The sequence below is a fragment of the Carex rostrata genome, chromosome 12 (genome assembly GCF_964058835.1).
Source record: "Carex rostrata chromosome 12, lpCarRost1.2, whole genome shotgun sequence".
NCBI classification, from domain to species: domain Eukaryota; kingdom Viridiplantae; phylum Streptophyta; class Magnoliopsida; order Poales; family Cyperaceae; genus Carex; species Carex rostrata.
The window spans coordinates 10,482,805-10,546,847 of NC_135929.1; the positions used below are offsets into that span (position 1 = coordinate 10,482,805).

At 34.3% G+C, this 64,043-nt stretch overlaps 5 protein-coding genes and 1 long non-coding RNA gene across 8 annotated transcripts; 5 read left to right on the plus strand and 1 right to left on the minus strand.

Annotated features, from left to right (window-relative positions):
- Positions 1-1,174: 1,174 nt before the first annotated feature.
- Positions 1,175-13,274, plus strand: EMB2753 (tetratricopeptide repeat (TPR)-containing protein). Of its 2 annotated transcripts, XM_078311817.1 has the most exons (26): positions 1,175-1,396; positions 1,885-1,963; positions 2,385-2,467; positions 3,314-3,463; positions 3,653-3,768; positions 4,021-4,126; positions 4,497-4,568; positions 4,901-5,016; positions 5,217-5,349; positions 5,902-5,979; positions 6,232-6,285; positions 6,666-6,736; positions 7,391-7,445; positions 7,564-7,659; positions 8,021-8,149; positions 8,539-8,621; positions 8,934-9,164; positions 9,517-9,649; positions 9,814-9,924; positions 10,499-10,630; positions 10,756-10,812; positions 11,017-11,114; positions 11,201-11,259; positions 11,686-11,797; positions 12,338-12,438; positions 12,649-13,274. In XM_078311817.1, the coding sequence occupies exons 1-26, from the start codon at positions 1,346-1,348 to the stop codon at positions 12,816-12,818; spliced, it is 2,676 nt and encodes an 891-aa protein (XP_078167943.1). In that variant the 5' UTR covers positions 1,175-1,345; the 3' UTR covers positions 12,819-13,274. The 2 variants fall into 2 exon arrangements, with proteins under 2 accessions (XP_078167943.1, XP_078167944.1); XM_078311818.1 differs by lacking the exons at positions 1,175-1,396; positions 2,385-2,467 and having other exon boundaries at positions 1,894-1,963.
- A 6,757-nt stretch (positions 13,275-20,031) lies between these two features.
- LOC144562616 (large ribosomal subunit protein eL20y) lies at positions 20,032-21,736 on the plus strand. The gene is made up of 4 exons (XM_078311819.1): positions 20,032-20,272; positions 20,381-20,496; positions 20,596-20,659; positions 21,169-21,736. The coding sequence occupies exons 1-4, from the start codon at positions 20,258-20,260 to the stop codon at positions 21,508-21,510; spliced, it is 537 nt and encodes a 178-aa protein (XP_078167945.1). The 5' UTR covers positions 20,032-20,257; the 3' UTR covers positions 21,511-21,736.
- A 5,778-nt stretch (positions 21,737-27,514) lies between these two features.
- LOC144562617 (large ribosomal subunit protein eL20) lies at positions 27,515-29,101 on the plus strand. The gene is made up of 4 exons (XM_078311820.1): positions 27,515-27,672; positions 27,781-27,896; positions 27,996-28,059; positions 28,534-29,101. The coding sequence occupies exons 1-4, from the start codon at positions 27,658-27,660 to the stop codon at positions 28,873-28,875; spliced, it is 537 nt and encodes a 178-aa protein (XP_078167946.1). The 5' UTR covers positions 27,515-27,657; the 3' UTR covers positions 28,876-29,101.
- Positions 29,102-32,312: 3,211 nt separating this feature from the next.
- On the minus strand, positions 32,313-43,707 carry VCL1 (vacuoleless1 (VCL1)). Its single transcript, XM_078311821.1, has 16 exons — positions 42,989-43,707; positions 42,320-42,643; positions 41,566-41,868; positions 40,829-40,968; positions 40,507-40,606; positions 39,524-39,616; positions 38,853-38,942; positions 37,985-38,098; positions 37,125-37,232; positions 36,101-36,174; positions 35,929-35,983; positions 34,402-34,583; positions 33,933-34,062; positions 33,591-33,693; positions 33,077-33,174; positions 32,313-32,662 (listed from the first exon to the last, which is right to left on the minus strand). The coding sequence occupies exons 1-16, from the start codon at positions 43,448-43,450 to the stop codon at positions 32,507-32,509; spliced, it is 2,532 nt and encodes an 843-aa protein (XP_078167947.1). The 5' UTR covers positions 43,451-43,707; the 3' UTR covers positions 32,313-32,506.
- A 3,153-nt stretch (positions 43,708-46,860) lies between these two features.
- LOC144563659 (uncharacterized) lies at positions 46,861-48,519 on the plus strand. Of its 2 annotated transcripts, XR_013514389.1 has the most exons (4): positions 46,861-46,941; positions 47,118-47,254; positions 47,381-47,628; positions 48,228-48,519. It is a non-coding gene; the product is annotated as an uncharacterized LOC144563659 (long non-coding RNA). The 2 variants fall into 2 exon arrangements; XR_013514388.1 differs by lacking the exon at positions 46,861-46,941 and having other exon boundaries at positions 46,964-47,254.
- Positions 48,520-53,547: 5,028 nt separating this feature from the next.
- Positions 53,548-56,184, plus strand: LOC144562619 (uncharacterized). Its single transcript, XM_078311823.1, has 2 exons — positions 53,548-53,880; positions 54,025-56,184. Exons 1-2 carry the CDS (start codon positions 53,587-53,589, stop codon positions 56,140-56,142), a joined length of 2,412 nt encoding a protein of 803 aa, XP_078167949.1. The 5' UTR covers positions 53,548-53,586; the 3' UTR covers positions 56,143-56,184.
- Positions 56,185-64,043: the final 7,859 nt, after the last annotated feature.

The window sequence follows — 64,043 nt, forward strand, 5'->3', positions numbered from 1 at the left end:
TTGTTAAGGATACACTGACAGAAACATATTATTTCTGAACGTATTAATATTACTAAATCCGTACCTTTGTACCCGTGCAAACTCGGGCACAAACACAGACCGATCGAGCACAGACACGGTCCGAACCGGACCGGGTTCATATCCCCCGGGTTTTAGCAAACCACTATCAGCACGTTATCTAACCAAAAAAAAAAGTACATATCTGTTGTACAGGACTAGGGGTGATTAATGAGCGAGCATGAGCGAGTTAGGGTATGCTCATGCTCGCTCATTAAGTAAATGAGCGAGTTGTTAATGAGCGAGTTTAAATGAGCGGATAAATGAGCGAGTTGTAAATGAGCGAGCTTTTAATGAGCGAGTTATGAGCGGCTCACGAGTTATGACTTATGACTCATAACAAAATTATATAGTGTGTCCACGCATAACAAAATTTGTTAAAAGTCATTGTAATAAAATCCAACAGATTGTTATAATTCATTTAAATGAGTGAGTTGTTATGACTATTACTTGTTTTGGGCTTTTGGCGGAGGTTTTGATTCTACCGATTTACAAAAAAAATGAATATGAAACTATGAATATTAGTATATTACACAGGATTAAATGTTACATTGTACTCATTATATTACACATAATTAAATATGAAACTATGCTCACTATCTATCAATTTTAATGAGGCAAGGTTGATGTTATACAGAATTACATAGGATTAAATGTGACAGGGATTAGGTGTGGCAAATTCTTAATGAGCGAGTTGGGTCATGCTCATGCTCGCTCATTAAATAAATGAGCGAGTTGTTAATGAGCGAGTTTAAATGAGCGGATAAATGAGCGAGTTTAGATGAGCTTTTAATGAGCGAGTTATGAGCGGCTCACGAGTTATGAGCGATTTACTCACCCCTATGTACAAGTACATATCTGTGAACCAGGACCCACAAAAACTCACCAAGAAAATAATGAGAAACGAATTCAGTGGTGCAGTGAGCCCGTATCAAGCAAGCACAACTTCACCGAATTCATACACCTGAGGTAACAGAACTTTTGTGTTTTAATCCAATCCGTTCATTATCTATTAGCACGAGATCCGGATTCTGATCGGGCGGTCCGGATTGAAACTCAGAAGTTCTGTTACCTCAAAGGATGCAGACTCGAACTTCGGGTTTACTTTTTTTTTTTTTCTCACATTTCTATCGGTCAGCTGGTCCGAAGAGGGTAGGGTTGCCGCCACCGATTGTTAAGCCTTACTCCAACCCTTCTCCTCCCCTCTCTCTCTCTCTCTCTTTCTCTCTCTCTCGCTCGCTCGCTCGCTCTCGTTAGGTCGCTCTGAGAGGATCATCGCGTCGCAATAATGGGGTCGTCTCTTCCACCAAAGGAAGCGAATCAGTTCAAAGTCATCGTTGTAAGCTTTCTATCTTACTCAGTCCTTCCATTGTGAGTTTGATTTCGATTAGGTTTTTTGTATTTAGTGTAACGCAGTAGAGAGGGAACTATAGTGTATTGAATCAGTAATTTAGGGCTTTTCGGGAGTCTATTGGTTTGCTCAATTTGTAGGGTTTTGTAGTCGAAGTGATCAATAATTGGAGGTTTTCGAGTTCGTTTGATTGGGGGAATTTTGTGGAGATTGATTGGGGTTAAATCAGCTTAAATTGTGAAGAAATCACTCTCTTTAGTTGCACTTGAACTAATTTGATTGAGTAATTGTTTTTTTTTTCATTTATGGTTTGAATAATGGTTGTCTTCAAAGCTGAAATGCTATATATCAGATTGTAAAAACTATTAGAAACATTAGCTTAGAAAGTACATTTAAGTCGTGGGATAGACTAGTTAGATTTGATACAATCTATGGCTATTTTTAATTTGTTTCTGTTCTTGTATGAACCTTTTCAGAAATCATACGAAACAAAGCAATACAAGAAGGGTCTGAAAGCTGCAGATGCCATATTGAAAAAGTTCCCCGAGCATGGAGGTAAAGCTTGAAATTTCCAATCTAGATTATTGTCTAAATGTGCCAATTATCTTTCTGGGTTTGTAGATTTACAGCATGTGTAGTTGTTATGCAAGTAATTCAAGAGTAACCGCCTTGGAACTGTTAGTTCCAGATTCCAGTACCATAGGGGTCAGGTTTTATACTGGTTTACAGCAGCCGTTGCAATATTTGGGTGCTCGATTATTCCATTTTTCATTTTGTTATAGTTTTTCCTGTCTTCCTACTGTTTAATTCAAATTTTAGGCATACTTAAGGTGTATCATGTATCTTATATATCAACTAACAACACGTAGCATGTTGATGTTTGTAAACTGCCGAGATCAGCAGGTTATTATGGGCAGCTAAGCTCCAGATCAATGAGAATTTTTATTCATTAACACAAGCTTTTATCCTTTCATAGAAACTTTATCGATGAAAGGCTTGACACTTAATTGCATGGACCGAAAACCAGAAGCCTACGAGCTTGTTCGCCGTGGGCTTAAGGTATGTTGTGCTCTTTACATGTTTGTTCTGTTATGTGGCATGGATACAAATACGAGTATCATATCTGATATGATGGAGATACAATACAGCATTTCAAATTCTATGATATGATTGCCTTCATATAATACAAGTTTTATAGTTTTATGCATGATAAATAATACATTGTTGAAAGTTGCCTTAAATTGTTCTCTTAAAATTAAGAATGTATAAAAAGATTTGTGAATACAGAATTTTTATTTTCAATAAATGTGCTATTGTTCGCATATACCGGTCATTGTTTTAAATATAATAACTGGGCAGGAATATGCAGAAGAACAATTTAAGTAAATTTGTGTCTAATTTAAAGTATCGTTTACAGTTTACACTTATATTAGTGGCTCCACTAAGAGAATAATTGTGTTAAAACAAAAAAACAAATGAAAATATCTGGATTTGACAAATGCCGGATTGAGCTCTGAATATTTAGTCAACATGCCTTTTCTTTATGTTAACAGACAGACGCCAGCTCTATATAAAGCGTCCAGAGCTATGCGTTTCCGTGTTCCTTTTGGGAGGTTACCTGTGTAACGTTCCACTCTGATGTCAGTGCCCTTGCATATCTCCGGCCATATATTATTCAAAATTTGTATTAAAAAAAAACGTCCTTATCTGTTTATCTGTTTCGAATATGGTACATGTATCTTATTTTATCTGTTTCGAATACATACCTAGTGTGGGTATGCAATCCTGGTTATACGTATCTGTGCAGTGTAATTATTAGGAAAATATTGTTTCCAAACGTCCTTTTTCTTTTAATCATTGTGTTTTTTAGTACTTTTTTGTATCTTTATTATTATTTTTTTGCAGAACGATCTGAAAAGTCACGTCTGCTGGCACGTTTATGGTTTGCTCTATAGATCAGATAGGGAATATAGAGAAGCAATTAAATGCTACCGAAATGCTTTAAGGATAGATCCAGACAACATTGAAATTCTTCGAGATCTATCACTCTTACAGGTGGGTCCTTATTAGGTAGTTGCTTTATATGAGGCCTGTAGTGGTACTTCACAGCTTTGTTCTGGTAAAAATGGACCTGAATTGGACCAATAATGTCTGCAATATGGAAAAAAAAAACATTTAGCGGTACTTCACAGCTTCCGTTATTTTAACTTTTTCTGAATAAGTTGTATTGTTTATATTCTTCAGGCACAAATGAGGGACTTTTCGGGGTTTGTTGATACCAGACAGCAGCTCTTGACCCTGAAACCGAACCATCGCATGAACTGGATTGGTTTTGCTGTTGCCCATCACTTAAATTCAAAGTATGTTTATTTTGCTGATGCTTAAGAAATGTGTTTTTCTTTTCGTTATTACTGTCCTCTACAGCCTGAAATGTCCAGAAAGATAAATTTCAGAGAGTATAGAACTATACATCCTTTACATAGGTTTACTGGTCATCAATTTAACTGGCTAAACCGAACTTAGTCTGTCATGCATCTGTCATGCATCAAAGAAGAACCTCATATTTCATAAGCAACACTTTATCTTTGTTTTGCCTTGTGTGCAAATTTCAGTGTTTCGAAGGCTATAGATGTACTTGAGGCCTATGAGGGAACATTAGAAGATGATTATCCTCCTGATAATGAGAGATATGAACATGGAGAGATGCTTTTGTACAAGGTACAAAAGATTATATCATATAATGACAGCACATTCTCTCGTGTTTATTACATATAAAATGAATATCTACCTGATCTAACCTTCTTTGGACTGATCAGATAGGTTAAAAGTGAATCATCGGCGAACCTGGTCAGCTGACCAGAGTATTTTAAAAAGTTACAAATGTGACTAGCTACTCTGTTGCCAAAAACAAACATAATAATATCTGTTATATAAATTTTTTTTGGAAGATGTCATGGGACCACTAGTTTCTATTAACTCAGAATGATAGTATGGGCAAAAGTGATAGTTTTATATATGGAACATCAGTAACATTGCTTGCCAATCCTTTATGTATCATGTAACATGTGTTAGTGTTGTCTTAATGCAGATATCTTTGTTAGAGGAAGGTGGCTTGCTGGAAAGAGCGCTCGAAGAGATGCAGAAGAAAGAAGCCAAAATTGTTAGTACTTTCTATTATAGCGTAATAATTGTATCCAAAAGTTTGGAAAAAAAAGATACATGTATACTTGTTTTGTGTGGTCTCTAAGAGAAAAGTATATTTTCGAGGACGATGATAAAATGTATGATAAAGAAATGGTTCTTAGAACCTGTAAGCAGCCTATAATCGGTGGTATGAAGCTGCACTGTGTTGCATTTACTGGGTATAAAGACATGTCGGCATATAGGATCTAGATGTGAAAGTTTACTCCGTATCAACTCACTGTCATAAAGCATGAACAATGATTTCTTTACTCAGAACTATTTCAATTACATCTGTTGTTTGTTTGGCAGGTGGACAAACTAGCATATAAAGAACAGATGGCCTCTATTTTGTTGAAGCTGGGTCGCTTTGAGGAGGCTGAGAAAGTCTACCGAGTACTTCTCTTAATGAATCCTGATAATTATCGGTATGAATCTAGGATTGCAGTAGTATTGTGATGTTATTCATTGTTGTTTTTATTTGTTAACTATTTCCTGCCAAAATATTTTAAGGCATAAATACTGCAAGGCAGGCCAATTATGCAAAATTGGATTAAATTTCAAGTTGCTGAGCTGCTTAGTGCTTAGTAGAACAGTATGATTGAACTTATTATTTTTTTCCATTTAGGTACCTAAAAGACTTGCAAAGATGCCTCAGCTTGTACTCTGAGATAGGTGAATACAGCGCTGATGAAACTGAGCGTCTAGCTGCATTGTACAAATCCCTCAGGGAGCAATATCCTTTCTCATCAGCGGTTAAGGTAGATTTTATCCCAGTAACAAAATTAATGTAACTACTAAAGACAGGATTTTTCATGAGTTTGGTTTTGGTGAGTTAGTACAAATATCAATGCCCTTCTGAACACTTGTCTGCTGATCCTTTCATGGTCCCTGTGACGACTGCTATATCAGCCATTTTTTTTTTTTTACAACTAGAGAGTATTTTTGGGGGCTTACTAGTGTCTGACCTCAATTAACTGAGGGTTCAAGCAAGAAAGCACCACAATCAACTAAAACACAGAAGGTTGGTGCTGAGATGAATTTGTGGGGGCGGGGGAGGTACTGAAATCCGTAAATCATCATCATCCTGTGGTATTTAAGAGTGGATATGCAAACAAAAGGAAAGAAGCAAATATTTTTATATTTGCAAGGCAACTTTAAATTATGGTAAATATTTGGCATCTTCAGAAGCGGTGCACAACTAGTTTTTTTTTTCTTTTTTTTCTGTTGCTATTACAAGCTGCTTCCTTCTTTGACCATTTGTAGGTTCGGTTATTATTTTTATATGTTTATATGTTTTTTTTTCCTTCCAGAGGATACCGCTGGACTTTTTACAAGGCGACCAATTTAGGGAAGCAGCAAATGAGTATGTTAGACCTAAGTTAACTAAGGTAACTGCCAATTGTAGATCTTTCATTATTCTGTGAGATCTCTAGGAAATTGCATTTGTATTGACAGAACTTCCCGCATATTTTGGTCTTGGCTTCTTGTTGAGTGGCCCAAAAGCATTATGCCTTCTGTGGTCTTAATTCTTTTTTGTTGTTGATCTGAAAAGGAGATGTCTTAATATTTCTTACCATGTTTGGATTTTGTTATATTTATGAGTATTTTGATATGAGTCTGACATTGTTTTTGCCTTGCAGGGAATTCCTTCATTGTTCTCGGATTTATTTCCATTGTATGAACATCCTGGCAAGGTTTGTTTTATTCATTGTTATACTTGTTTTTTTGTTATTATATCTTGTTTTGTTTGTGGGTTTGCTTGCATCCACTAATAAATTGTTGTTTAGATTATGCTCATTGCACGATTTTGCTTCAAACATGGCCAATGCAAATAAGAAAAGAAAAGAAAAGTTCAATCAATTTGTAATACTTCTTAATTAAATGAACTTCTCAGACATTATAAAGTAATTACTTCCTGACACCAAGACAAACTGGTAATGACAAGGTGTCGTCTTTTGTACATAACTCGACTCAAGTTCCCCCCCCCCCCTCTCTTATGTTAGCCTTGGGGCCCTCTTAATTTATTTTACTAATTTACTGAGATTTTTCTTCATTTTTGATGGCCACTTCTTAGGCCAACATATTGGAGGAGTTGTTTCTTCAACTTGAAGAGTCTATTAGAGATACTGGCTCCTTTCCTGGAAGGTAACTCTTTCTGAATATGTATAACTTTGAAATAAAAATATCTAGTAATTTTGAAGGATAGAATAGCTTTATTAAGACCAGATTGGTAAACCTGGTATCTGTACAAACCAGTTAACCTATGCAAGAATTATATTTTTTTTTTATCTTTGATTTACTATCATATATATTGATGAAAGCCTTAATTGTTGATATGGTTCTTGTGTCCTTGTCATATTAGGTACCTGTTAGGTCCGGTAGCAATTTATGTAGGCCAAATTTCTGTTATAAACAACCAAGAATTGATTATGGTAAGCCAAGGCCAAATTGCTGTTATAAGCTGCCAAGAATTGATCATGACAATCCGTACTAATTATTTGAATATTTTACGCAGATTGAAATAACAATGTAACAATTGTCTGGATAGCTGTTATTTGAACCTTTTAATGGAACATTTTATTTACTGGCTTGTCAAACTTTTGATCTTCCCTGGGAGCTCATAGTTAAATTCTGTGAATTCTTTTTTACCATACCTAGTTGTCCAGCTCTCCCGAGCTCAATTTCCGTCAAGTGCATGCATAATTTTTATTAAAAGTTAAAGTGAAGTTTTGGTAAGTACAGTCATTATATTTGTACCTCTTGTTAAACTAAGTTTGGAACAATTATATTAAAATTCAGCACACAAAAGGAGCCTCCTTCGACATTGATGTGGACTTTGTTTTTGGTCTCTCAGGTTTATTTCTTTCTTGCTTGTCAACTTGTTTATCTTATTAACCCTATCAGTTCTATTCTATCGATTTTCTTAAGATATTTTTTGGATGTGAATATGGAACTATTTTTTGGTTGTTTAGCATTATGACAGAAGGGGCCAGCATGAAGCTGCAGTTACCAAGATTGATGAGGCTATTGCACACACCCCCACTGTGATTGATTTATATTCTGCTAAGGTACAGCTTTCTACTTAGCATTGACGTTCAGGTTTTGCATATTTTATAAATCAGATATCATCAGCATGACCTCACAGATTGATGTTTAGGTTGTTTTTATTTGTTTGTTTGTTTTGGTTTTGGTTTTGTTCTTATTGGCTTTATGAGTAACCTCACTCCTATATAGGAAAATGCCCCAGAAATTGCTGGGCCACGCCCACGGATCAGTGTTATATAAATCTTTGTTGGCTTTCTATGACTTTCAATTTGTATAACCCAGACTGAGAGAATTGCAAGGTGCAGTAGTTGTTGTTTTAACAATGCCTAAATATAGTAATATTGAATTTTAGTGAATGATCTTTATTATTGACTTTTATCACAGGGGAGGATATTAAGTCATGCGGGTAATCCAGTGGCTGCATCTGTGCTAGCAGATGAAGCCAGGTCGATGGATCTGGCAGATCGCTATCTGAACAGCGAGTGTGTTATGGCTATGCTTGAAGCCGATCAGGTGTGTTTTATGACTAGACATTTGATTGCCTCATTATGAATGCTAATTGTTTCAATGGGGATCTCAATAAAATGTGAATTCAAAAGAAATGGAACCTCACAAGGAGAAATAACATCAAATTAAAAAGAAGCAAGGATTGCACCAGGAGCTAATTGTTTGAACTTTCCTACATTTTTGAAGTTATGTTCTTACATACAGCAGTTCTTGGGAATAATTTGGTCCTTTCATCTTGGATGTTTGGGTTTGACCTATGTTATGTTGTGTTTTCAATTGTGTATTTTTTTTTTTTTTCAACACAGTTTTTGCATCAGAATCACCGAGGGTAAGGCATCATAGTTGACTTGTTGCATCATTTTTTTTTGTTCTCAAGTGTATCTTCCTTTTTGAAGGTTGGGGTGGCTGAAAAAACAGCTGTCTTGTTCACGAAGGATGGAGACCACCATAACAATCTTCATGACATGCAGTGCATGTGGTATGCTCTCTCTCTCTCTCCCTCTCACACACGCGCACAGTCTTTTTATTTGGATTTTGGTCTATTGTTTGTTTTGCTTCAGTTATTTATTTATATTTGACAAATTGAGTAACATCTGTCTCTTATAAAACATGGTTGAGTAACACTTGGAATAAAATATTGGGAAGATATGGATGATTAACTAAATAAAAGGACTTTACAAGCTTTCATTTTGTCGAGTAGTTAGAACAGTAGAAATGGGAACTGAAAGACACCATTCCTTCATTAGCTTCCTTTGAGCAGAACCTAATCACTTTGATATTTTTTAAAAAGGTACGAGCTTGCTTCTGGGGAAAGCTACTTCCAGCAAGGTGATCTGGGAAGAGCTCTGAAGAACTTCTTGGCAGTTGAGAAGCACTATACGGACATGACAGAGGATCAATTTGACTTCCATTCGTACTGCTTACGTAAAATGACCCTCCGTGCATACGTTTCCATGCTTAAGTTCCAGGATCAGCTCCACTCCCATGAGTATTTCCACAATGCTGCTGCTGGAGCTATCAGGTGTGCTATGTTGTGATGACCCCTTTAATAGTGTTAGGTACATGTTGTATTGAACCTAGTAGTGGCCTAGTTAAACAAACTGAACAAGCAAAAGGCAGGGTTGAAAGTATGGAATGCTAATCCAGTAAAATTGGTGTATGATACGTGCAACAGACTCCGAGGCTTGCTACTTGTAAACTTGATGTGTAAGAAATGGATCGAAGTCAGTCATGCACGGTCTCTTTGGGTGTGTTTGTTTGTGTATGTGCATGTGTATGTGAGAGAGGGAGAGACATTACCTCAAATTTGCTTAGTTATAGCTTTCATCATTATTTACACAGATCTTAAATGCATTTCTTTTTCTGCTAATTAGGTGTTATATGAAATTGTACGATTGTCCACCAAAATCTGCAATTGAGGAGGCTGATGACTTGTCAAAACTCCCACCAGCGCAGAGGAAGAAGTTGAGACAGAAACAGAAGAAAGCCGAGGCTCGTGCAAAGAAAGTAATTACCTGAACTTTCACATATGATTCTTATATATGAATTCTTGTTTGGATATTCCAGAGCTAAAACCGTTTTACCCGCTTAATTATTGTGTCATAATCATCAGATTTCTTTTCATCATGGTTTACTTGTTTTCTTTCATATTTGTCTTTAATATCTGTTAGGAAGCAGAGGAGAAGATTGAACAAGAAGCAGCCGCAAGTGCTGCTGCTAAATCTGGCAAGCGGCATCACCGGCCTGTTGATACCGATCCTCATGGGGAGAAGCTGGTGCAGGTATCATTTGTAGCATAATTATTTTAAATAAAATCATCACCCCTTTCTGTTCACATAGTCAATAACAAACCTAGGAGTGATACTTTTTTCCTGAAAGACGAATAGTGATTATTTTGATTGCCAACCAAAAGGTCACTGGTACCATTTTGAGTTTTTAAATTTTTCTGCATAAGATTTTCCATATAATATACTGTTTTCGCATACCCTGCTCCTTTTGCACTGTGTAATGTTATTAGTCATTGTCTATATATAGTACAGCACTGTATGTAGAACTTGCAAAACTACAAAAATATATATATAAAAACATCTCTGTATAATGTATGTGAAATTGCATATGTTCGACCACTTTTTGACATATGTTGTTTCATTTGTACCTATGTTATATATAGTTTGCCCTCTTCAAACATTTTACATATATCCACATAATATATATTTTCATGTATGATATATAGGAAAACAATTTGTTTTTTGGCCTCAAATACAAATACGCTACTGTAAAAGATTTTGTTCCTTTAGCTTTAAGGAACTGTCATCAAAGAATAATGTTTGATGTTATCCTTTGGCTTCTAAACAGGTTGAAGATCCTCTGGCTGAAGCTACCAAGTACTTGCAGCTTCTCCAGAGTAATTCATCAAAATCTCTGGAAACACATATACTCTCTTTTGAACATAGCATGAGAAAGCAAAAGGTCTTACTTGCTTTGAAGGTAATAACTTGTTGGTTAATAATCTTATTTAGTGTTACCTATTCAAATTTCCTTTTTATTAGTGATCTAGTTTGCTGACCTCATGTCCTGTTGTGCTGCTTTTCTTTTACACAAATATATTGCAGGCTGTAAAACATCTAATGAAGTTGGATGAGAATAGTCCAGACACTCACCGTTGTTTGGTAAGATGACCAAGATCAGTCCTTTTTTTAAAACAATTTCACTAGAACTAACAATCCTCATGGTACTTGGAATATATGATTGTCCCAAATTTTCTATAAGCAAGCTAAATGAATTTACTTTGTTGTAAATCTTGACATGCTCAAAATAATTGAACTTCATTATTAACTACTAGTGCATTAATTACGCTTACTTATTTCTGCCAGATTAAATTCTTCAACAAAATAAGCAACCTGCCATCTCCAGTGACAGATTCTGAGAAACTCGTCTTGAATGTCGTAGACGCAGAGAAGGCAGATATAAGGTTTTTGTTACAAAACCACTTTTAATTGTGTTCTAATTCTCCCTATAATGGTGTACATTAGATTCAGATTTCTTATTCTTTTGCAGTAAGATGCAAGGGAAATCTCTCGTGGATGTGAACAAAGCTTTCCTCGAGGAGAATAAAGGTTTACACTTCTCTACATTTCTATTTCTATTTTATTTTCCTTTTCTGTCCCTCTGCCTCCTCTGGTTTCAGTTTTGGTTCCATCCATTAGCTCATGGATAGGGTCATGCAAAATTGCTTCCACACTTCCTGAAATTTATGGGAAAAGAAAAATAGAGGGCGTTTTGTCTTTACAAGCTTTAATCAGTCATCCTGTATGGCGGGATTAACATGAAAAATATAATCTAATAAGTCGATTGTGGTATGGATCTGTATTTTTTGAATATAAGAAACATTGGTTCCTCCTATCAGCATTACCTCATTATAGTCTTATGGCAGGGAGCATGCAACTCAGTGTTCTACCTGTGGGTTTTGTAAGGGAAAACTATTTTAATTGTTGAAATAAACACATATATCAAGAACTTCTGCTTTGTTCTCGTGTTAGCAGATTCCTTGATGCATAGAGCTGCAGCTGCCGAAATGATGTACCTTTTGGAGGCAGACAAGAAGCTTGAGGCCATTAAACTAATTGAAGATTCTAAAAATAACATCGCATCAGGGTAATTTTCTGCAACCTGTAATTAGTTCATCTCCATGCATATTATGGTAAGATATCAGTTATTTTAACTCTCATCAAAGGTTGTGATCCTGTGGCTACTATAAGATCTGACACTTTATATTAGGCCTTTTGGTAGAGCACTTGATGGTGAGATATACTGGCAGTACTCCTTGGAGTGCTTCCGTTTGTGTCCCCTCCAGAAGGAATATGTTTCTAAAGAATTGCAAATGGGTGTATTTGGTGGAGTGACTACTCTGGCATGGGGGCTAAGTTTTTTCTGTTAAATTTAGATTTGAGCTTGGGTTTAGGGACATCTGAAGCATTTTATTATAATCTTTGATTATATACGTTTGGTGGGGGCAGGTTGGGTCAGGGTTACTCAGTTCTGGTCATAACGGACATCGCTATCTCCAGCCAAATTCCTTTATAAACTATAACAGAAGTATTTATTTTGCAATATTTGCATCCAGGTACTTGGTCCTTCATTGTTAAAGCAGAAATATTCTTATTTTCTGTTTTTTTTTTTTTTTTATATTATCAGGGCTGAAGTTCTTGGCCGAGTAAAAGAGTGGACCCTTCCGGATTGTATCTCAGTTCATAAGTTGCTCGAAACTGATTTCAATGATCCAGATGCCGCTTCACGTAAGTTCTCATTTGATTAAACTAATCCCATAAACTAATTTCATTTTAAGATCCAGATGCTGATTCACGGAAGTTATCCTTTGATTAAATTAATCCCAAGTAATAATGGCCCAACCAATCCCAATTAACAAGTTCTCCAGATATAAACCACAGTGATTAGTTACTGGCCACTCTCTTTAAAATGCTGTTTTACTATTATTGTTTTCTCAGGATGGAAGGGGCGATGTGCGGAATATTTCCCTTACTCCTTTTACTTTGGAGGCCCAAAAAGCTCTACTGTTGTTGCGAGCCAAAGTGCAGAAAATGCAATTGAAAACGGAGTTTTGAATGGACAATTGCACACTGTTGTACACGACATAAGCAAGCTGACAGTGCGATGATATAAAAATGCATGTGCTCTTACCTTAGGTAGAACACATCCTTGCAAGCAATAAGGTTAGGCATTCTTAATAGGAAAGTAAGGTTGAGGAAAAGAAGGCTTTGTTTCAAAAGCTTTCAATATTTAATTTGGGGAACTTGGTCTTGTGGTCGACTTTGTATTCTTTTGTTGTCAGGTGTAATTGATTTTGCAAGGAAAGACAAATTATTTGAAAATACGTCTCGGTGAAGAACTGCTGGTATGGTGTTTGACCAGTTGAGATAATTTATGTAGTTGGGGTCGAAAGTTATTTCAACCCCTGTTAATTATTCTTTTCGTGTTGTATTTCTTTGGGCACCCGAAAGGTCAGAAATTTTGCCCTAGGAGATCTGTATAATTTGCATTTTTGCCTTATTATAAAGTTTGTGTTGGTAGTTTGGATTTATTTTTATAAGTGTGTACCATCGATTGTTATTCACATATTGCCTGATATCTATTTCAATTTGTTAAGCTTGTCAATATATTTTCCTGCTGGCTAATTTATGGGGAAGTTTTTTCTTGATCTGCGCAATTCAATTTTTTCTGGATCTGCGTAATTCAAATTGGAGTAAAACTAGGGTGTTAAGTTCACCGAGCTTCTTGATTTCATGAAGTCTAAAACTCATCGAATTGACTTCAAACGATAAATCTGAACTGTTGAAACCTATCTTCCTTATGAGTCATGCGTCTATATGTAAATAAAAAATAAAAAAATTAATTAATTTGTATAGGTTTGAAAAATCTGAATTTTTGAAACCTATCTTCCTTATGAGTCATGCGTCTATATGTAAATAAAAAATAAAAAAAATAATTCCTTATGAGTCATGCGTCTATATGTAAATAAAAAATAAAAAAAATAATTAATTTGTATAGAGTCCAGTGATCAAAAAATATTAAAAAAATAAATGCAGTAAAATTAATTTATTAACATTTTAATTTTGATAACTTGACTTTATACTAAATTAATTCGAATGTTTAAAATTATTTACATGTAGATACATCATTCACAAGGTAGACGGATTTCAACGGTTTAGATTTTTCATTTGAAGTCGATTTGATGGATTTTAGATTTGAGTTCATCAAGAGGCTTGGTGAACTTAAGAACGGAATCAGCTTGGGTCCGATGGCCATCGGACTAAAGTAGTTCCAAGGGATCTTTTACCGTCGGATTTGCTTTAGGATTCATGTGTACGGATTTTAAAGCAGATGCGAAATTGCAGGCGCGAATCCTAAAGCAGATCCGACGATGAGAGAACCCGTTAGGCCATCGGACCCAAGCTGTTTCCCTTAAGAACACCCTAATTCTACTCTTCAAATTGGATGGTTTAAATCATGTTTTGTAGTTGAAGTCCATAACAGGGGAATGTGGATAACGTTTTCATGTAAAAGTCTGAAAACAAAAACCAACACTTCAGTAAATGGAATTAATTTGGGCTGAATTACTTGCTAAACAGAAAGCTAGGGAGTTTAATATATTATGATCTTTGCATTTCATATTGGATGGTCCTAACTGAAAAAACTGAACTCTACATTATTATTCTCATAGAATTCACTTTTTAATCATATATGATTCGTCTTTTTACGAAGAGTCTTTTTGAACGAAGAAAATGATGAACTCTGCACTGAACAATTATTTTGCTGAACGAATAAAATCATTATCCTTCTTTGTATATTAAATAAAAGAAAAAGGTATATCATTCATTCGTATGAATCGTATCGCTAGGAAAACTATAGGCCCAGTAAAGTATCTCTGCCCCTCGGATTGGTAATCCAATTTGAATCCGTCGTTTGGGATTGACAATCCAATTTGAATTCGTATGAATCCGTCGTTTGGGATTGTTTCGAAATTTGAATCTATCGTTCGGAATGTGTGCGCTCCACTTTGAAATGGATTGTCACATATTTGAATTGAACAGTTCCGATCTAAAACTCAAAAATTGAGTTACTTCATTAGATTTGAATTCCTCTTCTTGGGATGGAGTGCGTATCCTCTGAGATATCTCATATTTTGCGTGACGGACGTGTCCGGTGCCTTGATAGCACAGGGAGTCAATATTATTTGAGCTTTGAGATTCGTGCATAATGTATTTTAACGGTTGAGAATTTCCCAAAAGGTCACGCAATTTTTTTGGAGTCGAAAGGTCACGCAAAATATGAGATATCTCAGAGGATGCGAATCCCTTTTTTTCTATTAAATGGCCTACTAGGGCTATGCGCGGAAATTTTTATTAATAGAAAAATAAATTAAAAAAATCGACAACAGAGAAGCAATTCTCAAAAATTTGATATCTAACAAAAATGTGATGGTCTAGACTCTAGACGTTATAGAAGAAGAGATAGGACGTTATTGTTGACAATATCTAGTAGGCAAAAAAACTTAGATGTACTTGCTATCATGGTTGGAGTTTTGGAACTCGGGCCTATCTTTCATATGTATCTCAAATAGGACGGTAAATTCAAACATTGAAATTTTTTTTTCTTTCATTTTTTTTCTTTCCTAATAACATCCCGTTTTTTTTTTTTTTCCTTTTCTTCCCGCTGTTTCGTTAATTAGCAATCTGATTTCACTAATTAAGATGTTGTGGTCTATAATGTTTTCTCATTACATTTTTCTTATATATCGAATTTTTGAGAACTGCTTTGTCATTGTCAATATATTTTTCTTAATTTTCTTATTAATAAAAATTTCGGAGGTTTTGCTAGTATCTGCGCAAACCATTGACCAGTCTCTTTGCTTTCGATCTCTCTTCAAAAGGGGTTTCTGAAACTATGCTTGCGTTTTTCCAATTCCTCCACTGCCTCTTAACTCTTAAGTCTTAACTGCTTCTATCGTCACCTCCCTTTCTCTCCCTTCCTCTGTGCACTGATTCGATGAATCAAACATACAGTACCTGTTTGGTAAAAGTCAGGTTAAACTAAACCGGTTTGAACTTGCACAAAAGTACAAATCTCAAAGTATATTATATAGTTTTAAAACTATATATCTATAGCATAATTGTCTTTTATATTAAAACTTAATTATATTATTATAAAGTTTTTCATTTTGTTCCCAATTAAAATAAAAAAATTTATATAATGAAATGGAAAATCTCTGTTACAAAATTTAGGGTAAATTTTGTTGGAGTTTGTCACGAATTTATCACTTAAGTTTGATTTATCTCTTTTTAGTCACTAAATTTTGTTATTTGTTCCAATCAAGTCATTCTATATTTTTTCGTCCAAAATATTAACGGAATATACTCATTTACGTCCAAAATGAGCATATTTCGTCTAAAATACTAACGGAATGAGTAATTCCATTAGCATTTTAGACGGAAAAATATAGAGTGACTTGATTAGAACAAATAACAAAGTTGAGTGATTAGAAAGGGACAAATTAAACTTGAGTGACCAATTGATGACAAATAACAAAATATCAAGGGGTGGTTACGGCACACGAATGATCGCGTCACGTGAGTCATGCCGTGTCTAAACGTGCCGTGACCAAACGGAGTGCGTATCATCTGAGATATCTCATATTTTGCGTGACCGACGTGTTCGATGCCTATTTGGGGATAGCGCAGGGGCCCAGTATTATTTGAGCTTTGAGATTTGTGTGTAACGTCTTTGAACGGTTGTGATTTTCGAAAATGTCACCCAGAATTCGACTAAACGTGACTCGCGTGACCATTTGATTATAATTTAAATTCCATCATTTGATCAATATTTAATGGTCCTAATTATACGTGACTCAGGTAACCATATGTTGTGTCGTGCTATGACTGGATCTTTCAAGTGACGTGTTGTGTTGTGCCAAAGTTTCAAAAGATAATCACGGCACGGAACACGCGAATCATGACACTTAACTGATATATGTGCCGTGCCGTTCTATACCGTAACCGAGCCATTCTGTAACCACCGTGCCATTTTTACCCAATCTACCTAGAAGTCTAGAACCCATCCCCATTCCAACGAGTTATGTGGCCATTAGCAATAATGGTATAGGTTATATAATCTACGAGACTCAAACTCTGAAACCATTCCTGCTCTTAATGGCATCACATAGGTGTGTTTACTAGATTGGTTTGATTAAAACCGAATTAAAATAGTTAAATTATTTTCTATTTTAAAAAATATAACTGAAACCAACCAAATTATATCTATCAACCGAACCAAAAATAAACAAAGTAAATTTCAATTTGTTTGATTAAACATTACATACACAAATTCAATACATAAAGAGATTAAATTTTAAAATGTCAAAACTCAGTACATACATAACTACATGAGGAGAGATTCAATTACACTGTTTTATGGTGACATATTTTGACACCATATACTTATAAGCTATTTTTGCAATTTCAAAAGTCCAAACAGTCGATTTGAACCGTTCAGCATGATCTCCATATTAAAATGTGCTAGGGGAATTTTTTTTTTTTATATATTTTTTGGATTTTTTTTTAGTATTTCTTAAGATGTCTACAAAATTGTTGTTTTCAGACAATTTTGGACCATTGAAAAACATCGATTTTCATAATTCTAAAAAACGAATACATTATTTCCAAAAAATGTAAAATTTGGTCTCCAAGTATATTTTAATATGGAGATCATGTTGAACGGTTCAAATCGACTGTTTGAATTTTGAAATCGCAAAAATAACTTAAATATATAGTGTCAAAATATGTCACCATAAAATGGTGTAATTGAATTCCTCCTCCAAATACATTTACCAATCATAAAAATAAAAATAAATTATATATTTTAGTTGTTGGCATTCCACACATTGTTCAGTTTCATAGACAAAATCCAAACCATATATAAAAAATCGAACCAAAATTATGGTTTTCATAAGCAAACAACGTTAAAAAAACAAAAAAAAAACCCAAAAAAATTAGATGTCTTTCATAAGCCAAAAAAAAAGATTGAGAATTTGAGATAGTTTGAAATTGCTGCTAGACGTTATTCCTTATAACATCCCTTCTTTCTTTCTTTTTGCTTTTCTACCTGCTGTTTCGTTAACTAGCAATAATTTGATTTCGCTAATTAAGATGTTGTGGTCTATAACATTCCATCATCACGTTTTTCTTATAAATTGAATTAACGAGAACTGTTTTCTCATTGTAGATATATATATATATATATATATTTTTTTTTTTTTTTTCAAATTTTCTATGAATAAAAATACCAGAGGTTTTGCTAATGTCTGCGCGAACCGTTGACCAGCTACATTATAAAACTAGAGCGCCGATCTCACCTGAGTATATTATCTCTGACTCTACATCGTCCCCGTCGCAATTATAGGGTTGTGACTTGTGAGCTCGAAAGAGCAGCGGATGTGAGTTTGATTGAGGCAAATGGGGAAAGCAAGGGCTCAATAGGAGGTGGAGATGGAGGTGTAGGTGTAGGTCAGGGTTTGGAAAGCTCATCTCTTTGCTTTCAACCTCTTTTCAAAAGAGGGATTTCTGAAGCTATGCACTGTTTCTCTGAGAGCGTATCCTCTGCGGAGGTTTTACCTGCAGTGCTGTGCGGTGATTTTGATCTGGCCGTTCGTTTTAAATCGGACGGACTAGATCAGATCTTGCCCGAATTTAAAAAAACTCAAAATTTGGTGAACCCTTAATTCAGCCCGTCCGATCCGAAACGAACGGATCAGATCAAAACCACCGCAGGTAAAACCTCCGTAGAGGATAGCGTTCCCTGTTTCTCTACCTTCCTCTGTGCACTGATTCGATGAATGAAACATACAGTACCTGTTTGGTACCGTAAAAGTCAGGTTAAACTAAACCGGTTTGAACTTGCACAAAAGTACAAATCTCAAAGTATATTATATAGTTTTAAAACTATCTATAGCATTATTGTCTTTTATATTAAAACTTAATTTTATAATTATAAAGTTTTTCATTTTGTTCTCAATTAAAAATATTAAATTTATATAATGAAATGGAAAATCTTTGTTACAAAATTTAGGGTAAATTTCGCTGGAGTTTGTCACGAATTTGTCACTCAAGTACGAATTGACAATTTGAACTTGAGTGATCAGTTGATGACAAATGACAACGTTTAGTAACCTCCAGCGAAATTTATCCCAAAATTTAAGTTTATTTTATAAAATATATTTGAATAGGTGTAAAAATACGTTTGAATAGGTGTATAATTTAGCATTTCAAAAGATATTTCTTCAAAAAAAATTATGGATTTTCAATTTTTGTTTTTAATTATTATGAAATATTTTATATGTTGATTAGAAGATTGACTATTTTTCTTACCCATGCCATATATTTTTAACTTTTACAATAGAAAATAAAATGAGAACATTATAAATGTAAGTTTGATATAAAGATTTTAATAAATGTGAGAGTTTTTTAATTAAAAAAATAAATATGATATACGAATTTTAGAAGGAGAAATACAGATTTTAAAAAATTATAAATAAAAATTCGTGCTAAATAAAAAGCTGAAAAACACTAAGAATCCATAAATACAACAGAAATACACAACTAAACCAAAACAAAAAAACACAAAAGGCAAGTTATGTGGCCATTATAAATAATGGTATAGGTTATATATTCCTGCTCTTCACATTGGTGTGGTTACTGGATTGGTTTCATTAAAAACGAATTAAAATAGTTAAATTATTTTTTTTATTTTAAAAAATATAACTGAAACCAACCAAATTATATCTATCAACTGAACTAAAAGTAAACAAAGTAAATTTCAATTTGTTTGATTAAATATTACATACACAATTTCAATACATAAAATAGATTAAATTTTAAAATGCCAAAACTCAATACATAGACTAATACATTTACTAATCATAAAAATAAATATGAATTATATTAGTAGTTGACATTCTACACATTATTCAATTTCATATAAAAAACCAAATCATATATAAAAACCCGAACCAAAATTATTTAAAAAACCGAACAAATATAAGCCGAACCAAATATATACAAGCTGCTGACATTACAAATTGGTCGGTTCGATTTGAAAAAAACCCTAAACCAATTCAAATATAAAAAACTAAAGTAATTCAAACAATTAACCGGAGTCCGGAATGATCCATTTAAACCGAAAATCCAAACCATTTAATCCAAACTTTTTTCGGTTCAGTTGAGAACCAAACAAACCGGATCCAATAAACACCCCTGAATCCCTGATGTCACAGTGCTCCAAAAATAAAAATTGCAGACTATTCCTCCTCAAGTTCTTCCAAATTTGGGCCGAGATGATACACACAAGAGTTTCTTAAACGGGCCCAGTAAATTTATTTCACAAAAGGCCCAATAAACCATTCATTTTGAAAAAGCCCAATAGGGTTTTGCTACAAACCCTGCCCCACGAATTATATATAAAGGAGAGCGACAGCTTCCCCACGCTCTGATCTCTCTCCATCGCCGCCGCCGCCGCTCGACTTCTCTTCTCTCCGTGGTTGCGAAAATGGTGTTTTTCAGGGTAAGTGAAACTTCAATAATATCTTTAGATCTCACAGCTATGCTTGATTTACTCTCGATCGGTTTGTATGAATGAGATTACTGATGTTTTCACTTGATTTTTGCGCAGTTTCATCAATACCAGGTGGTCGGTAGAGCCCTCCCTACTCCCGGCGATGAGCAGCCTAAAATCTACAGGATGAAGCTTTGGGCAACCAACGAAGTGAGAGCCAAAAGTAAATTTTGGTAAGGTTTTAGATCAGGAGATCTGCCGTTGCTTGATTTGTTTTAAGGTTTGGTTTGAGTTTTGAATTGTAATTATTTGGTGTTAAATTTGTTCGATAGGTACTTCCTGAGGAAGCTGAAGAAGGTGAAGAAGAGCAACGGTCAAATACTGGCCCTGAACGAGGTTAGTAGTATTTATGTTGATATTTCTAAACTGTCATTTCCTGAATATGTTAGATGACCAGGTGTGGTAGACCTGATGAGTTTGTAGAATGATTTGATTTCTGACAGAATTATTAAGAAACCAAGGTACCGGTATTGAAATTTTGCATCTAGTAGTTGTATACTATTTTAGTTAATAATCAAGCTGAGTCGCAGCTAATGTTTTTTTATTTGTTCTTATAACTGTTCACGGCATCTATTTTGGTTCTATGAAATTTGATCCTAATTATTGTAATGTCCACATGACATGTTACATTATTATGTGAAAGGGATGTTTTGTTTGCTCATGTCTTCGTATATAACATATGACCAGTTACATTATACTGTGAAAGGGTAACACATTTTTCAGTAAATTACAGTGGTGGTGTCCCTTTCAACTATTGTATATAGCAATAATGCAATATAATTGACAGACTTCTGTTTCTCTCAACTGATGTACATTACTAACTATGAAGTAAATGAACTTTTCAGATTTTTGAGAAGTACCCGACAGTGGTAAAGAACTTTGGTATCTGGCTGAGGTACCAGAGTCGTACCGGGTACCACAATATGTACAAGGAGTTCCGTGATACCACCCTGAATGGTGCTGTGGAGCAGATGTATGATGAGATGGCATCTCGTCACCGCGTGCGGTCCCCGTGCATCCAGATTATCAAGACAGCAACAGTACCAAATGACATGTGCAAGCGTGAGAATACCAAGCAATTCCACGATGAGAAGATCAGGTTCCCTTTGATCTTCAAGAAGGTTCGCCCCCCATCTAGGGTTCTCAAGACCACCTTCAAGGCCTCCCGCCCAAACCTCTTCATGTGAGGAGAGGTAGGGTTTGTTTTTTTACAAATTTAGTCCAGCCAGTTTTGTTGAGACTTGAGGTTGTTTTTATTGAAAAGACATTGTTTGGATGTTATGTTTTGTTAATTTTGAAATGTATGATTTTCTGAGAAAGTGTAGTATTGGCTGTTATGTTGGTAAACCTTTAGTAGTGCTTTGCTATGAGAATAGTACAATTAAATAGTGGATATTTAATTATTGCTGCTTAGTTATGTTTGTCTGCATTGCATATTAGTTAAGTATGAAATTATTTTCTGTAATAATCATGTAGTTATATTACTGTATTTTTGCATTCCCGCAAGGCAACTTTGCCGGGGTTTCCAATTTCATTATTTGGTTTCCTCTTTTTCCCTGTTGCCTAGAATGCTTTGGGTTTGCTATAGATAAAAATGTTGACTTCTAGTGAAGTTGACATCCATTTCAACCCCAACATTTATATTCTAAATAATTTTTTTTTTCTGAGGGGGGACTGTCATTTTTTTTATCTTTTTCACAAAAGCTCTTTTCCTTTCAATTGGTCATAATAGTGTTGTTTTAAAATAGAAGTAATCATGTTTTTACAATTGTTAGTAATATTACTGTTTTTTTGCATTCCTGCAAGGCAACTTTGCCGGGGTTTCCAATTTCATTATTTGGTTTCCTCTTTTTCCCTGTTGCCTATAATGCTTGGGGTTTGCTGTAGATAAAAATGTGGACTTCTTGTGAAGTTGACATCCATTTGAAGCCCAACATTTATATTCTAAATAATTATTTTTTTCTGAGAGTAACTTAGTAGGCTGATTCAGTATGGGGGAGCTTTTTTATATTTTTTACAAAAGCTCTTTTGCTTTCATCTTGGTCATGTTAGTGTTGTTTTAAAATACAAGTAATAATCATGTTTTTACAATTGTTTTTCTTTAAAATAGACCTGGAATGTTTCTTTTGAGTCCTTGTGGAACTTGGAACTATTTTCTGGTATTTATAATGATGGTTATTAATTTCAATGATTAAAAGTAAGTAGGTTATTTTGCAATAAAGCAATTATTCTACCAATTTGTATTTGAAAGTTTTTATTTGAAAAGTATGTTAGAAACTTCCAGCATATAGGAAATTGTATTTGAAAGTAATGTTGTTGGTATTACACTAGTTCTCTTGATTGTTATTTAATTACGTAATTTCATTTTTCTGTAAAAGTTTTTTGGATGTCAAACTGTTATTTAAACAGAAGTTTCTTGTGATTATGTTTGTACAGGAACTAGTGTATTTTGTTTTGGAGATGCTGATAGTGAATTTAGATTCTAGTGTTTTGTGTATGATTTGAAGAAAAGTTCCTGGTTATATAGCATCAAGCATGATTGATGCTTTGATTGTTCAATTACTGTGGATTGGTTAATTTTTTGTTTATATTTGTCAGTAGTAGAATTAAAGCAACAGCATTTATATGATAAGTATTCAGCAACAGTACTTCAAATGGTCTTATATTTTTATTTTAAGGTTATTGTATATCTGTACAATCAACTTATTTTTCTTCATAAATATTTCATTTTATAAGCTTATATTAGTTGCAAAATGAATTAATTGGATATTGAAATATTTTCACAAGTATATGACTCGTCTATTAAGGATATGTAAATATATCAATATATAGATATAAATACTTGATGTTTAAATATTATGAGTATATAAGCTTTAGTCAATATTATATTAAGATTTTAAGTGGTCTCACATGTTGATTTTGAGTGGTCCCAAGTGTGGGTACGATGCCAGGATTTAAAAAAAAATGGTTCATTTTATAGATATAAAAATACTTACCTTATTTAGAAACAGTATTACTCTTTATAGTTATTAATTCTTCAATTAAAGTTATGGCAGTTTAGGTGTGGGTACTCATATCAGTTTTCATAAAAAAAATGGCTAGTCTATATACTAGAAAGAGGAAATTTTTTTATGTATTTTGCCTTCTAAATTTCTTAATATCATATTTACTTCTCTAAGTTTCAAAAAATTACAAATTTATAATTTTATTGTCTTTTAAGTTAAAATAGCATGTGCCATGACGAAGCGAATAGATGAGGTTGCTTTGTCTAAACAGTCTCGATGCTCTATAAGTATTTCTTGGAAATAATTCACACCGCAAACAAATATTATTTTTAAAATTCAACAAATATATGTCAAAAATTTAGTCTTTAATCTAGTAGAAAAGAATAATAATATCTTTTGTATAAGAGGTTGTGGATTTGAAATTCAGATAATTTTCTGTTTATATATTGAAATTTGAGAAAAAATTAAAACCTTCGTCTTTATCTAAAAAAATTATAATGGAGATCTATTTTGGAATAAGTCAGATCCTACAAAAAAAGTTAATGGATTAATCAATTGGTCTTTGAGGCGGAGTGTTGAGGTGGAATTTATATAAATCTTGTTTATGGATCTATAAAAGATTCTTTGTTACAAAAATTTTGTACACATAATATTATCTTTGTTACTAAATTAAAGGTTGATTTTCGATATTAATGCAAAAACAAATGTTTGATTTCCGGTTCAACTAAACTAGTTATTGGACTTGGTAACTATTTTAATTCGATGTTAATATTCACAAAGTAATTCAAAATTTTAATTTTAATCTGAATGTTTTGTTTTGACAAAGAATATTAAAGAAAACCCATTAATTTTTAATTGATTCATTTCGAATCCAAACATAAAAGTTGAATTATCTTAAAATATCTGGGCAAATTCAACGCCGACGCGTTAATTTTCCAACGAGCCCAGTCTTGTTGAACGACTTTGAAATGTACTATTTTTTTTAGGTTTCAATTCTATGGACAATGACTGATACTAAAATTCTTGTTTCTTCCCCAATTCAGGTTTGATTAGGTTTGGATTCGTGTTCAAGCTCAAGTCGAGTCGAACGAATGGGTCCTACCGTCCTAGATTTGTAACTTTTAGAAGTGACATTAAACGGATCGGGTTCGAATCATGTTAGATTGACTTTGGAAACTTATCAATCACAGGTTTGATTAGCTCGTGTCGGGTTGGGAGTTGAGTCATCGAACCTTAAATTGGAATCAACTGAAGTCAAATTCGAATCAATTTTTATTTTTAAAAAAGCCGGAACAAATTAATTTTGCCTCCTCTAAATCAACTTTTTATTAGATTGTGATGCGGTAGGAATTGTTAGGGATTTACAATTAGACTAATCCGTTGTCAATTTATGAGTTTGCCTTAAAAATTATTCTTTAAAAAAAATGACAAAATATATAATGTTATCTATTGTCTATATAATAGGAGTAGAACTAGGGTGTTCTTAAGCTCACCAGAGTGTTTTGGATTTTTGGAGATCCAAGCATCTATCTGTCCAGAGAGAATCTGAGTAAAAGATGCGAACCATTCATCAAAAAAAAAAAAAAAAAAATCTTAATCTCATCTATTAATATTAATTTTGATATTATGCATTTGTTTCATGTTTCCAAACATATAAAAGTCCAATTTTAGTTTGAAACGCACTCGCCACATTACAAGTTATATAGAAATTATTTCATCTATAACAACGAGAAGATGCGTTGCGTGTTTTTCTCCAGCCTTTTCTCCTTTTTCCCTCTTTCTGTGCGTTCCCACTGTTTTTCTCCACACATTGCCTCCAGTAAATGTCCCCGCCATTGCAAGTTCAAACATGCTCCTCGCTTCTTCCCAATGCATTCAAACACATTTTTTCTTTTCTATTTCCTTCCCCACCTTGGCTACCTCTTTGCCTCTCTGCCACCTTCCTGCCTCTGTGCCGCCCCAAGTCAGATTTTCTCTCTCCTCTTTGTCGCCCGAAGTGTTAACCCTAGCACTCATCTCCCGTTTCTCCTCGCTCCTCAATTCCACCTGTTAAACCCTACACTAAAACACACCTTCCCTTCATCCCTCTCCCTGACTCTCATATGGGAAAAAAAAGATAAATGAAAATGGTGACGCGACCAATGACACCTTCCCTTCCTCCATCTCCCCGAGGATTTGGGTTTATCCAGTTGTAAGTTTGACACTTTTAACATCCTTAGTCACTTTAAATTATATTTCGTACTTGTTGCATGTATAAGCATGTTTTCTCTGCGAATTCATTTTTTTTTTTAATTTCGTTGATGTTTTCTTAAACTTTTGGCATCGCTGATGTTAATTTCGTGTTTTATCTTTTGATTGAAGATCCGGATATGGAGGATGATGGATTTGAGTGCTCAGACAAAGAACCTGAAGAGCATGATGTTGACATTGAGAACTAATACAACAACTAGAAAGGTTATCTATCTATTTTCGCTATGAATTTTTAGTATTTTTGTTCATTACTCAGTTCTAATTTGGAGGGGAGTTCCGGTTGATGTTTGCTTTAGGATGATACAGCACCTCAGAGAATTATAGTGTCTGTTTGGCATTTTTTTTTTGTTTTTTTTTTGTGCTTCTTCATTGTACCGAATCAGTCCCGAATTATATACTCGTATTACGGACTTTTGACCCTACCTAACTGAACCCGAACTATTCGTTTGTCACTGTGATTAGAATCACCAAGGAGTCATGCCATTGGTCATTAAGAAGATTGAAGATTTTTGAAGAAGTGAAGGATCTTCTATCATCAATCAATTTGTGGGATTTATCCAACAAACTGAGATGGACGCCAACATATGATAATATTCTAAGAAGATTAAAATGAATATTGCATTATATAAGAAAATTTAAATAGTTGGATTGAGATATTATTTCGTATGATAATATTCTAAGAAGATTAATTGGTCCGGCTTTATTTATTTTAGGAAAATTTATTTAATATTTACATTTGATTAATATGGCACTCTTGTTTAGTTCCTTTCAACTAATCAGTGTCAGTAGCTCTGTATGACATGTATGGATTGAAAAGACTGAGCTAATGAGCTAATAGTGTCGATAAAACAGTTACGCGAATTTAAACAATTCAATTTGCATAAATAAAAAAAACTCAGATAAAAATAATAATAATAAAAGAAATAGAAAAAAAAAAAGAACCCCGGGGATTTGTAAACATACCTGATAGATATAGATATTAGTTTGAAGTAACTCATTCCGATTAAGAGTCGGTAGGTATGGACTATGGACAAATAATATACAGTCAGGATTAGTTTCGACCGCTCCATCTGAAATAAACGGCCGAGATCTGCAGGAACGAAATAATACATATGAACTCTGATGTTTGTTTTACCGAAGGAAGGTCCATGGATCTGTCTACATAAACCCATTTGAAAGTTACTTTTCGGGCTTAAATAGGGCCCATATAAATTTTTCCATACAGATTACAGAAAGCCCATTAAGAATCCATAGATGCCGTGTGATGCTTAATGAATCCGACGGCCTTGATTAAATGCGAACGTAACCCTAAATCTAATGCCTCGCGTCTCGCGATATGAATAGCAATCGCGCCGTAAAATCATTCCTGCTGCCTCCAGGCTCCAGCTTCTAGGTTTGGCAAAGAACGGAGGAAAGAGAGATCGGGGGAGAGAGGGACATAGAGAGAGAGGTTCTTGGGCTCGGGACTAGTAGGAGAGTATAATGACGACGACCCGGAGTTGGACCCGTGATCCTCCGGCCATGGACCCGTGACCCTCCGGCCATGGACTAACGCCTCCCAAGACAGTGCACCATGACAGTTCTTATTTTTCTCCACAAGAAAGGATTCTATCATGGTGCACTGTCATGGAAGGCGTTAGTATATATATTCGATGAAGATGGTGAAATTTTCTCGAGAGGAACGGTATGAGTATTTTCTAATGTTTGAGCTGTACTACACATTAGATTTTTTACATAATATATATGTATCCCCCTATATATGTTGCGCTTGTGCATGCATATTTATTGCTCGTTACTTCTTTATTTCCAGAGTTGCCTCTAAGTCAAGCACAAGGTGAGGATTGGATGGCATTTGGTTCCATGTTGAGTGAGATTGTGAGGGAGAAAAATCACTATGCTAAGACTTTTGCAGAAGTGAATCATTAAAAACCCTTCATTTTGAAAAAGCCCAATAGGGTTTTGCTACAAACCCTGCCCCCACGAATTATATATAAAGGAGAGCGACATTTTCCCCACGCTCTGATCTCTCTCCATCGCCGCCGCCGCCGCTCGACCTCTCTTCACTCCGCGGTTTCGAAAATGGTGTCTTTCAGGGTAAGAGAAACTTCAACAACATCTTTAGATCTCTCAGCTATGCTTGATTTGCTTTCGATCGGTTTGTATGAATGAGATTACTGATGTTTTCGCTTGATTTTTGCGCAGTTTCATCAATACCAGGTGGTCGGTAGAGCTCTCCCTACTCCCGGCGATGAGCAGCCTAAAATCTACAGGATGAAGCTCTGGGCGACGAACGAGGTTCGCGCCAAGAGCAAGTTTTGGTAAGATTTTAGATCTGGAGATCTGTCGTTGTTTGATTTTGTTTCAGGTTTGCTTTGAGTTTTGAATTGTAATTATTTGGTGCTAAATTTGTTCGATAGGTACTTCCTGAGGAAGCTGAAGAAGGTGAAGAAGAGTAACGGTCAAATCCTGGCCCTGAACGAGGTTAGTAGTATTTATGTTGATATTTCTAAACTGTCATTTCCTGAATTTGTTAGATGATCAGGTGTGGTAGACCTGATGAGTTTGTAGAATGATTTGATTTCTGACAGAACTATTAAGAAACCAAAGTACTTGTATACTGTTTTGTTTAATAATCAAGCTGAGTCACAGCTAATGTTTTTTATTTGTTCTTATAACTGTTCATGGAATCTATTTAGGTTCTATGAAATTTGAACCTAATTAGTGTAATGTCCATATGACATGTTACATTATTCTGTGAAAGGGATGTTTTGCTTGCTCATATTTTCGTATATAACATTATACTGTGAAAGAGTAATTTTGTTTGCACATTTTTCAGTAAATTACAGTAGTGTCCCATTCAACTATTGTATATTGCAATAATGCAATATAATTGATGGACTTCTGTTTCTCTCAACTAATGTACATTGCTAATTATCAAGTAAATGAACTTTGCAGATTTTCGAGAGGTACCCCACTGTGGTAAAGAACTACGGTATCTGGCTGAGGTACCAGAGTCGTACAGGTTATCACAACATGTACAAGGAGTTCCGTGATACCACCCTGAATGGCGCTGTGGAGCAGATGTATGATGAGATGGCATCTCGTCACCGCGTGAGGTCCCCGTGCATCCAGATTATCAAGACAGCAACTGTACCAAATGACATGTGCAAGCGTGAGAATACCAAGCAATTCCACGATGAGAAGATCAGGTTCCCTTTGATCTTCAAGAAGGTTCGACCCCCATCTAGGGTTCTCAAGACCACCTTCAAGGCCTCCCGCCCAAACCTTTTCATGTGAGGAGAGGTAGGGTTTGTTTTTTTACAAATTTAGTTAAGCCAGTTTTGTTGAGACTTGAGGTTGTTTTTATTGAAAAGACATTGTTTGGATGTTATGTTTTGTTAATTTTGAAATGTATGATTTTCTGAGAAGGTGTAGTATTGGCTGTTCTGTTGGTAAACCTTTAGTGGTGCTTTGCTATGAGAATAGTTCAATTAAATAGTGGATATTTAATTATTGCTGCTTAGTTATGTTTGTCTGCATTGCATGATGTTTTGCATATTAGTTAGGCATGAAATTATGTTCTGTAAGAATTGTGTAGTTATATTACTGGTTTTTTGCATTCCTGCAAGGCAACTTTGCCGGGGTTTCCAATTTCATTATTTGGTTTCCTCTTTTTCCCTGTTGCCTATAATGCCTGGGGTTTGCTGTGGATAAAAATGTTAATTTCTCATCAAGTTGACATCCATTTCAAGCCCAACATTCTAAATAATATATTTTTGCACTATGCTTTGCATATTAGTTAAGCATGAAATTATATTCTGTAAGAATCATGTAGTTATTTTACTGGTTTTTTGCATTTCTGAAAGGCAACTTTGCCGAGGTTTCCGATTTCATTATTTGGTTTCCTCTTTTTCCCTGTTGCCTATAATGCTCTAGGTTTTCTGTGGATAAAAATGTTGACTTCTCGTGAAGTTGACATCCATTTTGAATCCTCACATTTATATTCTAAATAATATTTTTTTTTTCTGAGGTTAACTGTCCCTTTTTTTCCCTAGTTTACTGATTCAGCATGGGGGAATTTTGTTATCTGTTTCACAAAAGCTCTTTTGCTTTCATCTTGGACATATTAGTGTTGTTTAAAATAGAAGTAATCATTTTTTAAAATTGTTTTTCTTTAAAATAGACCTGGAATGTTTCTTTTGAGTCCTTGTGGAACTTGAACTATTTTCTGGTGTCTATAATGTTTGTTATTAATTTCAATGATTAAAAGTAATTTGAGTAGGTTATTTTGCAAGAAAGCAATTATTCAACCAATTTGTATTTGAAAAGCATGGTAGAAACTTCCAGAATAGGAAATTGTATTTGAAACTAATGTTGTTGGTAATATAGTCATTTTGTATTGATTCTAGTGTTTTGTATGATATGCATGATTGATGTTTTGATAGTTCCTGGTTATATAGCATAAAGCATGATTGATGTTTTGATTTGTTCAATTACTGTGGATTTGGTTTATTTTTTTGTTAATAATATTTTTCGATAGTAGAATAACACGAACCCACGAGACTTGCAATAAATTAGCTGTGGTTCTGATCATTACATATATTTGTGTGAATTAAATCCGCACTAATATTAAAGACTGTTTTAGTCCGGGCCGGATGAGTTTCGTTTACGACGGCTGATATGTATTAACTCAAAAGATGTTCTTTTGATCTAAAGCAGATGAAAATTGTATTCATCTTATGATAGGTAAAAGTTCCATTTTCGTTACCTCATGGTTAATTGGATATGGCAGAGTAGGGGTTTTTTATTTTTTTGTTAATATATTGGACAAGTGATTGGAAAGTAAAGAGGGTGTTTTAGTTCCTCTTTGTATATCTATTTTCAATGTTTATATAGTTAATTTGAACTTCTCAACATTATTTTATATTGATTTGTTTGGTGATCAAAATTTATATATATTTTTTAAAAATTTAGTATATTTTCAGATTTTTTGAAAATCAGTGTTTCATTAAATAAAAAATAATTAAAGTTCAGAAAAATAATGATTTTTAAAAAAAGAAAAAAAATGTAAAAAGTTTTTAAAAAAAATGTAAATTTGGTCTACGAGCACATTACAATACGAGGATCATACTATAAGGTTTGGATTATTTAAACTTCGAAAATAGAGATAATAAATAAACTTCGAAAATAGAGGTAAACAGGAGGCAAACATCTTCTTTACTTTTTAAAGCATGATAGTTCATCTCATATTATATATATAAATATATATTTTATATGGAAATTATGCTTGACATGACATGAGTAAGGGTTTAAGTTTTCTTTCGTTAACGGATAAGACTTGAAAATACGGCCCCCCAACTTGTTTTATACCTTTTGACACCTAGAACATGTACTCAGCTTGAAATTTGAGAATTGTTGCTTGGTAAACTGTATAGTACTATTATTTCTATCTCATATTAGATCGGACTGTAAAAGTCTGTTCAGATTGAATAGTATCATTACTTGTGCAGCTTAAATTTATACCAGAGGTGATGCATCATCTAGACTCTACTGAAATTTACCCAATTTTTTTATTAATAGAAAATAAATAAATAAATAAAATATCAAAAAAGGGGATGGCTTTTGGATTTTATCAATATATAGGTAGATCGGGATAGTTTATCCCGTCCAACTACAGTGTTCTGGACGAGATATAGATTAGTGCTCCAATAATTGCGCTTAGTAGAAAAAGAAAAAAAATTCTTAGACGGGACAGATTATCCCAAGTTTCTTTTTCTTTTTGGTTTCTGGTTTCATCTTAGAGAATGAAATTTTTTTTTTTTAAAAAATGCTACAGTACCAGATGGGATAATTTATCCCGTTCAAGATTTTTTTTTTTGACGGGATGGTTCATCCCGTCCAAAATGCTGTAACTAGACGGGATGAACCATCCCGATCTACCTATATATTGATAAAACTCAAAAACCATCCCCTTTTTTGATATTTTATTTATTTATTAATAAAAAATTCGAGAAATTTACTGCCATGATCTGTATGAAGGTGAACAGCCAACCCATTCTAACAAATCCAAGATATGAATATATGATACGAAACATATCAGCGACATCTTATTATTGGTACTGCAGATAATGTCAACATTGCTTAATGCCATGCCAATACATTTTTTAGCATAGTGAGTCTATGGTAATTTGCGTATCACAGGTTGGTCTGTAATATGAATTAATTTTTTTGTTTTCAAAATTCTAATAGTTAATTTGAACTGTACAACATAATTCACATATAAATGTGTACTTGCCAACCAAATTTTATATTTTTAAGATTTTTATTTTTATTTTTTAAGATAGATAGAAAATCACTTAATCTGAAAATTTTGAATCATTCAAAAACAGTAATTTTCTACTCATCTTAAAAAATATATAATTAATCTGAGAATTTTGAATCATTCAAAAACAGTGATTTTCTACCCATTTTAAAAAATAATAAAAAATATAAAATTAAGTTTGCAAGTACATATTCATATGAAAATCATGTTAAATGACTCAAATCGACTATTACAATTTTGAAAACAAAAATATTTAGTTGTATTACGAACCGAACCAAATTGTGATATGCATAGTACCATAGACTCACTCAAATGCATTTCTATTTTATTATGTGTGACACATGGATGCATATTTATCGATGAGACCAACTCCACACGAAAAAATTTCAGTCTTATTTTCTGCACTACAAAATGTAACAAGCGAAAGATGAATAATAATTACAAGCAAACTTTATCTGTCACAGAGAAAATGATGCAAATGGAAAAAAAAAACATGAACATGAAGCTAATTACATGATGATCCCACAAACCAAAAGAAAAACAATCAAATAAATATAAAAACAAATCATCAACATAGAAACTTTGGACTTATGTCAGGAGCATCTACTAGTAAGTTCCTTGAAAAGATAAGCGATCACGTAGCGAGTCAAAAATGGAAGATGCACCTGAATTTTGACCTAAAAGTCGGCCAAAAATCTCACTGTCTTTTACTTGAGAACCAGCATCCGCAGCTTCTTTTGCCATGCCAATGCGTGCATATGCCTATTTGCCAAAAATAATGATAAATGAAAAATACATAATCCATGGTTGTCTCTCATTTCACCTCTAGTTTACAATGTGACAATGTGACGAAAGAAGAAAAAGACCGGAATTTGAGGAGAACCTTGTGGTGATAATTATCTAATTTAATTATTATGTCTTAGTTTTTCAATGTATTGTCTTTTCAAGGTAAATAATATAAACAAGTATTGAACTAACTAAAATTTTGGATAACTGCATATGGAACTCAATCTTCTATCAAATTTTATTTTGCTGTTATTCAATTGCATCTCAACATATAACCATAAATTATTTGCAATAATGGAAAATGGATCCTAAATATTACCAAATATTACCAAACTCTAGGAAAGCTACCATATGAGGTTTTGGGTTGAAATGAATGTAGAGCCAAGATACCTCTGATTTATCACGTGGATCGGTTAACTTTGGAATGTACTTGAGGGCTTCTGATTTCTCACCAGCATCTATGCATGCTTGCACAAAGGGCTTGTATCCTACAGATAAAAAAAAAATAAAGAAAAACATAGTGATATACATACACAACTTGAACCATTTACTCGTGTCACCTAGAACATATAAATTAGTTAATGACCATCTAAATTGCCTTCCGTTATTTTACATTTAATCCTTAAAACCTGAAGCATCGTGTGTATACCTGAATCAAATGTTATTTTAAATTGTTCATCTGCCACTATTCACAAAGGTACAATTCTCACTATTTTACCAGGATTTGCAAACCTAGCCAAGAGATAATGAACTTTGTTAGAAACATGCCGGTGTCAGGATTTGAATGGTTAGCATTGCGTCAATTTAAGATATATTTCCTGGGTTTATTTGCATACATTGTGATACCGAAGCACTAATTATCACAATTAGACTTAGCTAAGCCTTTAAAGAGAAAGTAATTCACCTCCAGGGGGTCTCTTCTCTTTTGAGAACTTCTCCAAAGCATCCCAGTCCCTCACTGTAGCCAGAGCAAATGCTTTCAGCCAGTACCACCTCTTCTCAGAAACCTCGAGAAATAAAGAAAAGAAATGTTAAATCACGTCATCATTTTTGACAAATAGTCAACACTATGCTCATACTTGGATGATACCAGTGTTATTGTCTATGATTTGCAGGATAGATAAAGTATTACGGAACAAGTTTTTTAGGTAATTCCTATTTAAATCAAAATAGGGTTACAAATTAGAAGTATCGCTATACTGACGCACAATCATTTAGGGGTCACAGGGATGCTCCAAATACTAACCTTGAATTCATTCTTAACCTTGAGTGCGGCCCGATGGTTTCCCATTACAATACATGTCCTAATAGTGTCACTGATGCTAGAATCCACAAAAATAGGCTGCTTTGTTGAAACTTCTAGTTCATGCTGTACTCTGCATGGTGTAAACACATTACAAATAAAGGCTAAAAAAAAAGCTAATATAGAAAAAAAAAAAATTGGTTCCTTGAGTACACACATTGCAGCCTGCAGTTTTTCTTACTGAAATATAGCGACTTATCTTGGAATTTCAGTCTTTTATTTTTTTCACCAAGAGGTTGGTTAATTGGTACAGATCAGATATGCCATCAAGTAAAAAGAATCCGGAACCCTAACCTGTCAGCTCAAGGGCAAGGCCTTAGCATTAACAACTGTCAATCCTAACTTACATTGTACAATACAGAGACTATTTCTTCCTTTTAATACAGCATTTAGGGATGGACCAAAGGTGTACCTTAACAATTTTGAATACTCTTCAGAAGCCTTAGACTCGAACATGTTTTCTTTGGTTTCAACGAAAAGCTTGTGAGCTTGTTCAATGAGCCTGATCCGTGGGCCCTGGAGAGGTGAACCTTTGCTAGCCATTGGATTCTTTTCCATTAGCCTTGACTCCTTTAACAAAAGGAAGGCAACATCCTACAAAATATCACATCATGTCAATTTTTCATCATCTTTTCACACTAAGGGTGTCATGACTGGAAAGAGCATCTCATTACAGAAACCAATCTGAAACTTGACCTTTCCAATCTGAACTAAAACTCACATGTGACCTGCATTCACCCGAACCGAAAAGAATGCACCTTATAACTACTGATTTCAGAACTGGACCGGACCAGCAGGCGGTCCGGAAAAAACCGGACCCTGTCAATTGTCCGGTTTGGTTCTTTCACAGAGTCGTTAATGTTATCGGACCAGTTAAAAACAGTTTAACCGGCCGGGTTTAACTGAAGAATCGCTGAACCATTCCAAGAAAAAATCCGGTTCAAAACAGATTTGAGATTTGGGTGAAATCAGCTGGAGTCGTGAATAGAAAACAGGAAAGTGAAGAGGACTTTCCAACAGTGGGACCCATTAATTATGTCATTTAACCTTTGTGAGACTTTCAAGTTTCAGCCCAACTGGACTCCATGAAAGCCCATGTGACTATTAGTTTCATCTTTTATATTTTTAGATGATAGCTTAGTGATGCAAAAAAAAAATTTTATGAACAAGTGATTAAATTTTATATATTAAAAAAGAAAATATTATTTCTTTTTTTTTATCTATCACAAGTTGAAGTTCCTTTTTATTGCAAAAAAAAAAAATTATGCTATGTATATTGTCAAAGGTGTTTTATTTTGTCACGCATAAAACATTATTTTGTTGTGTAAAATTGGAATTTACAATTTAACTCTATCAATTTTTCTATTTATTTTTGTTTTTTATATGCATTTACTGTATTATAAAAGTGGGTCATATGAATATAGTATTGGATTTAAAATTTTGCAATCAGCAATATATATAGTATTGATTTTAAGACCTGATATGCCACTGAGGTGTGCACCAATCTGAACCGAAAATAATTAAGAAAATGATCACTTTGATAATTTATATAACAAATTATGAAAAAAATGGTGTGCACCAATTTGAATTGAAAATATATAAATATTATCATTTGAATCATTAATGTAATGAAATTTGCTCAAATTAAGTTATATGCACATAATATTTATGCAATTGACATTTCAGTGAGGTAAATGATAGTATCTCAATATCAAATACGACTATTTACAAAATCACCGGTTGAACCGGTTGACCCACCGGTCCGACAAGTAAACCGTTGACCTGGAACTTCACCGGGTCGATGTCCGGTCCGATCGTGATAACATTGATTATTTAAGTTGGTGATATCTGGCAACTCTACACTATATAATAAAAAAAAAACTTTGGTATAACTTGGAATTCCAATGGTTAACAAAATAGATTCATAAACTCAACCTACCTGAAGCTGTCCAGTGGAGAGAAAAAAGTCCTTTAGAAATTCATGCTTGTAACATCTGCAAACAAACAAATGAAACAAAAAAGGACAAATTTTATCTCAAGTAACTGCAGAAAGGGCCTTCCAAAAATGGAGATGGATACTGCATCGGATTTTATAACAGGAATATGCTGACCTAGCATATGCAACAAACAGATCACGAGCCAGTGGTCTTGCATTGACTGTGCCGAAGAAATCCAGTGGTTGTTTCTGTGAAGATGTTGAAAAAAGGTAAATGCAACAGGCAAATCCTAATTCTGACGAATTGAAACATGGATCCCACATGGACTCAATTGGCAAGTTCCCATTTAACAATCAGGCCGCCGTAAAAACCCATTTCCTCAACTGTGTGATTAATTTTAATTTAAACAACTTGTGTAAACTGAGTCTTGTGCAAATAAAGCTTCCACCCCAATTTAACTGAAACTTAGCTTTAACTCAGTGAAACCCTAAGTCATCCAATTAAGCCTCGAGTTAATTCAAAGTAGTCTAAACTGAACTCTAGTTATGTTTAAGTATGCTTAAGAGATGTCTCTAGTTTATCTCAATTTTTCATCCTGAATTACGACAAGTTAGCTCAAATTAGCCTTTTATTCTGCAAATTATTATTCAATAGTTAGCAGTTGACAAAATTGGCCACAACTCATCCTACTAAGCAAACATTGCAACTCCAATCTATCAATTCAAACAAGCAGAAGCTGGCATATACACTGCTTATACCTGTATTATTGGACTTAGACAAAATGACTTGCAGACCATGTATCATTGCTAAAAGCCTAAACCTACATTATTATTAGCTCATTAAAAGCTTTTATAAACCCAGGCTACTTGATTTTTGGTTATGCTTATATGTGCTTTGGGTTTTCTTTCCACCTCATAACATATTTCTTAAACAGTTTCTTCTTTCTTTCTTTCTTTCTTTCTTTTCTTAAACTAGAAAGACATTTTTCTTACAAATACATTGTTTGACAAGAAATCTAAAAGGAAGCCATTCCAATTAACTAGTGTTGTTTATTCCAAGATTCCAAAGTCCAAGTTTTTTTGAGAAGCCTTAGGTGTCAATGTCAATACCAACTTTTTGTGTGGATGCTTATTGGATCTTATCTTTTGGGGTTGGAACAAGGCTTTGAAGCAGAGAAAAATTTAATTTGTGAAGTTACCTTCTGCCAAATATGGAAAAGAACAAGATAGATGAGATCAGTATCACCACTTTCCGTTGCCTTTGCCAGTGCAGTGTCCTCCTCATCAATGCTTAGCAACAAAGGCACCTGCCACAGGAAAAAAAAAATCCAAGTAATACCACTACTATGCCACAGTTGCCGTGGACTAATACTGCATAAGACCAATAGCAACCATAGTAATAACATTTGTATCCAGGAGGAATGTGTAAAAACACAAGATTCACAAAAAAAAAAAAATCCTATTATGCAGCAAAAATTGTGAAAGATTGCCATCTCCTATAGAAAATGGTAAAGAGAAACGTTACTTTCACCAATGTGAATTAAGTTTAGAGCAACAGTCATAGATTCCAAGTAGTTAAGAGCGGGATTATTTTAAGAGCATTTAACATTTCCTTGGAGAACACATGATCAAGAAAGACTTTTGCATAGTGGGGATCAAGCAGGAGTGCCTCCTTATTGTATAAAACAAGTACTACCTATTCAAATTATGGATTGATCAAATAATTCATGAATGGATGATTTAAACAGCTGTGCAGAAACAAGTCCAAGTATTGTTACTCCAGGAGTGATCACTACTGGATCATTAACAATGCATGCTAGGATGCCTTAAAGATTACCTATCTTTTGTGCTACTTCATTTCCTAAAGAGATTCATGGTTGAAATACTTGCTCATTTTTTTCCCTTTCTTTTGAACCAAAAATGTCACAGACGGTTCTATGTGCCAATACAACAATCAATACAATAACCTTTATGTAAAATCTACATAGGCTTTTGCTCGAACTTATCCTATATTTCATATAGGCTGAATGAAACCAAAAACATACTATAGAAAGAATACCTGTTTGGAAGATTGCGACTCATGCTCAACTAGCATTGCAGCTAACTTCCTCCTTCCACTGTTGTCAGCATGGGCCGCAATTGCTGCATATGATATTCCTTTACATAATTTCAGCTACATTTCAAATTAGAACCAATATTAGTTTTTAGTACATCCCATCTATTAAACACATAAATGTCTAAGGTGCAAATTGAAAAGAGCAAAACTAGGGTGTGATGTGCTCACCAAGAGAGATTGGTGAGCACACCTCCAAATGGCTATCGGATTGATTCCGAACTACAAATCTAAACCGTTGAAATCCAAGTACTTCGTGAGTGATGCATGTACATAAAATATTTTAAAGTTTCGAATTCATTAAGTACATGGTCAAGCGGTCAAAACAATGATGAAAAATTAATACATAAAACATTTAAAAAAACAATTTATAAAATATTCATTGTTTTGACCGCTTGACCATGTGCTAAATGAATTCGAAACTTTAAAAATTATGCATGTACATGCATCACTCACGAAGTACTTGGATTTCAACGGTTTAGATTCGTAGTTCGGAGTCAATCTGATAGTCATTTAGAGGTGTGCTCACCATCCCCTCTTGGTGAGCACATCACACCCTAGTTTGCTCAAAAAGAGCAATAATATTCACGGCTCATGGCCAAATTCCAATTCCAGGAATACTCCTGGAAATTAGACACATTACATTTATAGTCATAAGATACTAAGCTCCATCTCTTTGAGTAGAATATCGATTAATCTATTTAATCAACATTTGTTCAGAGTAAACTTATTGCTGTGTTCAACTGTTATATAAGATCAGTAGCAACTTAATTTTGCAACCAAAAGTTATATCAAATTTTCAAGTAAAGAGAACCTTTTCCAGCAAAGCTTCTAGAAGAGCGTCATCTGGAACAGAAGGTGATACAGTTATCTTTTCGCATGCCCAATGCATAATAACCACCTCCTACAAAAACCAAATCACCGAAGTTAAAGAGAGTAAAAATGAACCCATACAAGGATAGTGCACTCTACCAAAGAATACACCAAGATTAATTTATGGTGCTATGAAAACTATTCCTTTTATATTAGCACCACCAAGCATTACTTATCTTTTCATAATTAACTAACCAACCATCTCAGGTCAAACATTGTATCTACAAACAGGCTTAGAACATATAATTAGTACCTATTTAATCAAAACACTTTTAGGAAATTGCACTGCTTTATATGCCCCTATTTATGTTATTCGAGATGTTTCCAAGTAATTGACAAGAAACTCTGGCGTTAAGTAGCAACAGATATTACTACAAAATGGTACAAATAACAATAATCCGTATCTAATGGATAATGTAACAATACTTTGCAACAAATTGTACTTACAAACTGAGTTTAAAGGATTGCCTCATCAGCACTAGTTTATATGATTTATTTGAACTTGTTAGTAATGTATTGACTTGTGGTTTTAATTGCAAAACAGAAGTTCAACCTGAACTTAAGTATTGAGCAATTGCTAACGTTAAAAATAAGCAACAAAAAAAGTGTTACCGGATTTAGGTTAAGGTACTCCGAGATCCTTAGAGCAAGAAAATGTTGGTTGGCATTAATCAGCCGTCCAATCAGAACAGGTGCCGTCAGCAACTGACAGGGACAAGCAAGTCAGAATTTAATAAAAGAACTTCAACTTTGATTGCTACAGAAAGGAAACCCAAAATCATCAATAACATCTTCAATTTGCTATGACCTTTTTTTTTGGCACAGATTATACCACTTGTAGACATACAACTTTCAATATAACACACCAGCTTGCTATATGTTACACCAAATTTTCTTTTTGTATTACGGTTGACCATTTTCTGTGTCTAATAAAGCCACAATATTTGATGATTCTTGAAGGGAGTTTGTTATCTATAAATTTTCAATCACTGAAAGAATAGGAATCTACATATTTGCTCCTGCTATTTATACATTGCATATACTCATGTAATATTACTTTTGTGCAGAAAATGTTAAATGTCCCTAAATTTCAAATAGTCATTACATAGGATAATCTACATAACATTGAAAATGTTATACCAGTTCATTTTCCTCATTGAGCAATAAGTCTTTTGGTTATCCTTTAAAGAAAAGGGGAGGCCAGAGAAGTATAATGTTGTTCTGGTTTGTAGGGGTGAAACTTTACAGGAATATATGTTATGGGCTTGTAAGGCTATATACTAACTTCCCCTTTGTATACAACCCTAGCATTACAGTGACAAGAGTTGGATTTCAGTATAGTACAAGTCACACAGGTTTCAATCTACAAAAGGCACGGTCTTAACTATGTTTTCTAATTCATTGTTATTTTGCATCTAAAAGAAATTCTACAGCTCTAAGTAGGGCTGATATTAGGCTCTAAAATTTCAACCCCCGCTGGACATGGTTAAAACATACCATTTTAGATAGAAATATATTAGAGGCTAAGAAACCAAATCTTAAATGAATAGATGCAAAAAAAAAAAAAAATGGGGTGGAAATGCTCTTTAATGTACCTGGTACTGGCCGATGCTGAGCGGGATACCAATATCACGAACAGCATTTAGTACCCGTAAAGTTTTGCACATCTCCTTGAAGTGGTCACGATCATACTGGCTGTCAAAGCCAACTGGATGTATCATTACCATGTTTAATATCAGAACCTTGGACTCTTTATCATATAAAATAACCGATTAGGTGCTGGTAAACACTATACTTACGCTTGACTATCATGCTACCGAGTTCTTTTTGTCTATTATTGAAGTCTTTATATACTAATATAACATTCAAATTTTTTTAAAAGTAAACCAGAGTAAACATTACAACTATTGAGATCACCTGCAGAAGGCACGGCCATAGCTGGCAGCACGAAGCAGTGTGCGCTGGCGAGAAACATCAAACTCATGCCCAGCGGCATCAATACACCCCTTAATTGCCTTTGGGAGCAAAGAACGAATGGATCTCAGGTTTTCATCAGCCTGTAAAAAGTTCACCTTTCTCGTTTAGAATATAGAAGAGTGTGGTTTATCTTTTAACACTTTACTTATTTAGTTCCATCAATAGTGAATGGACAGAAGGTTGTTTCAGTCAAATTTTAATTATTTGTCACATTAAATCAGATTAAGTCTAAATAAGATTGAACTAACTCACCTAAGGTCTGATTGCTATGTTATTAAGCCTTGATTTAATCCAAACATACACCAAGTAAAATACTAGTGAAATTATGACTTTAAAGATTCAAATTCAGCCTCCAAACTTACAACAAGATATTAAAAATAAACCAAAAAAAGAAAAGTAATAGTATCAAGATTGTAACCTACAAATAGTGCAACAAATTATTGAACACACTAGTAGACCTAACCAAACTATTGCAAACTACTGTTAGAACTTATGGTTAGAACTGGTATGGATATTTTGATTCAAGACTTCAAAGCAATCAACTTCATGTTTCTAAAACAATATGAGGTCTCCATTAATCAAATATCCAATTTGGTAAATGCTGACAAATATAATACCTCTTGTTCAACATTTTCTAAGCAATACTTTACAAGCTCCATTTAAAGGATAAAGCATACCTTTGCACTTCGTCTTTCAAAGTTATCATAAGCATCATACAGTATAGCTGATGGTTCCATTGTTTCAAATATACCAAAAATTGAGACAGTTGATTCGGGAACCAGGTGGAGAAATTCCATGCTTGAATTTGAGAGGATCCTGACTCCATCACACTCAGGTATCAGCTGGATACCTGGTTCATCATATTGATAGTGTACTGGGTCCCCGGCTGGACTAATCACCGAAACTGAAAGCAGCTCTTCCCAGTAGAGAACCACACTGTCCAGACTAGACCAGACCATCTGATCAGGAGGTAGGGCTGACTACAAGATAAAACCACTACTTAGCCGATTATTAGCAAATAGCAACTGAAAACTTAACAGTAAAACCACCTTGATGACAAGAAGGCTTGCATCCACTTCTGCTAATACAGGGTTAATTCCCACAATGGATAGTGACATGCAGTGTGACAACAAACATCTAGTAACCGCCAAGGATTAGGGCTTCGATGCTCTTTCAATACTTAGTAATGGTATGTCTCAGATGGGATTTTGGAGGTGCTACCCGTGAACTGGTTACTCATGATTCATCTACTTATCTGTTTACTTGACTCTTTTGCTGTATAATTGTTAGGTTAACTATAACTAAAACTATGTGTGAATCCAATTAGGCTTGAAGGCCAGTTAAACAACAAACCAAAGTTGCAAAATAACCAGAGAAGTACAAGTCTGTAATACCAAAAAAAGAAAACACAAAGAGATTGCGAGCACTAACTTCACAGTCATACTCAAAGAGAATCCTTGAGAAGTCCATGGGGGCCACCAAGAGCCGGCCATCACCTGTGAACATTGCAACAAACTTCCCTTCCTTCGAGACGGCCATTTTCTGAATAGGCCCGATACCTTCGCCAACTGTCTGTGCCGAATACTCCCCAACTAATAGCACAGAGTCCCCTACTGCTAGAAGCACCTCAGGCGTACCAAACTTCGCGGCCTTCGGCTCGTTCACAGCCATGCAGAACACCTGATCAGCCTCATCAATTCCAGGGTCCGCTAGCTGGCACGGATTCGGGTTTTTGAAATCTGGGATGCAGTACACCTGATTCCAAGAGTTTATTATTGTCAGTAACTGCACTGGAGTTTACAGGTTTACGAGTTGTCAGCCACAGCTGTTGCTAAGATGCATAATACAATTTTACAGGATATGGTTGCTACTTGTGTACTAATAAGAGATATGCATGCTAAATAACATTTGTAATATTTAAGGTTTAGCCTTTTTGGACAAAATATGGCACATGGGCTGTTTATACCAGTCAGTTAAAGTACTGGTATACAGGTCAGTGTTTGTTCCAAATATCTGACACAAATAAAAAAAAAAACACTCTGCACACTACAGTACATTGCTATCCAAAGAGAACAGCACGAAAGAGAAACTTCTCTGAACCTGGTTCGTTTCTGTTAAACATGCAACACCAGTTCCCCAAAACACATAATGCATGATAAGCCTCTCAGATGGCTCCTTTCCAAGTGAGATCGCAGGCCCCACAGGCTCAGCCCTCGAATTGAACAGATGCACCGATGCATCCTCCAGTAGGCACGCCACCTGGAGATCGTCAGTCCAGGCCATCCCAACCAGCTTCCCCCCAGACCGGTCCCACGGGCAGGAAGCAATTAGCTCGCCTGAACTGGAGAAAATCTGGAGGTGGCGGCGTGCCGACTCAGCAAGCAACTGGACAATCTTGGAGTCGTCTCTAATGGCAGCGATCGGACCACCAAACGGAGCACATGCAATGCGAAAACGGGAGAGGTCCATGCGGCCCCATTGCATGGTGTAGACTTCGGGCCGTCGGAGGTACTTCTGGTCGGCGATCTCTTGCCACTCCGCCGCCACCGCGGCCGTCGACATGGCTGAGGTTTATGGTTTTCCGGAGAATTGGAAGATCAGTTTGGGGCAGGAGAAATTGAAGTCGGTCGCAAAAAGCCTCGAGATAAATTGACAGAGGTAAAACAGGAAATGAAATTAACGAATTCTCAAATCTTCTACTGAAATTGATTTCTTTGACGAGATTTGGAGAGAAATCCTGGCTCCCGAATTGTGAAAAACCATCAAATTTGGCGAGAATTGATTTGACAAAAATTGGCGCGAGGCGGTGTCCCAAAGTTCCGATCACAGTTGTTATCTGCCGAAGTGAAGAAAAAAGAAAAAGGGAAGGAGTCCGCATCGTCTGAATTAACTCAAAAGAACATCTCGGCCGTCTGATTGTAAAAGGAGCTCATCCGGCTCCCCCCTATAACATTAGGGGGTCTTCAATATTAGTGCGGTTCTAATTGGCACGACTCTTAAAGCTCATCGGACGGTTCATTTGCATTAACTCAAAAGATTCCTAATGCAGAGGATACTACGAGTGTCCGTATCCCCTAAAGTAACCCAAATTTTTATTTAATATCCGGACCGTTCGATTCGAATCAGGTCAATCTGGTCCATGTAGAGTACACGGGCCCCTTAATCTGACGGTCCAGATCTAAACTCAGAAATTGGGTTACTTTAGGAGATCCGAACTCCTCAAACCCTCCGCATAATTGGTTTGATGCTTTGATGATTTGTTCGCAGTGGGGACGCGACGTGAGTCCATATCCTCCGAGGTAGCAGAAATATTTCTCTTTAGATGCGGACCGTCCGATCAAAATTCGGACAATCCAAAAACTTTCAGTGTTTCTTTAATATTCGTGCGGATTCTGATCGAACGAACGGTGATGTTCTAAACAGAAATATTATGTTACATCAGGTGATATGGATTCTGCGATTGTCCATAGTGGTTTGCTAACGGGTTACCCGTGACCCGTTCCGGGTAACCCGTTAGGGGTAATGGGTAGGGCGGGTAGACGGGTAGGACGGGTACGGGTACAACCCGCAACGGGTAGACGGGTAGTTTTCCCAAAACCACTACCCTACCCGTTTATTACCCGTACCCGTTGCGGGTTGACGGGTACGGGTATCCCGGGTACGGGCGGGTTTTTTTTTTTTTTTTTCTTTTCTGTTTTTTTCTGAATTTTTATACTTTGAGATTCGTGCCAAGTTAAAAGACATCCCAGATGGAGTTTAGATATAGGGGTCCGTTTTGAGATTCATGCCAAATTAAAATTGATGACTCAGATCTCATTCTACAAAGTCAGGTATTGCACTGGATCTGAATTCTATAGGGTGCCGCCAAAAAAATTTTGAAATTCAAATTTTGTAACGGGTCAGGTACGGGTACGGGTAGACGGGTAGGCGGGTACGGGTTGGCGGGTAGACAGGTACGGGTACAACGGGTTTTTTTCAAAATTATGTTGTCCGGTCCGTTTATTACCCGTACCCGTCTACCCGTCTACCCGTTTGTACCCGGGCAACGGGTACGGGTACCACGGGTAACGGGTACGGGCCGGGCAAAACGGGTTCAACCCCTAACGGGTTTAGCAAACCACTAATTGTCCAGCATGGCATGACTACCTTGGAATTCATATCACTTTTATTTATTTTTTGTTGAGGGAATTTATATCATCTGCATTAATGCTTGAGTTTAACAAAGAAAAAATAATCTGCTGCGATTTCAAATCCAGTGAAGAGTACCTTTAAATCTGAGCCGTCCGTTTCGATCAAGTTCAGTACTTGTCAAGTACATGAGAGGATACGGATTCAAAATCAAAACTCTAATGAATAGCATGTAATATGTATAAATATTAAATTTGAAATGTTAAACCCATATCTGTCTTTAAAAAACAAACAGAATTGTGCCTTTAACATAAAATAGCGATCCATCAATGATAATATTCGACATCTTTTTTTTTTTTTTTTGATAAAAAAATCCAACCAGCATATTATATTTAAATATTTAAATAGTAATACAGTTTTGAGGAGAGTGCAAGTAACATTCCTTTATTTGTTTTTTTATCCTTGTGATAAAAATTTTAAAATTCAAATAACGATAGATTCATTCCAACATTATTTTGATGAGAAAATTAGTTGTTGATCTAGTGACAAAGACAATATCTTATGCATAAAAGGTTGCACGTTTGAAGTTCGGATATAAAAATTGTTGTAGATATTAAACTCTAATGGGTGGTTTGACCTTTTACTAATAAAACATTAATATGGAAACACTAAAATAACCAAATCAAACAGTTTTAATTCTACATTTCTATTATGTAAATTATATGTTGTCATATACTTGAACGACTATAAGGCTGAGCTCCAATAGAAGTGAAATATCCTTCATTAAAGAGAAGAGAAAGACCAGCAGACCGGCCCTTGACTGAATCATTCCCTTGCTCTAGAAGAGAAAAATCGGAGGGGAGCGGAGGGAAAAAAGAATGAGTTCGCTGTATAAAAATTGTGAGATTTGTCACCTCCAAATCGGAGTGTAGCCAGAGTGAAATTAGCCTTGATCCCTTCCTTTCTTTCTCTTCCCATTGTTTCTAGAGCAGTCTAGGGAAAAAAAAAAAGATATCAGAAAAAAAATCAAATCATCATTCTCTACGAACAGTGGTTTAATTTCAAAACCCAAAAAACTTGGTTACTAGAATTACAAATAATAGAATAAATCAAACACAGAAAATAAAAATAAATAAATTAATTCCACCAATCTTAGTGAAAATAAAACATTAATTGGATGAAACTAAACTCCTAGAACTAGTATTTTATTAATTAGTATATCTATCAAGGTCTAGGTATCTCTATATGGTTCTTACTTAGGTTCTAGTCTTGAAATGAAAATGTCGTGACATGTTATTTTTCTGTGAAGATGCATGCCAAAAGTACCAAAGCAACAAAAGCATGGCTAACTGAGTTTTCTGTGAACTATGAGTGAATAAAAAGAAATTCATTTTTCTTTTAATGTGGTAACAAGTATCACCAAAAATACATGCAATTTTTTACCATTCAATCAGTATTTGCTATAACTCTTAAGAGTTTTTATTTATATGTAGAGAATATTGAGTTTTAATTGTGTGTTTAAAGCGTTCCTCTACCAAAATTTATAGCAATTTTTTTTATGAATACACTATGGATAAAATTTGTATGATCTTTTAATCTTTAATATAAGTCATCAACTACATCTCCATAATAGACAACTCATCAACTGCACAGAAAATATAGAATTTACTAAAAATAAAGATTGATTTTCAACAATTTAGCTAAATTAATTTATAAAATAAAATATTGGAGGAAATCAACTTTAACCATTTCGACAAGCTTTATCTTGTTCTAACAACCATATTGGATTGGCTGATTTGCATCATTAAGTAAATATTTAATGTAAAAATAACAAAATATTTAAGCGACATCCTTGAAAACAAATTTCCAAGTTTCATGTGCCGCAACATCTACATCCCTTCATTTTTTCTAACGAAACTTGTCAGGTTCTTTTCTTCTTCTCTAGTTTATCAAATTAATTCTATTGGTGCTAACCTTATCTATTTGTCCTATTTTGTAAAAGTACATCTATTTTATTATAGTATATGTGGCACTAGTATTTTTTTAAACAATAATATATAAACTAGAGAATTGTCCATTATCATTAAAAAAAAATTTGCAGAAGCATTGTGGATGTTCTTATTTTTCTCCACAAGAAAGGATTCTATCATGGTGCACTGTCATGGAAGGCGTTAGTATATATATTCGATGAAGATGGTGAATTTATTGTGAAGCTAACAAATTTTCTCAAAAGGAACGGTATGAGTATTTTCTAATGTTTGAGCTGTACTACACATTAGATTTTTTACATAATATATATGTATCCCCCTATATATGTTGCGCTTGTGCATGCATATTTATTGCCTGTGACTTCTTTATTTCCAGAGTTGCCTCTAAGTCAAGCACAAGGTGAGGATTGGATGACATTTGGTTCCATGTTGATTGTTGAGTGAGAGTGTGAGGGAGAAAGATCACTATGCTAAGACTTTTGCAGAAGTGAATCACGGGGATGCCAAGATTGTTGTTAATGTCAACAATCGTGTGACTGTGACTGTCTCTCGTGAAGTTGGTATCTATGCTGATCACCTCACTCATGCCATCACATTCTTTCAAGGTTTTGCCCCAGATGAATGGTAAGACGTTATATGTGTTTTATCATAATTGACATGAAAATTGCTGCTGCATAAATTGCTACGAAAAATTTCTTGAAATATATTCTAAAAAAACCAATATTATAAGAAACATATGCACCAAAATAATGTTAGATTATATTCCCTTGTCTATTTCCAGCAAGTGCATCGTTAGGACTTAGGATTGACAAGAAATTAGAGAATAAAGTTAAGTAGAGCTACCTCTAGATCGAGAACAGTTTGGGTCCGATGGTCATTGGACCCAAAGTGGTTCTAATGGGTTCGCTCACCATCGGATCTGCTTTAGGATTCATGCGCACGAATTTTAAAGCAAACACAAAAGTGCTGGTGCGAATCCTAAAGCAGATCCGATAGTGAGCGAACCCATTAAAACCACTTTGGGTCCAATAGCCATCGGACCCCAACTGTTCTCCTCATCTAGATCCTGGTTTTCAGTTGCCTAATAAAAATAAATAATAGGTGAGATTTGGCTAAGGCAACCACTTACTTTGATTGTACAGCTTTTTTTATGTAGGAAAGGTTGAGATTTGAAAGAACAATTTTGATACTGAAATACCTCTTTATTTTATTGATTTTTGTAGGAGAAAGATTCCTACTTTGATTGAAAATATAGATTTATTTATAAGACCTCAAGATCGTAAAAGATATGCTGCCCGATTATATCACTGGCGTGAAAGTGTTTCCTACTGTGAGATTTTAGCGAAATCTGATATTGTTAGCAAGTCTTGGACTGTTTTTGGTAATTCTATAGATGGCAAATTGCTTGAATGCATGAACAATTTCAAGGATAGAGACGGAAAAAGTAAAGTGAATAAAGATTATGATGGAAATAACATCATTGATTTCTTAAAGTTCATTTTGGGGTTGTATGCACATAGCAAATCTTTGGAATGGGTAAAGTTTTTGATTAATAAACGCTAAATTTAGATGTTACGTATTTTATTTATAGAAGTTAACATCTTTCAGCATCGCCGAATTACGGACTTGACACTGTGTGTTTATCAGAGAATTTGCATGTCATAAAAGAGAATGCACGAATCTTGAGATGCCATGCATCATATCGTTCTCCTGGAATCTGGTGCGTCGCGGATCTTAACTCATGTCAAATAATCGATAATTTTTAGTCACCATCTCAATACCTCAGAATTCGGACCTTATTATTTCTTTATGCAAAACTAAAAAGTTACTGTGTACGTAAGCGAATGCGTATCCTCTGCATTAATTCAAAAGAGAATCTTTTGAGTTAATGAATTATGATCATTCGATCTGTTTTAAAATTTGTGCATACTAGATCCACATTAATATTAAAGGCTCCTTGTATTATAAGCAGAAATTAGATTGGCTCCGTTTAAAATTAGACGGTTGAGATTCATTAACTCAAAATGTTTCTTTTTGAGTTAATGCGGAGGATACACATTCCATGTAAGCATCGTGATTCTACGCACGACTTGAAGAGTCCTTATCGTCTGCATTAACTCAAAAGAGCATCTTTTGAGTTAATAGATATCGGCCGTCCAATTGTAAACGGAGCCCATCCGATCTACGTCTAAAACATAGGGGGTCTTTAATATTAGTGCGGATTTAATTTGCACGAATGTTAAAGTTGATCGGATGGTCCAGATGAATTAACTCAAAAGATTCCTTTTTGAGTTATTGCAGAGGACACGAATTCCGACTTGAAAGTCATGCAGAGAACAATTTGCTTAGATTGAACTAAAACACAGGGAAACTCATAAACAACACTATTATGTGCATAATCACGGTGCGAATGTGCTCAATTTTAAATTTTTTAGAAATCGATGATAATGTCTTAATTTTGAAATATTGAGATGGTAATTATAAGATTCCAATTGCTGCTTTGGAGATTAAAAAAAAAAATAGATCATGTGTGCAAAATTCTCTAAATGCGTACATTCTTAATTCAGGTTTATTTGCATAATATTGTATATATTTTTCTTTTAAAGCAAACAATTCATGCAGATGTACACATTAATATTTATTAGATGTTTGCTGAATTTTGTGATTATGTGACTTGAAGAGTTAAAATGTAGATGCAATTTATTGGAAAATTAAATAGGCATACAATATTGGTAATTTATATGCATTAATTTTAGCTAGTGTTGAATACTGAATAGGCACGGTTCATATTTTTTGAAATAAATTGGAGCCACGTTTAGATGAGGTTAGTCTTTTAACTTTTGACGTAATATAGATTATTTGCTTGTAATTAATTACTTTTAGTATTCCAACCAACGGGTGACTTTTTAGACGGAACTTTTTATTAATATCATTTCAAAAAAAAATAAAAAAAAACAAATTATCTCTGAAATTGGAGAATTTTAAAAACATCCGGGTCAATAATTCAATACACAACCCCATTCTTAAGGGGGTCACAGATTGAATCGGAGGCTCATCAAAAACCTAAATATCAGTATATTGCAGTGTATTTTTGAGTTTTTAAGGGGACCTCCAATTCAATCTGTGGCCCTTCAAGAATGAAGCCGTAGATTGAATTGGCGGCCTGAGTATTTGTGAAATTTTTCATGAAAGATGATTTTTTTTAAAAATATAATATAAATAAAAAATTCAGCTTTTTTTTAGAGACCAATGGTTAAACCAAGATTGTATTCATTGTACCTTCCCACAGTAGACCAACATTATATCAAAGAACAAGATAACTTTGGTTATTCATTCTTCTAAAATGCTAACGATATAAAAATCGGCCATTTTAACAGCCAACAGAACAGGGAAATAAATCTGCTACGATCCTGAATGATTGTAGGGTCCCTACAATTTCAAATCCAACCTCTCATTGTTTTGAGATTCGTGCATAAAAACAAGGTCTATAGAGATTCGTACAACCTAAAAAAAATGAGAAGTTGGATTTTCAATTTCAGAAGCCCTACAATTTCTTAGGATTGTAGCAGACACAACCTTTGCAACTTTTTAACCGCTAAAAAACAAAATGATACAATTGAAAAGTAATATTTATTAAATAATAAAGTCTTCAGTTTAATCCTCAAATATAGGATAACAACAATAGGATTTTAAATAAGAGAATCCACTTACAATATTACAATATTTTATAGTTACAACATTTTACAATACAATTTTTAAAGCTTAAACAATCGATTCAAATTGTTCAAGATAATTAGAATTATAAAATGTGTTTGGAGATAAAATTTTATATTATTTTAACTATTTTACTATTTATTAAGATGATTACAAAATTCAATGGTGTGAAAACAATAGTTTTGTAAAATACTTAATAAATAGTAAAAAAGTTTTAAAAAAAAAAATATAAAATTTGATCTCCAAGCATATTTTATAATTTCTTTATCATTTTGATCAAATGGTGTGGATTGACTTTTTGGACTTTGAAAAACCGTGTTATAAAATATTGTAAGTGGATCCCTCCTCTTTAAATAAATATACTTAATTGAACATTTTGATTTTTTTAATTAAAGTTTTAACATAATTTCAAAGATTATTTTCACATATTCTTACCTAAATCGAGATATAGAAAAAATAACTTCTCTACGCTATTCTATTCGTGTCTCCTTTTTTTTTTCTTCTCCTCCTTCATAAGATTCGTTCTAAAACACCATAGAAGAGTAGGTTTGATGTCTATCGGACCGTTCTTTTAACTTGGCATGAATTTCAAATTAGATCTCTTAAAATTTTCATAAATACTAAATTGAGTTTGGTTTAACTGAGATTAATTTAGACCATCCGTTTATATGAATTGCACCTCAATTACATGCAGAATATAAACTCGTTGCTACTTACAGGCGCACCGAATGTTCCATTCAATTCCGATTTTTTTTATTAATAGTAAATGAAACAAAAATTGTCAATAGTAAATGAATTTGTCAGATTTCGAAATATGAAAAAACTGTTATGACTTATAACGTCTGAGAGACATTATAAACTATAACATCAAGATAATCCGTCGTATTACTCTCTCAATGAAAAAAAAGAAGAAGAGAAATTTGATAAAATAACCTTGCTTTGAAAAAAATCAAACAAAATACCCTTTATCAAATTTTTATGACAAAATACCTCTGTGGGACCCATCAATGTAAAACTTTCTCAAGGAGCCGGCTGGTGTCAACGTGAAAGAGGAGACAGTAGTGCTAGCTGCTCTGGTCCATAGTCGGAAGTGATGGAAAATCAATCAATCATATCCCCAAATTATTACCGTATAGAAAAAAATTGCCAAAAGGAGAGTAGTGCTGCACTTTTGATGAAAATCAAGTGGTAGTGTTGTCCTTTGGAACAGAGAATAATATGGCACCTTCAAAATGGAAATAAGAAATGAGTAATCACTTGAATTATTCATCGCACTGATTAGTCAAATCTCTCCACTTACGTTCACATTTTAATATCAATTCAATTATTCATCGCACTGATTAGTGAAGTCTCTCCACTTACGTTCAAATTTCAACATCAGTTCAATTATTCATCGCACTGATTAGTCAAGAAATCTGATGGCCCTAAGGTTAAGTGTATGGTACACTTAAGTGTATATTAGCTTTACTCATTTTTCTATATCAATCAAAATACACTTGCCCCAAATTTCATAACTGAATTCCGATCCAAAAAGAATGGCATTCACAAAAACTGCATCGATTCTACCCTGTCACATATTAATTGTCAGTTAACTTATAATAGCTGTTTCCTCCAAATTTTAGTATCCCAGTAGTATAAAATCTAGACTAAGTTTTTCAAATATTGTTTTTTGCAGATGTCACCGGCAAAGAGCTGATTTTTCTACCTCTTTCACATTGTTTTCACCGATTTCAAATTTCAAACTTTTTCAACCAATTTTTTTCAAATTTCATTTTTTTTTTCAAATTTCAAATTAATTTTTTTTTTTGTGATAGCCCCCACGCTTGGGCTCCCGCTCAGCCGACTTGCCCCACCTTTTGCAGCATAGGCTGAGCATGGGGGCTACCACGCAAAAGCGGGGGCAAGTCGGCTGAGCGGGAGCCCAAGCGTGGGGGCTGCCACGAAAAGAAAAATTGAAATTTGCACAAAAATTTGAAAAAAATTGAAATTTGAAAAAAAATTGAAATTTTAAATTTGAAATCGGTGAAAAAAATGTGAAAGTGGTGGAAAAATCAGCTCTTTCCTGGTGACATCTGCAAAAAACAATCTTTGGAAAACTTAGTCTATATATTATACTAATGTGGATACTAAAATTTGGGAGAAACCTGCTCTTATAAGTTAACTGACAATTAATATGTGATAGAGTAGAATCGATGCAGTTTTTGTGAATGTCATTCTTTCTGGAATTTAGTTACGAAATTTGAAGGCAAGTGTCACTAGTACAGAAAACCCTTTCACTGACTGTTTAAATACCCCTACACCAACTGTTTTAGCGGCGTCAGTAAAGCCAGCGCCAGTGAAGGTTACCCTACACGACTATTAAAAAACAATCGGTGTAGGGTACCTACAGTGACTGTTTTTAAAAAGAGTCGGTGTAGGGTACCTACACTGACTGTTAAAAAAGAGTCGGTGTAGGATACCTACAGTGACTGTTTTTAAAACAGTCAGTGTTGGCGTAAATTTTTTGGCATGATTCTACTTGTATTAGGACTAGCCTCCATATTTTTGCTAGCCATATATATTACTATTCAACGCTCATTATCATTAAACAAAATATCATGCAAATTGTATGCAAAAATTGGTTGTTTTCACTAATTTAATTTTGCAAGTTAATATTCCAAGACCAAAGACCATATTTTCTCCGCTCTCCATGTCTTCTGTTAAGTCAAGACTTTTATCTGTTCAATTAATTTTGATTAATGTTTTTTTTTTGAGATCTTTATGCATGGTCTTATATATATATATATATATATATATATCTGTGTATACTCAACATTTTACAACCAAGCACAGCTTAAAATTGTCTTGCTTACTCTTTTCTCTCCTGCAATGGCCCTTTTTGAACTTCTTTTCCTATCACTTGTTCTCGTCTCCTTATCCATCAAAACCACCATTCTAACACAAGCCCACTGCCTTCCTCACCAAAGTGATGCCTTGATTCAACTCAAGCAAGGCTTCAACACCACTGAACTCCATTCATGGAATGCAAGTACCGACTGTTGCATATGGGATGGCATCACATGCGATGAGCAAACCGGGATGGTGACTGCACTCGATCTTAATTACATGCAGATCTCGGGTAATATCAACCCGGCTTTGTTCAATCTCAGCTCTCTTCAGTACCTCGACCTTTCAGGGAACGATTTCCATGGTGTTCCACAAACTGGGTTTGAGCAACTTGATAATTTAACCCATCTTGATTTGTCCTATTCTGGCTTAGTCGGCCAATTTCCGAGGGGCATTTTTAATCTCAGCTCTCTTCAGTACCTCGACCTTTCTTCGAACAACTTCCATAATATTACCCTTCCACAAACTAGGTTTGAGCGACTTGCTAATTTAACCCATCTCGACTTGTCCTATTCTGGCTTTACCGGTCAAGTTCCAATCAGAATTTCTGTCCTCACCAACCTTGTGTACCTTGACTTATCAAATGATCTCTCGTACCTTCATGATACAGGCCTAAAAAACTTACTCAGCAACCTCACTAAGCTTCAAGTTCTTCGCTTGAATGGGGTTGACCTTTCACTCAATGGATCTGAGTGGGGCAAGGCTGTTTTTCAAGTAGGCCCAACTCTTCAGGAGCTATCCATGGCTGAATGTGGATTAAGAGGAAATTTACCACATGAAATATTCCACCTTACAAATCTAACAAAACTTGAATTATATTACAACTCAATGTTGTCGGGTGAACTGGCAGAATTCACCAAACAAAGCAATTGGCAATATCTGGATCTTACAGATACAAATTTCACTGGTTCATTACCAGATTCGATTGGAAATCTCCAATACTTATCGGTATTGAATCTTTACAACTGTAACATCTATGGAGAAATTCCACCTTCAATAACAAACCTTACAAGGCTTGAAGTATTGGACTTAGCGTCAAACACATTGATAGGTACTATACCCATGTCTTTGTTTTCTCACCCTTCTTTGGAATCTTTGTATCTAGGATATAACCAGCTGTCAGGATATCTACCAGAGTTCTCAAATGGATCATCAAATTTGGTAGATATTGGCCTTGCAGACAACAATCTTCAAGGACAATTGTCAATTTCAAGATTCATCAAGTACAATAAGTACCTAGGTTCTCTATATCTCTCCAACAACAAGTTTTCAATTATAGAAGGAGAAAATCATAACGATTCATTCTATGCTTCATTTCCTCAAATAGAATTTATCCAGCTGGCATCGTGCAATTTAATAGATTTTCCTACTTTTCTGAATTACCAAACAAATATTTACTTCTTAGACCTCTCAAATAATAGTATCACGGGAGAGATTCCCCTTTCCATTTGTAATATGACATCACTAAGAGTGCTTGATCTTTCATATAACAATTTAACAGGAATAATTCCATCTTGCCTTCTAAAAGAAACTGAATTGGAACTGCTTTACCTGAAAAGTAACAAATTAAGCGGGCCATTGCTACAAAATATCAGTCAAGCCCGTGCACTTAAAACAATAAATCTCGCGGTCTTAGACTTGGAAAACAACCAGATAGTGAACATATTTCCCTATTGGCTGGGAAATCTTTTAAATTTGAGAGTTCTTATCTTAAGATCGAATATGTTTTATGGAGAAATTTCAGACGTGGAAATCAAAACAAAAGGAAATGATTCCTTTTTCCCCATGCTAAAAGTTCTTGACCTTTCCTCAAATCATTTCAATGGTACATTACCTAAAAATATTTTCATGAATCTAAAGGTTCTGATGAGTGCATCTATTACAAATTCCCCATTGTATTCTATGATAGATGTAGGTGTCATTTCTTATGCAGCTTCAGTCACATACAAAGGGCAGAGTTTTGATCTGATACACTCACTTGGTATATTAAGCTATATTGATCTGTCAAATAATACATTTTCGGGGAGAATACCTGAAGAGATCGGAAAACTCAAGTCACTTGATGTACTGAACCTATCACACAATACCCTGATTGGTCCAATTCCACAACAATTTGGAAATTTAAAGCAACTTCAATTACTGGATCTCTCCTTCAATCAGTTTTCCGGACACATCCCTCAAGAACTGACCTCTCTCACTTTTCTTTCTGGACTAAATCTGTCATACAACAATTTAGTTGGAGAAATACCAAAAGAACGTCAGTTCTCAACCTTTTCAAATGATTCTTACTTGGGTAACCCTGGATTGTGTGGTAGTCCTTTATCGATGCATTGCCCAACAACTCCTACAAATTATGTGTTTAATAAAGGTTTGCCTTCAAAGTCTTCAACTGATGATGTAAATTGGATCTCTGTTCCTATTGGATTGGGGATAGGTGTGGGGTTTGTCTTTGTAATTTGGGCAACGATATTATGGGAGAATGGAAGAAAGTGGTTTAATTTCATTATAGATAGGTTTTACATTCAACATATTCATTGATGGATATTATATGTAAGGTCTTTGTAATAATAAATGGGTATAAATGACTATGTATTTTCATGAGAGTGTACGTGTTTGTCTATTAAATTTCATTTTTTACACACAAAGGTCACAAAATGTATGTTAGGAACTATTTGTGTGATTGTTTGTTAACAAAGGTATCAATGTGGTGAATTTGGTCCAATAGTACCGACATAAGCTTAATTTCTTGAAACAATCTTGGGATTTTGATTGGTATGAATAAAACCACTAAAAAAAGTCGGAATTAAAAAATAGTTCTCTTTCTTTCTGATATCAGAACAGAACCATATTGATTTGTGACCATCTTAACAAAAGAATAACAATATATAGTAGGCTGAGTTTCAGTCTTTGGAATTAATATATGTCTTTCTTACAAGATGCGCAGCAGATAAAAATCAAAGTCACATTTAATTTACCTTATATTGACCTTCGAAGTTTGTATTATAATTCATGAATATCGGATCAATTAGAATTTGTAAAAATAGGAAAGCCTATAATGACTAAAAGTAAATTATGCAAACATAACAGGAGTAGGTGTCCTCCACTGACGTGTCCGTTGCCTATTCGGGGATAGCGCATGGGGCCAGTATTATTTGTTCTTCGAAATTCGTACATAACTTATTTGAATAGTTGAGATTTATAAAGAAAACACTCTACTTTTGAGATAATCTCAGAGACTGTGAATTCACATAAACAGTACATGTAAGCATTAATTCAAAAAAAGAAAAAAAAGAATCACACACTGTCTTTTAATAACCTTGCCCTTCTCCTAAATCGATATATAGAAAAAATAACTTCTCTACGCCGTTCTATTCGTGTCTCTTTTTTTCTTCTTCTTCTTCTTCTTCATAAGATCTGTTCTAATTAAAACACCAGAGAAGAGTACGTAGGGTTGATGTCTAGCAGACCGTTCTTTTAACTTGGCATGAATTTTAAATTAGATCCCTTATAATTTTCATAAATACTGAATTGAGTTTAGTTTAACTGAGATTAATTTAGACCATCCGTTTATTATATGAATTGCACCTGAAGTACATGCAGAGTACAAATTAACTCGTTGGTACCTATAAGCGCACCGAATGTTCCATTCAATTCCGATTTTTTTTTATTAATAGTAAATGAAACAAAAATTGACAATAGTAAATGAATTTGTCAGATTTCGAAATATAAAAAAACTGTTATGACTTATAATGTCCAACAGACATTATAAACTACTAGCATCATACCCGTGCGTTGCAACGGAAATAGATTATTTCGTTATAAAATATTATAAAATGAAGAAGATCAAGCATTTCATTATTTCATTATTTGCGTGACCTTTTTGAAAATCAACCGTTCAAATACGTGCTGCACAAATCTCAAAGCAATAATAATATTGATACGATACGGATACAGCGATACAGCAATTTTCAAAAATGAAAGATACGATACGGCTACTAATATATATATATATATATATTTATTATTTTATATATGATATTTATATAATTATAATTTAAATCAAATTTGTAGAGAAAAATAGTTAAATACTATATTTATCTATAAGATAACACATGTGAACTCTAGTGTAGTGGTAAGAATTTTGGCACCAACAGAACCTAACTGGGTTTGAATCCCGCCTTCAGCAGAAAAAAGGGTGCGCGGTGCACAGGCTCGGTCCGCAGGCCCTGTGCGTGGTTCAGAGGCGCGCAGTCTACGGGCACTGGGATCTTATGCGGCGCGATCAATGCATGCTTAAGTGTTGAAGCGCATAATTTGGAAAATTCATCTATGTGCGATCTGAAAATTCAACGGCTGAGCATCCTTCTGAAAAAAAATTGTAAATCAGAACCCTTGCAGGATCTAGACATTAAGCTTCTTAATAAGGAGGAGATATAACATTAAGATAATATGTCCTTTTACTCTCTTAATTAACAAAAAAAAAAGAGAACGTTATTTCAGAGAATATGAATTATCTGTTTGAATTTCAGATAACAAAATTATATCTTTATTATTTTTAGAAATTTATTACTATTTTTTAAGATAGATATAAAATCATTCAAGAACAATAATTTTAAACGGTTCATAAACAATAATTTTGTATCTATTTTAAAAAATATTGTTTTAAAACAGATTATAAAATTTGGTCCCCAAAAATACTTTAATATGAAAACAATGGCTTCATCTACACCCTAGCAATGTGATTATCGTGCCGAATTTTTTATTAATAGAAAATAAATTAATAAAATATTCAAATAGGAGATAGTTTTTGAGTTTTGTCGAGAAATAAGTAGAATGGGTTTGTTTATCCCGTCCGCTTAATCCCTAATTAACAACCCCTTTAACCAAATTCAACGGAGAGGAAAGGAAAAAAAAAAAGCCGGACGGTATAGTCCAACCCATCCGAGGTAAAAAAAAAAGAGGAAAAAGCCAAACGGTATGGTTAAACCTGTCCCGGCTGCGTGCGGGGTAAAAAAATTTGATCTGCAAGTACGTGTTAATATATCCATCATGTTAAACGGTTTGGATCGACTATTTGGACTTTGAAAACTTTGAAAATATAAAATGTAATTCGGTGTCACCAAAAAAAGGTGTAAGTGGATCCCTCCTCTTTCTAAATAATATTTATATTATATTTTGTAGTATTTTTAAAGCATTCTTCTAAATGAACGAGAGATTTAAACAGATTTATATTTTTAAAGCATTCTTCTAATGTATGTATTATTAGGGGTGTTCATCGGTTCGGTTCGGTTGAAACCTAGGCAAACCAAAGTTATAATTCGGTTTCAAAAATAGAACCGAACCGAACCGATTTAGCATTGCAACCGAACCGAACCGAACCGAATAAAAGTTTTATTTCGGTTTGTTCAGGTTGTTTGGTTCAAACCGAAATGTATTATTTTTTTATTTAAAGCAATTGACTTATAATAAACCGAAGTATATTAAGAAATAAACCGGGGTATTAAGAAATAAATCGAAGTATTTAAAGAAATTTATTAAGAAATAAACCGGGACGGTTTGGACCAAATTCATAATATATAAAAGTTCGGTCGGCTCGGTTATTTCGGTTTTCAAAATTTCCAAACCGAATCAAACTGACTAAAAGTTATAATTCGATTTTGAAAAACAAACCGAACTGAACCATTAAACCGAAAAAACCAAACCATTTGGTCCAAACTAATTTGGTTCAGTTCAAAACCGAATAAACCAGACCCAATGAACACCCCAATGTATTATTATTACAATGTAATGATTAATATATGTATATTTTAAGCAATTTATAATTTGTCATTTGCTTTAAAATATCAATATATATATATTAATATATTACGTATACATCAAAAATGAATTATTCACAATCATATTTGTATTTTATTCTGACATACAATTTTCAGCATCGCCGAGTTACGGACTTGACACTGTGTGTTTATCAGAGAATGCACGAATCTTGAGATGCCATGCATCATATCGTTCTCCTGGAATCTGGTGCGTCGCGGATCTTAACTCATGTCAAATAATCGATAATTTTTAGTCACCATCTCAATACCTCAAAATTCGGACCTTATTATTTCTTTATGCAAAACTAAAAAGTTACCGTGTAAGCGAATTCGTATCCTCTGCTTAACTCAAAAGGGAATCTTTTGAATTAATGAATTCTGACCATTCGATATGTTTTAAAATTTGTGTATACAAGATCCATATTAATATTAAAGGCCCCTTATATCATAAGCAGGAGCTGAATTGACTCCGTTTAAAATCAAACGGTTGAAATTCATTAACTCAAAAGGTTTCTTTTTGAGTTAATGCAGAGGATATGCATTCCATGTAAGCATCGTGATTCTACACATGACTTGAAGAGTCCTTATCGTCTGCATTAACTCAAAAGAGATATCGGCCGTCCGATTGTAAACGGAGCCCATCCGACCTACATCTAAAACATAGGAGGTCTTCAATATTAGTGCAGATTTAATTTGCACGAATGTTAAAGCTGATCGGATGGTCCAGATGAATTAACTCAAAAGATTCTTTTTTGAGTTAATGCAGAGGACACGAATTTCGACTTGAAAGTCATGCAGAGAACAATGTTGCGCACGAGTTTTCAGCTCAAATTTGCTTAGATTGAACTAAAACACAGGAAACTCATAAACAATTAACACTGTTATGTGCATAATCACGGTGCGAATGTGCTCAATTTTGAATTTTTTAGAAATCGATGATAATGTCTTAATTTTGAAATATTGAGATGGTAATTATAAGATTCCAATTGCTGCTTTGGAGATTAAAAAAAAAAAATAGATCATTTGTGCAAAATTCTCTAAATGCGTACATTCTTAATTCAGGTTTATTTGCATAATATTGTATGTATTTTGCTTTTAAAGCAAACAATTCATGCAGATGTACACATTAATATTTATCAGAGTTAATATTTATTAGATGTTTGCTGAATTTTGTGATTATGTGACTTGAAGAGTTAAAATGTAGATGCAATTTATTCGAATATTAAATAGTCATACAACGCTGTAGATCTATTTTGGCTAATTCTAAGTGTATAATATTAATTGGTAATTTATATGCATTAATTTTAGCTAGTTTTGAATAGTCACGGTTCATATTTTTTTAATAAATTGGAGCCACATTTATATGAGGTCAGTATTTTAACTTATAATGTAATATAAATTATTTGCTTGTAATTAATTACTTCTAGTATTCCAACCAACTGGTGACTTTTTAGACGGAAATTTTTATTAATACCATTTCAATAAAAAAAATATAACAAATTATATGGAATTTCAAAAACATCCGGGTCACTGGACATTTAACATTTGCTTTTGAATTGTTTTTTTAGATTTTTTTTAACTCATTTTTGTTTTGTTTTCTTTCTTTATTTTTCTTCTATATATTTATTATTGTTAGGAATCAAAATTATTGTTTTTACCATTTGTTTCCTCTTTTTTTTGCTACAAACAAGCTTTTGCCGAATAAATCCGAGTTTCCGATCCGATTCTTCTGATTCCAGCCGATTCATCCGATTCTGAAAGAGATACTACTGGTGGAGGAACATGCGCCGAGAGATTGCACTCTTCGTGGCGAAGTGCTTAACCTGTCAGAAGGTTAAAGCCGACCGTCAGAGATCTTCAGGACTCATCCAGCCCCTCAGGAAATCGGAGCGAAAGTTCGACATCATCACTATGGACTTCGTGACGGGTCTACTGAAGACCTAGTCGAAGGATGACGCAATATGGGTCATAGTTGACACTTTGACCAAGGTGGCTCACTTCATTGCCTTTCGATACGGCTTGACTGGAGAGCAGATGGCCATGTTATATATGGTGCACCGAGTCTATTTAAAATATATTTATTGGACCTTTCTTCTCCCCTGGGCCTTCATACTTTCTTCCCAAATCGATGAGGTTTTTTTCCAACAAACTCAAATTGACGTAAAAAAAATACATAATTGGGAGAGAATCGGCCCGCACTCGTGAGATTCGGTTCGGAATCGGTCAAAAATCACCTAACTCGGTCTAAAAATCGGATAACTCGGCCGAGTCAAGCACTGTACGTTCATCTGATTTTTGCTGGGAAACTCGCATAGGAGCAAAACTCGGGTGAAACTCAGTCCGGTCCCGTCCCATTCCGAGTTGACTCGAAATCGACCGATTTTCAAACCATGCTTTATTTAGTGGTGCCGTGTTTGCTTTAATCTTATTTAGTGGTGCCGTGTTTGCTTTAATCTTATTTAGTGGTGCTGTGTTTGCTTTCTTTAATTTACTTTTTATCAATAGCTTTAGTTTACTTTTGTTTTCTTTATTTGCTTTAATCTTATAAATAGCTTTAGTTTACTTTTGTTTCTTTATGAGTTTACTTTTGCTTTTTAGTCATGTTTTGGTCATTTATTGTAACAGTTTTCTCACTGTGGTATCGCAGTGTGGTCACTGGCGGACTCAAAAAGGATCAGGGGTGGGCACTTGCTTATCTTTGGATTCAATTTTTTTTAGATCCAGTGTTATTCTATGCTTAAAGAAAAACAAAACAAAACATTTGATTTGTCTTCAAAATGAACAGCTTGTTTTGTTTAAGCCCTCCTTTTCTTTTTTGTCAGAAAAACATGTCAACACATTCTTTGATAGCAATGATGCTTTTAGAAGCTCTAAACCTCTTAGTTGAATCAGTCAAAAATCACCTAACTCGGTCTAAAAATCAGATAACTCGGCTGAGTCAAGCACTGTAAGTTCATCTGATTTTTGCTAGGAAACTCGCATAGGAGCAAAACTCGGGTGAAACTCAGCCCGGTCCCGTCCGATTTCGAGTTGACTCGGAATCTCGATTCCGATTTTTCAAACCATGCTTTATTTATTTAGTGGTGCCGTGTTTGCTTTAATCTTATTTAGTGGTGCCGTGTTTGCTTTCTTTAATTTACTTTTTATCAATAGCTTTAGTTTACTTTTGTTTTCTTTATTTGCTTTAATCTTATAAATAGCTTTAGTTTACTTTTGTTTCTTTATTAGTTTACTTTTGCTTAATTTGGCATTATGAAAACTATTGCAAGAACAATTAAGAGAAGTTAATTATGAAGTAGCTTAATTAATTAAATAATGAATTCGTCAGAAGTGGACCCCTCCATGTGAATGCTAGCTGCTCGATCGATCGGACCTCTTCCTTCGCTGCATAGAGTAATTAATTTAGTCATAATAATTAATAAAACCTTATTTTGCTTCTCCCTAGGAATGAACAACTGGATACATATATGAGATTTGAACTCGTTCAAATCAACTGAATTAATTAAATAAGGTTAACTAATGAATTAAATACAAATTAGCAGTTCGTTGTGCGCCATAATCATACATAGCTTAGCAACCTTATAAATTTAAAACCCGGTATAAAGAAGTCAAAAAATGAATTAATACACACTAGTGGAGAACTTGGAATTGCACCTCAAGTACGTCGTACCGTACATGCACCGAATGTTCCATTCAATTCCGACTTTTTTTTATTAATAGGAACAACAAATTAATGAAACAAAAATTGACAATAGTAAATGGATTTGTCAGGTTTCGAAATATATATATATAAAAAAAAACTGTTATGACTTATAACGGCTGACAGACATTATAAACTATAACATCAAGATAATCCGTCGTGTTACTCTCTTAATTAAAAATAGATAATCACGTTGTTTTGTTACAATAATTTTTGCAGGACCTGACCAAAAAAAAAAAAAATACAACGACATTGTCATAAAAACGACGCTACATGGAGAAAGAAATTCATGACCCTTTCATGCTATCATTACAAATAATTTGATCCCTTAGTAGTTATTGTAACAAACTCATAAATGAAAATAGTACCTAGTGAATTGCTGGTATATATGTAGTGTCGCGGCCAGATGTGTCTCTCTTTGCGCATCAGCACAGCACAGTACGTACACACTAGTGAAAAATATGGAATCAGGATCGGTTATATACGCATATTAATATCAGAATACAACCGATCCTGATGAAAACGATACTGAAATCAGTGAAAACAATGTGAAAGCGATGAAAAAATAAATCAGCCCTTTGCTAGTGACATCGGCAAAAAACAATATTTGAAAAACTGAGTCTAGATTTAAAAAACATGTACAAATTTTGCATGGAGATAATTTTTTTCATTTTTTAAAAAAATGGAGAAGGCTCGCCAGCTCCTCATATAAAAAAATATCAATTTCTTTCTCATCAGTATAGAACTAAAAATAAAAAAGTTATAAGACAAAAATCATAATGGGAATAAAAAAACCTTTTAATAACTTTTTGTTTTAATTTGCGGAACAGCGCAAACCGCAATTCCTGACCCCCACATTACATTTTATAGGTAAGCAAGAAATAAATGTAAAAAGACCATGGGAACCGTATATATATTTTGAG

Coding starts and splice junctions, on each gene's coding strand:
- EMB2753 (XM_078311817.1), top strand. CDS start 1,346: ATGGGGTCGTCTCTTCCACCAAAGGAAGCGAATCAGTTCAAAGTCATC. Junction 4,127..4,496: donor GAGAGATGCTTTTGTACAAG/GTACAAAAGATT, acceptor GTCTTAATGCAG/ATATCTTTGTTAGAGGAAGG. Junction 9,165..9,516: donor GCTGCTGCTGGAGCTATCAG/GTGTGCTATGTT, acceptor TCTGCTAATTAG/GTGTTATATGAAATTGTACG.
- LOC144562616 (XM_078311819.1), top strand. Junction 20,497..20,595: donor AGAGCCAAAAGTAAATTTTG/GTAAGGTTTTAG, acceptor TTTGTTCGATAG/GTACTTCCTGAGGAAGCTGA. Junction 20,660..21,168: donor AAATACTGGCCCTGAACGAG/GTTAGTAGTATT, acceptor TGAACTTTTCAG/ATTTTTGAGAAGTACCCGAC.
- LOC144562617 (XM_078311820.1), top strand. Junction 27,897..27,995: donor CGCGCCAAGAGCAAGTTTTG/GTAAGATTTTAG, acceptor TTTGTTCGATAG/GTACTTCCTGAGGAAGCTGA. Junction 28,060..28,533: donor AAATCCTGGCCCTGAACGAG/GTTAGTAGTATT, acceptor TGAACTTTGCAG/ATTTTCGAGAGGTACCCCAC.
- VCL1 (XM_078311821.1), bottom strand. CDS start 43,450: ATGTCGACGGCCGCGGTGGCGGCGGAGTGGCAAGAGATCGCCGACCAG. Junction 37,233..37,984: donor AGTCGCAATCTTCCAAACAG/GTATTCTTTCTA, acceptor TTCCTGTGGCAG/GTGCCTTTGTTGCTAAGCAT. Junction 33,694..33,932: donor AGGTTAAGAATGAATTCAAG/GTTAGTATTTGG, acceptor TTATTTCTCGAG/GTTTCTGAGAAGAGGTGGTA.
- LOC144562619 (XM_078311823.1), top strand. CDS start 53,587: ATGGCCCTTTTTGAACTTCTTTTCCTATCACTTGTTCTCGTCTCCTTA. Junction 53,881..54,024: donor ATCTCAGCTCTCTTCAGTAC/CTCGACCTTTCA, acceptor TCTCTTCAGTAC/CTCGACCTTTCTTCGAACAA.